This window comes from Nyctibius grandis, chromosome 8 (genome assembly GCF_013368605.1).
Source record: "Nyctibius grandis isolate bNycGra1 chromosome 8, bNycGra1.pri, whole genome shotgun sequence".
In the NCBI taxonomy this organism is placed as follows: domain Eukaryota; kingdom Metazoa; phylum Chordata; class Aves; order Nyctibiiformes; family Nyctibiidae; genus Nyctibius; species Nyctibius grandis.
The window spans coordinates 21,161,908-21,233,996 of record NC_090665.1 but is presented as its reverse complement, the minus strand read 5'-3'; the positions used below and the strand labels follow the sequence as shown (position 1 = coordinate 21,233,996).

Genomic DNA, 72,089 nt, shown 5'->3' with positions numbered 1-72,089 from the left:
TTTGGCGGATTGAAGTCTGATCCTACTTCTATTTCTCTTAGGATTTTTTTTTTGGGGGTGCTGGTTTACACTAAATGGTGCAACTTTAAACCCACTTCGCCAGACTGCTATTCTAATCTTTATGCACTGCTGCCAAGTGACACATAGCAAAGTGTTTCAGGGGATGAGATTAAACACAGCATGAGTCTCCATTTCTAATGAAAGCTCCATGGGAACATCACTGGGATCCCTGCTACTTTGCTGCAGTCAGAGCTGTGTGAGCCCATGTGCCATCCCTTTGTGCATTAGGGAGACAGCAGTATCACAGATACAATGCAGAGTATTCTGCTTTCACGCTTTAGGGCACTCATTGCAAAGAATAGCAATGTTTTCCTCCTGTCCTCAAAGCCACTTGTTTACCCACCTCCTTTGTTCAGAACTGAAATGCTTAGCTTTAAAACCGGAGAGGAAAACTGTCATTTTTTATTTATCAGCAGTAGGAAAGCCACACAAAATCAGTCTCTTTTAATAAGCGTATTTGTTTAAGCATTGAGGGTGTTAAATTAGCTTTCTCATCTATATGTGGTTTAATATCCCACCCATCTATATTGGCCGAGAGCAAAACAGGCCTTAACGGAGTATTGCCTGCTGTGACAAATGCTGTGATGAATTAGATCTTAAAAGATCATATTATGAGAGCCAGTGTCATGAGGGCCTAAAGTCTATCGAACCCCATACTGACTGGACTATGAACTGCACATTTGTTATAAGAGTAAGTAATTGCGTACATGAGAGAGGGGAAAAATATGCCCAGGACTGCTGGTGCTAGATTTTTTGGGAAAAGATCTCTTTTACCAATTCTGCTGCCTACTTAGCATTTCCAATGAGAAAGCTGTTAAGAGGCTGAAGGCTACTACATTTAATCAACAAATTATTCAGTGTAAGAGTTTGAAGGCATACTAAAAGTCTACAGTTAAATATTTTCCCCTCTGCAGGGAATTTCTAATTTGCCAGAGTAGAAAAATACAAAAGAAAACATACTTTCAATGCACTATAAATAGGGGCCTCTAAATATTAGACAGTACCTGTAGAGAAACACAGGTTGTTGTATGAACTGTTAAGAAACAAGCATTTGCTCCTCATGTGCAAGATATCAAATAAATGAACACATATAAACAGTACAATCTCACTTTACTCACAGAAGGCGCAAACCCTGAACCTGACTGAGACCTATACAGTGGTTTTACGTTTTTAAGCACAGGCAGACAGAAAAAAAGACATTTACGTTTCATAGCACATCCTGTGTAGGTCTGGGTTTAGTTGCCCTTTTTCCCAACTGCTCATGGTCACCCCTAAAGGGCCATAAAGCCTTAAAGGGATTTACCTGAGTTACCTGGCATAGTTGGCCTGTCTGGTTCTGATTTTTCCTTTGAGACACCTCAGCTCATCTTCCTAATTCCCATCTGGCTTGATTTTACTTCTCATGCAGGGAGGTGAAGTAAATCTGACATCAGCATAGCTGAGAGCAGAATGTTAAGAGGCAGCTTGCTTTGTATCTGTGCCAATTTAAAGGAAATTTGTGTTTTTAAATAGTCTTTAAACATGCACCTAATATTAGCAGCAGTTCAGTGGAACTCAAATATGTATTAAATGTAAGAATGCTTTCCTCATTCAGAGCTTGCACTTGGCTGTGGGCAAGAGGCATTCATTGCTATCTGACTTCTAAAAAGGGCTAATTCTCCTCCTCTTAGTCATGCTGATGTAAATCTGAAATAACCCCACTGAGGTCACTGGGGAGATGGCAGAGTCCTCTTTGTGTATCTGAAATCAGCCTACAAAATAAGCACAACCAATATAGGCTACTGTAAAACCTCTAAGAATCTACTAAGACTGCCATTGCATACAGGAAAAAAAATGCACTTAAATGCTGGTTCAATTTCAAATTCAATTTTAGAACATGAGTTTTTGAGAAAAAAGTGAAGGATAAATTTCAGTGGCTAATATTATTTTCAAGCTTCTGGAACAGAATATCAAACTATTGGAAGTGGGGAAGGGTAATTAAAATCTCAAAATACAAAACTCTTTTCGCTTGAAGGCTGTCAGGAAAATAGCCCCCCTGGTTTCCTGCAGCGAGAAGCTCACTTTAATGACTGTCAGTGAGAGAGAGGCAAGTTGCTCTATTTTCTCTACACCTGGGCTACAGCTCATGATATGTATAAATGTTTGGTGCTGGGATACAAATCTGAACCCCAGTCCTCCCATAGCACAGACGTGGAGAGGAGGTTCCAAACTGGGAGATGTCTGTAGACCTTTGAACAAGCGACAGACTGACAGTATTCATGCTCTGCCTGCCTGTCTGGTTGGTAAGGTCCACGGCATGTATTCCCTACCATGCCATACATAAATAAGTAGTCTGATGGATCCCTCAGGCCTTGATCCCTAGGTAGGACCTGTGATCCCTGAGGTATGAGCCTTAATTCGTATTCAAGGGGGCCTGCAGCTTTTTTGGGTAGCAGTAGTAAAATTCTTCCTGTCTTCTATATCTGAAAATGAAGCTCTTAAGACTGCTGCAGCTGGGTCAGCCTTCATTTGGGATCGTGGGATTAATCAGTTTCTTACTGGCAGCTCCATTCATATGAATATGTTTGTTTTCAGACACGTACGTGAGCTAATAAGCATTTGGGCCGTTGCTTGGTTGATTCTTTTCATTATGGGTAAAAGGATGCTCATGCATACAATTCGTGTTATTTAGCTATCCTCTGCAGTGACTGTTATCAAATGGTCTTTTTGCATCATCACACAGTGCATAACTCGTTTGTCTGTCTCGCATTCCTGACTCAATACCCTCCCATATTTTCTTGATCTTGTCCTGCCCTTGAAACATGCTAGCTAGCTGTATGCAAAAACTAAGAAGACAAAGAAGATGCAGATTTTCTGGGGAAAAAAAAAAACCAACATGAGTTCTCAGAGTGACAATGACAAATGATTTATACTGGCAGGCACTCTTCATGAACACTTAATGCGGATGCAGTTTGTATTCACGCTAGATAGGGGTGACCTCTAGGGCCATCGTTTGGCCTGTTATTTGTTCATTTAACCTCAAAGAATTACGCTGTTTTTAACATACTAAAAATAAAAGTATTACATTTCCTCTTATGACATATGCAATAAAGGGTAATCTCCAAGTAGCCTTTTTAGTATCTATCATTTTACAGAGCACTTCAAAAGTTAGTTTTTTTTCAAGGAATCGTCAGATTTGTAGTAGTAGATTTTGTTGCTATTCCACTGCACGTACTGGATCTTCAGCTGTGAGAAAGCGTCATTCTCCTGACCTACTATCGCATTTCAGCTTAGTGTCCTGGCCCTTTGCCTCTTTTGCCCATGTTTGCCACGTTTCACACGTATCTGAACTGATGGTAGAAATATCATAAGAGCTGATTGTTGAGAGCCAGTGGTGTTATTTGTAGAATATTAAAAGAACTAATTAATTCACAACACAATTCACTGAGGAAGGTGTCACTGGGCATGGCTGTAAACAAGAAGTGTTGCCAGAGGCTCATATGGAAAGGGAATATGTGTTATGGCCCTGAGGGCGTTAACAGGCCTTAATGACTTTGGGCATGTCTTGTCACTATGGACCTGCCTGTCAACCACTTGGTCTGATTCTGACCCGTGGATTTATTTCCTGGCTTGATCTGGGACCTGCTTCCTCACCACGAACTCATCTGAGGACGTGGGCTGTTGGTTGAGCGTGGTCCCCAGCTCCGGGTCTGCCCTGCTACCCTTGCTCGGGTGCTGTGGGGCTGACCCTGGGCAGCAAGGCCCCTGCCTGCCCCAGAGGAAGCAGCTGGCCATGTCGCTCCCCCACTATGCTGCTGCAGTTTAGAAGCAGCATGAATGGGGTGTGCACCAAATGAAGTCATCAGTATCAAAGGCACTTGACTCTAGGACTTCAAAAGCCTGAGGTAAGTAGGTCTTTTTCTGGTATCATTTATATGGCTTTAAAACAGCAGTGACTCTACTGAAGGCAGTGGAACTATCCCCCTACATAAGAAGTGCTACTAAATTGTATTTTCAGATAAAAGAAGGAGAGCTTTAAAAAAGGAGTATGGAGACAACTTTAAGAAATAGCCTTAGAGTTCAGGAAAGTAAGGACACTTACAACCTATGGAGTTGTAGTAATGTGTTATGAATTCATTAACAAAACTTGAATGACAAGAGATTGTAAATGCTGTTCCAAATCATGATTCTTGGACCTGCCAATTCTGCTTCATGTTCTAGCAAAAATAAAGATCTGTCTAGGGCTTTACTAGCCAAGATTGGACCTAATATGCTTTTTCTTTTCCTGATAGGAAAAATGATGTTAGAAATGGGCTTAGGAGTTCACATATGGGAGAGTGGTAATTTTGATTGTTTCTCAGCTGTTCTGAGCTGCATAAGCAGTGCAGAACACTCTGGCCCATCACCTCAGTATTTGAGCAAGCTTAGAGATTCTTTCCTAAAAGTCCATGCATCTGACTGTGTGCAAGTTTATTTTCAGCTGCTATTTATTTCCCAGTTTCTGTTCTGTTTCAGTTATATTGTCAAAACCTAATTCTGATGAAGCTCTGGCTTTGATCCCTGAAGCTTCAGCTGTGCAGTGTCTGAAAACTATAAGTAGAAAAGCAAAGTATTCTAGTCCCTTAAAAAGACAAGAGAAGGATTAGGAATTAACTGGCTAAAGAGTCCACAGGTATAGGGTAGAATGGAGATTTACTCCCCAGAACGTACTAGGTCAAGATCTGTAAGAACAGAAGCAGCTTAAATGACCTGAAGGGAATCAGCCAGTACTACAATTGCAGTTTTCTTATCTAGAACTTCTCAGAATACTGTCTGTTGCCTGCTCATCACTGGTGTTCACAGTGGGCTCATCCAGGCTGAATCAAATATTAAAATACGGCTTTTTCTCTTCCTTGTCTGAAAGCAAGTTCTTCTAGGGTTGGAGCTACTCTTAAGGTTAGTGGATCTCTTCATTTGACAAACCTTAAAGTAGCGAGGAGGAAATGAATACTTGAAATACTCACCATGTGTGGGCGTAGAAACAGAGAAGTCCAGCTTAGCCACACTGACTGCTTTTCTGCTGTCACGCTGAGAAAACACTACACAATTCATTCACTCTCTACATTCCACCCACATTCTTATTTACTCCTACAGCACTGGTGAAGTGCCTTCTGTATGTTAATGCAGAAGAATTGAGCCCCCAAAATGAGGTGTACTCCTGACATGAATATTAAATACAGTTAGAAATAAATTATATTGAAGTGTCTGGCTTTATATCTGCTTAGTACATTACTATTCTTGCCTTGAAGCAATCGTATGTGTTTATACTGGAAGCTCATCTGATACAGCAGTAGGTGCACGTATGTGTGTAGGAGAAGCCTTCTGCTGATTCATAGTATATCAGTCAGTGTTAATTTTAAGCAGTAAGGATTAAAAGTTTGGGAAGGTGGGTCTTCCAGTACTACTTGTCTTTACTTAAACTAGGCCATGGCTCCGGACTATACATATCTTGCATTCTCAGCCAATGGATTTGTTCACAGAAATAGGAAGCTAGATATTCAGATACCAAAATTATTTGGTGTTATTCATATTTCAAGAGGCAATGACTTAATATTCTTATTTGAATGTTGTTTCTTCTACACCCACCCATGCTATCTGTATTAATGTATACATTCTTTCCTGATGGAACATCAGGTCGGTATGCCAAACGCAGGTGTATCTTCTGGCTTTAATGCAAACCACTGTTACTGACTGTAGGCTAAGGAGACTGACATGTCCTGTTCCATAGGAATTTTTTGACTCCCTGGTGACAAAGAGTGCAGTATGAATAATATTTATATGTCAACATGAGCTTCTGTGTGTGTCTCCATCAAGTAGTCCAAGGCATTTTTCATCTTCAGATTTTGGACAGCAGAGTGGGATGTACATTTGCTATATGGGTGCCCTTGGTATTGGTTTTAAAAGAAGGACAATGACTAAGGAGGAGCAGCCATCCCGTTTCATGTCTGGCTGGGGGCCTTCATGAGCAGGTTTGAAGCATATCAGAGAATGGGGTAATAAGGAAATTGGCAGTGATATTGTCAGTGCCGAGGGCTTTTTTTCTAGGTAGGTTTCCCTAATTAGACTTTTAAAGTTGGCAGCTTCCCTGAGAACTAAACTCAACACGGAGATAATATAATGTGCTTAAAATTCCTCTTCATGGACAACTCTTTAGTTCCGCCCACAAGAGAGGGGTCAGAAATCTTCCCCAGCGAGGTACCTGGGTGTTTCTCAGGCACAGGGAAGCATTCGGATACTCTAAAGCCAGTTCTGCTGGCATCTAACCATCTGGTCTCAACTCACCCAGCAACAGAAGAGCTAAAAGCTGTCACTCTGAATAACTTTAGTGCCTACCACTTTGGCAAGTTGAGTCTGAATTTAACTAAAATCACAGCTTGCAGCAAGAATATTTATGAACTAGGAAACTCTCCTGTGAGCGTACAAGGGCAATTTTTTATATATATATATATATATATATATTTCCACCCCCCTCCCCTTCCTCCTATCTCCGTGTAAGCAGCGCAGCAACGTGGCCACCCTGGTTGCCTAGGAAGCCGATTGCTGCTCCTAAGGGATCTGTTTAAAATTCCGATCCAGATTCTAGTCAGGTTTCGGAGACCCTGGGAATGGAGCTCTTGAAGTAGTGGGTATTTCCCATTTTTTCCCCTCTCTTCAGCTCCTCTGGAGTGAGAGAAGGCAGCTGTGCTGCTTTGCTAGACAGGGCAGCTGGACTTGGTTACCCCTAGAACCAATTAAGTGCTGTAAGAATGGCTTGCCTTATTCCAGGAGACAGAAGGAGCTCTTTGGGATCATAAATGACACTGGAGAGTAATTGTGCATATATGCAGTTATTTTAAGGGTTGTTTCTGAGGCTTTTCTAAGCACCTGCTGCCTTTTTGGGCATTTGTACTTTCATCTGAGTTGTTTGAAATGCAAATAAAAGCAATGATACATATTCAGACAATCTGAGACCTGTGTTTCAGAGGACTATGCTAAACCCTTTGTGGAGTTTCTTTTCAGAAGCTAATCCTAGTGGAAAATTACCAAATGGAGCTTTAAACAGGTGAAATAATAAGCTAGCCAAATAGTGCACCTACTGAAGTGGCAAAGGTGGGTGGCTCTCTCCAAGTCTGTTTCCATTTCATAGCCCTACACTGCTGACTACTATTTGGTGAGGCAAAGCGGGGCGATTTAAGAGCAAAGTTCCTTAACATTTAATTTTTATTTAAAGCTGTTGTTCAAGACATTGTCTGTCACATCTCATTATATGTGCTATTCAAACTTAGATAGGTGTTCAGAGTAACACCTGGATAAAAATCTATGAATAGAATAACTGATTATCAATGTAACCACTACTCGTTAAGAGAGATCTTAGATGGTAACAAAAGCTAGAGTTTGAGTCACTTGTTTGTGCTCTCAGATGAGTGTAGGATCTTATTTAAAACTGCTTTGAAGTGTGAATTATCAACAGGAGCTCTTTGATCAGAACTGACGTACGATGTGTCATAAGGCATTATGCCAAAAAAAGACAAGTCACTTAAGCTTCCTTTCCAGTGGCACTGAGTGAAATGAGAGCTATGGTTCTCATACTGTGCTTTATGCTGGCATGTCCACACTGAAGAAATTTGGCTACAAAGACTACTGCTGAACCTCTGCAAAGTGGAAGCAGGTGTTTGGGTCTCTGTTGGGGAGAAATCAGCAATGCATGATATGGGTATTTTCTTAGCATGCTTATAAAGTCTATTTATATTGCACATATTCCTCCGTGAGTGTGGTCCCACACAGACTTCCTCTTTCAAAAACTTCAGCCCCAGTTTGTGGTTTCTGCTGCTTGCAGTAATGTCTCCATAAAGAAGTGACAACAAGCTCTTTTCTTCAAAATATGACACCGTGTTTACACATTTAGAAAAAAGCACAGTTGGAATGTAATGTGCAATATTGCCATTTGGTGATACCTATCCCATGAATACTAAAACTACCTTTGTAGGTAGCCGACTGCATTGTTGTTGAATGACTTGATTAACTGGTCTTTGTTATTCTGACGAGCACTGGCAATCCTCTTGTGACCGTGTAGGGTCCTGCTGGGATAAAACATGGACTTGCTGGGATGAGATGCCTGTATTTTAATCCCATGGTTGGTATGTATCCAGCTGCAGGACAGTGGGGCTTGTAAAATGAAGGAGGAGGAAGTAATGGGCCAAACGAACCATTCAAGTTATATTTGTTCAGAGGTCTTAATTTATTTTTGAAAATACTGCAACTAAATCAAATGATTTTCCAAATGAAGGAGTATTATATACCTGGTAATACTCCAGGACATAGTCTCATGTATAAACATCAGTCTTCTGTTCACTCTGAAAAATAAACAGGGTTTTTTCTGATGGTATCCAGAAGAGAGGGAAATATTGGCAAGTACAGCCAGATAAGGCATCTTCTGATGTGTCTGTTTAATACCACCTAGAAATAATGTATAATTTGTAATTATTATTTGGGATTTAATCAACCAGTGAAAGAGTAGAGGAAAAATAATGAAATATGTGGTAATATTCCTAGTATGTACTTTAATTGCTGATTGCTTGGTTACTCCTGAAACTGATGAGGCTGTGAGTGATGATAGTATCAGAAAGTTAAGCCTGAGAGCAAGAGATGGAAACATTTAACATTTAACATGGACACGATACACTGAAAAATAGCATGTTTGAGGGTTGAATTGAGTGACTCCCTGCAGAGATAATTTAAATGTTGTAAAGCCATATATGTAGAAGTGCTGAGGAACAAGATAAGGTTTTCTTCAACCTTTGAAGAAAACAGCCGCTGCTGTAATGCACTAGAAGAGTTACAGAAATCTGGGTGAGTGGCTGTGGCACCATATCCAGACCAATGGTTATGACATTATTAAAAGATTCCAGAAGATCCAATGAGACTCGGAGTGAGGTAATTTAATGGGTAACGATCTTGGCATCCCAGGAGGTTATAGGAATGTAATGTTGAAATATACACAAGTCATCAAGGCACTCAAAGCTATAAAACCAGGGCTAACTTTGTCAGGCATTGGATAGATATGCCACATGACACTTGGAATGACACAGGAACATGCACAAAACCACTGAAAGAGGTGACATCCGACTTCAGGCATGGGGTGGCAAAAAGCAGGCATAAGTAGCTGTTTTCAAAGGGGTTTTCTTCCAGAACTGTCAGCAGTTTCTTTAAATACTTAAAAGCAATAGGACTGAGACACAAAGCATCTCAGTCAGTAATTAGCAAACTGAAAACAGTGCTTGCTAAGAATGGGGTATTGTCAGAAGCAACCTTTTGTTAGATAAAGAGTAAGGACTCTCTAAAGCATTCAGGCATGTAGCTGAGAAATCTAGCCATAGTCAAACAACGGAACTAAAAGAATGATTCAGACTGTTGAAACTCTTGTGTTCTTAAAAGAAGAAAAAAACCCTACAAACATATAGGGCCTGAAAATGTTAGAGTGAAGAAGTAACTCTAGAACTGAAATACTTTATTCAACTATTACCTCATATAAAATGCTCACACAGTTCAACTGTACAGTAACTTAGAAGTGCCTGAAACCCTCCTTTATGAGCAAAACTGACTGCAAACTGGTCTGTAGAGCAGTGACTTGCTTCTCTCCCCACTCGCTTGTGCTTCTGTACTACACTCCACTGTGGTCATGGCTTTTAGGAGCAGTAGCTGGGATCCAGCTGGTATTTTGGGTAAAGTCTTTGGGCGTACTTCCTGATTCTCATTTCTTGCAAAAGTATTAACTGTTGGATTAAACAGAAAATTGAACTAATTTGTACTGTAAAACATAACTGATTGTGTACTATTTGTGTTAGAATTTGTCCGCAGGAGAGCCCTGATCCAATCCTTACCTTCGCCCAAGAATCTCCTATTCAAAAACTCTGGTGAACAGAATGATGTGTAGTTGCTCTGACTCTGTGACTAGAAATGAAGGAGAGGGAGGAAAAAAAACCCCACCACCCAGCTGGAAACTGTTTGTTTTTTTCCTTAAAAGAAGAAAAAGGCAGGAGGGATGAAGGAAAATAAAGCCAGGATTAGGATCAGGAGCTTGGAAATCTAAGTAAACTGTAAAATTAGAGCTGTCCTCCCCGGGTGATGGGTCGGCGTTTCACCATGACCTATCCTCTATAGCTCAGGCTGTCAGCTGAGCTCTTGGGATTGAGCTTGGGCAGAGGAACAGTGCAGTGTCGTGACCACATGTAATGGTGGGTTGTCTCAGTAGCAGCTGGTGGATGTTAGTGAGAGAGCTCAGAGTTTTAGCGTCCATACATGCTCACGGCTACTGTTTGGTTAGTGCAACAGAATTTTTCTTAGTTCATAGCTAATTCACTCTACCATGAGGACATCCTTCCCATACTTGCTGGAAGAGCATAATTCTGATGATATGAAGTAATATTTGCACTATGAGAAATTCACTGGCTGCATAATGGTATGTATAGGAGAAAGTAGATCCAGTTGACAAGGCTGTCAAGTGAGGTGCTATGGTGGGACTGTGCATAACCCCAAGTCTCCTCCAAAGTAGTTGCAGTTGCTCTGCCCTGCAAGTATGCAGTTTGTCTCCTCTAATTTCATCTTTAAAATCCAAATGTATGGAGTTTCTGCAGAGAAATTTTCAGGCTATTAACAACTTTTGAGTGCGTAGTCTTTTGTATTATACATATAATGGCTTTATCTCTAAGGAAGTTGATTTCTTTTGTATGTATAGACAACCGTGTTTTATTCTCCAAAGCCAAAACATTATGTGAAGAAAATGAAATCCTTTTATTACATGGAGAACAAATCAACATTTCCTGAATCCCAAATCCTTTGTGAATTGCACTTTGCTCTGCATGGAGGTGGAAATGTAACTGCCCTGGCAAGCATTTGCTATCATGGTAAACCGTTGTTTCCATATGGAGGTGATTTTTCTGTAAAGTATGTATTCTGCTTTCTGGGTAGGGAAAGGCCAGGTTTCTTTGTGCTGATGTCGGACACTATGCAACCCTAACACGCCCTAAAGTGATCTAGTGAACTGCAGTCAGAAGTCTCATTGTTCCACATCTAGGGTCCCATAATTTGTCTTCTGCTCTTCTGCAAACTGTTCTTTTTCAAGTGGTTGGCACTGGTTTTCTGAAAAATAAGAAAATCATTATGATGGATTAGCTCTAATCTGATCGATGCTGGGAGCAGGGAAGAACAGCCGTGTCTGTGTGTTTGATGTGTAGCTGTCAGTTGGCAGGCCAACCGCCATGCTGCTGAGCATCTCTGGGTACGGATTTTAAAGAGCAGCAGTTGGTGAAGGCTCTGGTCTTCTGATCTGCAGATGGATGACCACTTTCCACACCACTGTGCAGTCTGTTGGTTGAAACTAGATCATTTCCTACTTTTTATCCCAAAAGGAAAGAAGATGGAGAACCTCAGCATGGCTCCAGGTGAAACCATACCAGTCAGGCAAAAGTACTGGTCTAGCTAGAAAAACATGCCCCATCCTTTTGCTAGGTATGTTGACTCTGTGGATGTGCAGTGTCAAAGTAAGCAAATTTGGCTCTATGCTGGTATTTATGGGGCAGTGACCAGAGGTCACCATGACCCAAGAGTAGAGGCCACACAGATAAGTAGCTTTGCTGGCAGAGCAGCATGACAGCACAGTTGGAAGCTGGCAGAAGTATCCAGGGTTGCAAGTGGAACCGCAGGAGTATATGAACCACACATGCTCTTTGAGGTGACTCCCGACTGCAACAAAAAACCCCACAGCCATTTGCCATGAGCACTGGTGACAACCATTTATGTCAGCACATTGGCTTTGATCACCCAGTATTTGCACACACATGCCAAAGTAGGTGTGCGAAGGGCGTTGAGGCATTCCCCAAATCTGCAGAATTAACTTTAGAATGTGTTTTAGGGATACATGAAGAATTGGTGTATTTGAAAGATGATCAGCTTGCAGGATTAAACAAGTGCTCCTGCTGGTAGAGAAGAATTGGCTCCAGTGAGGGGAAAAGCTGATTAGCTGGGAGCTGCTTTGCTGGCAACAAATCATGGCAAATACTTTGCAAGTGATGAAATTACTTCACTTGAATCAGCTCTATAAGGGAATGTGCTTGTTTTATCTTTTTGTTGAAATTCGCGGCATTCTCCTTTGACTTGAAATTGGCACTTCTTACGAAGGGCCATGACGACTTCCAGCCGTACTTCCCGGTAAGTTGAGAAGAATTTGCGAGCGGAGTCACCACTTCGCTTAGCTGCGTTGGGTGTCCGTGCCGTACCCCCGGGGCCCCGATGCCCACCCGCTCTGATGCTGGGAGCAGCAGGAAATTGAAAATCAGGGCTCTGATGGGGCGAATGGGACCAGGCGCCCGCTGGTGGTGCCGGAGCCTCTCGCTGGTTTCCCACGGCTGTGGTCACGAGCGAAGCGGTCCTCGGGGGCTGAAACTGCCCGGCCCCTCCGCTCCCCTGCCTACGCCGGGCTGCGGGAGCCGCGGACCAGCCGCCCTCCCGTCCCGTCCCGCCGCGCGGCGGGGCAGCCGAGGGCGGGGCGCCGCGGCGGGCTCGTGGCGTGGGCAGCACCGCCCCGCGGGGCGTCACGGCGGGGCGGGGCGGGGCCGCCTCCGCTGCGGGGCGGGCGGCAGGGGGCGCCGGCGGGCGGCGCTGCCGCGGGGGGCGGTGCTGGCAGCAGTCGGGGGCTCGCCGGAGCCGTGGCGTGGCAGCGGGCAGCGGCGCCAGCTCCGGCCCCGGCGGAGGCGCTGAGCGCGGCGGGGCGGGTGAGGTAAGGGGGCGCTGCGGGCGGGGTGTCACCCGGCCGGGCAGGTGGGACGGGCGACCGGAGCGCGCTGCCGGGGGGCGCTCGGGCTGGTGCCCCGGTACGACCCGGCTGTATCTGCGGTGCTTCCCTCCCCGCCGTTAAGTACCCGGCAGCTCCGGCGGGCGGTCGCTGCCGACGCCCGGGGAGAGCTGGGGTGCGGCCCGGGCGTTAACGGCGCGGCGGGAGCGGCTGCTCCGCGCCCGGCTCCGAGGGCCGGGAAGGGTCCGCCGCGGTCCCGCGCACCGGGCAGCCCTCACGCACCCGGGGCCGGGAAGCAGAAGTGCTGCGGGCAGCGGCGGGCTGGCCCGGGCTGGCTGACCCGGCCCGGCGGGCGGGGGGCTCGGCCGGTGGCGACCTGCCCCCGCGCCCAGCCTGGCCGCCTTCGGGAGGCCTCGGCGGAGTAAACTTTGCCTCCGGGGTGGCACCCGCAGGCTCCCCGCTCTCGGTGCTCCCGGGCTTAATTCGGTGCGTGCGAGCGGCCCGTGCGGTTCAGCGGTTTCGGAGCGGGGGTGCGCGCACGCATCGTGCGAGGCGAGAGCCCGGCACGGGCTGGTCGGTGCTCGGGGCTCTGACGGGTCCGTGTTCCCAGCCCTGGCAGAGCGAACCGTGCTGGGGCGGAGCGGCCGCGCTGCTCCGGCGGGCTCGTGCTCGGCCGTCTGTAGTTGGTCGATACAGTGTGGCTGGAGCGGAGAAACTTACTTGAGTTTATCTTTTTTTTTTTGATGCCTGTTGTCTTCAGTGTATCTGACAGCAGTCCCTTGCGTTGTATACACTTTAACCTAAATATTTTTAGAGCCCTGAGCAGCCTGCTTAGTGTATTTCTGTGCTGCAGGTTCCTGAAGAATAACCCTGAACCTTTTGACAAGCGTGGACTTTTCATTGGAAGTGTGTGCTGACATGGAGATCGTCTTGGCCTTTGTACAGAATGTTGCACTTAAAAAAAAAAAAAAAAAAAATCTGTGAAAGTGTTTTTAAGATGCAAGGAAGTAAGGGCTTAAACAATGTATTAGTGAATAGCGTAACCTGAATTTCTGGACAGATCACATAAAGGCTGGGACAATGGAAATGACAGGGTGGGAAGAGTGTGTGTGATAACCTTATAAGCCTTTTATTTTGTCTGTCACTATAGCCTGAGAGGAGGATCTAGATCAGACCTTAAATTTTCTCTTTTACAAATTTTACAAATATAGTTTCATGTGGATGAAAAAACTACAGAGTAAGTGGCTCTATCCTTGACTAACTCCAAAAGCTGTCACGTATAATAAGTTATTGTGCCAGTATTACAATAGTAATGGGATATTAAACCAATACATTTTGGCAGTAAGTAGCTGTAATACTTATGCGCTGTTTTGACGTCTGGAGAAGGAGGATTAGCTCAGACACAATTTGTAGTGGGAGGGTGTGTGTGGGATGAAAAGCAAAAGCTGCTTAATTTTAATCTTCTCAAAAAGGTAACTAAAAAGTAGTGCACATGGTTAAAACATATGCTCCTCTCTCTAATGGCTTTTAATTGTAGTCTCTTAAATATTTTATGTAAATTCAGCAGTGCCGAAACATTAATTTTTATAAGATTCAATACATACTGAAACAGCTCCCTGTTCTACCAAAAAGGAAGTATTGAGGAACAGCAGGGTCTCGTGTGAAGGTCTGGCAATAACAGAGCTATAAAACTGCGTTGGTGTAACTAAACCTGTGTGTCTGTACCTGTGTACCTGAACAGAGGTGTACCTCTGGTCAGACTGCAGGCACGCACTTTGAGTGTTTCAGTTTCAGAATTGTGAACTTGCTTTTTTCTAACAGCCTTCATTTGCCTTCTAGGCTTTTTTTAGTTTAAAAAGTGGGCATCTTGAAATGAGCACACACAAAAAACGATGCTTCTGCGTGTGCAAAACTACTGTCCCCGGTGAAGTTTGCTTCTTCCAGTGGTTTTACAATGGGGTGTATATTTTTGCATAATTTTCTTCCTTCACGGCCTCCTTAGACAAAAGAAACCTTAAGTGTCCTGGGAGGTTTCTTATCTAGGTCTTTGTTCATTTTCATAATCCCATAGGAGACCTTTGAGGCTAGACTTTGATTTAGTTTTTCTTGATGCTTTTTCTGCTGAAGTTGCAGATTTTTTATATTTTTTTTTTAGTTGTAAAAGGCTTGTATCTTAAGTGTATCTGCATATTATTGCCTGAAAGATGGATGATGAATTCATGTAGTCCTAAGAGTGGCTTTTATCTGAATTTAGGGTCAGTTCTAGTTGCATATTCTCTTCCTCTCCCTAAGGTTTTTATACTCTTAAGTAATTAAAAAAATTTGACAATGAATATGCAAAAAACCACCATGAGATGCATGTTGCTTACAAACATGCATCAAATGAGTGTAGGAATTAAATGTTAAGCCACCTACTAACATATGCTTTATGATTTAGATATGATTAGATTTATGGTTTATGATGGATGCTACAAAGGAGGTGGTGGTACCTTAATTGTTCAAGAGGGTGGGGGTCTTAAAGTCTGCATCTACCAAAGTGATGAAGGTGCTCTTTCAAGGAGTGTTGGGAAGTGCCCACAGAACGTGCAGCTATCTATTGCTTTAGGTGTTAAAGGAATCATTTGGTGGAGGAATTATGAGAGGATTAAAAGAGATAGAGTTTGTTGTAGGTAATACAGGAAGGTTTGGGGAGTTACTGGTAAATGCATGAGGTAGTTACTGATAAGACGCACAGAAAGCCAGCATGGCAGCTCAGCTGGGCCGGCATGCACTTGGCTAGCACTCACAAATGCTGCCAGACAGCAGCCTCAAGGGTGAGGAAGGATTTGCTTAAAAAGAACCTCAGTGGTCCAAATGTTGGACAGGCAGCGTGGTTTGGGTCAAAACTGTTCAAGCAGTGTGTCGCATTTGGGCAGTGTTTGAACATGGCCTTTGATCTTGACTCGCTGGGAGGGGGAGTAGGGTCGGTAAGCGAGCTATGCATTGGTTCCTGTTCGGAAGGTTGTATTTAAAATTTGGGGGGTAAATTATATATAAAAATGAAAACTTAAATTGTGTAACAAAAAGGGAAGAAATGCCAAATGCCTGGGAGGAGACTTTAAATGTAGATTCTTGCAAGATTTCTACTTGCATGGGTTTTAGTGTTGTGGTAGTTTTACTGGAATTGTACTAAAATGTTGCAGTGCCGATAAAAAGATTGTGCTTTAAAATACATCTTTTTTTTTTTCCTTCTTTGAATTTCTTTCCAGAATGCCTTCCGTAACGAATGCAGGCTAATGTGTGGTATAAATTACACAGAAGTTGAAATACAAATGGAAACAGTTGATTGTAAAGCTACGTATAGGGTGATGATGACTGAAGGTTTATGTAGCAGCTTTCCAGGAGGATAGTAGAAATGTCGTACAGACCGTCACAGGCTTCGTGTTCTGTTAAAATCAGGCTGCGCTTTGGAGAAACCCAAATGGAGTCCCCTTAAGCAAGCATGTGGCTTGGCAAACCATTTAGGGCATAAAGAAATATTATTGTCTAAAAATTGTAGCAGAGGATACATGTGTCTTGACTTATGTCTATGCAGGAGCATGTGAGCTTTGCCCATGTGGCTTGCTCTGTGGCACTGGGTTTAGGTTAGAATTCAAAATTAATGTTCTTGTTTGTTTTGAAAGTATTAGGTGATCTCTGATTACAGCTGGGTGAGGCATTTTGTTGTTCAGTGAAGAAATAAAGAGTGGGAAGGTGTGCTGTGAGAATCAGTGTTTATGATTCTTTTTAAAAAATCGGATAATGAGGTTTTACTGTGTTCAGATAATGCCTGAATCATAAATGTAACGGTTCATCCTAACAAGCAAAAGAGCGTTTTTTCATTGTGCAGGATGATAATGAAATAGGAACGTTTTCCAGGAGGGCTACAAAGGTGGATGGTAAGTGTGTGACTATGCACTAAGTGGTTCTTTTGACAGGCAAAGGATTCAGAGCAAGATTGACAGGCTATTCCGTATTGATTAGGGAGGTAAACTGGGCATTGAAAAGCTAGATAGCTGACATATTTCTTAAAAATAACTGATTTTTGGAAGCTGAAATAACTAGGCTTATTTGTTCTTGCCACATGGTAAAGACATTGCTCAGAAATGATGTTTGGCAATACTAGTCAGTGACTGTTTTCCAGTTGTTTCATCCATAGTTTCTGTAGCCACTTAAGCTTTTTCATGTACCATGAATGAAGTCAGTTTCCCCCGGAAAGTTGTCACATGATTCATGTCTTCCCTTGTGAAAATAAAAACATAAACACCATAACTTTGTCTCAGTGCCTGCTATGATAAATTCCACAGTTACTTATGTAGTGAAAGATACTGTGCTATGTTTTCTTGATGCTGATAGTCTCTGGTGATAAAAAGGGTGGCCCTGTGAGTACCGGGTACACCCTGTTGTTAATGATGATTTTAACAGGGCAAAGCCATGCTGACACTGGCTCTTGCGCTTTTCCATGTTTCTCATGCTTTGTTCACCTTCCTCATATCTGTGATTCTGATGCTACTTTACTGATTGCCTCTGAATTAGAAGTCAGAACACAGGCTTGCATTTCTGTCTATGGAGACTTTTGGGTACCTTCACGAGCAGCTTCTGTTGGGCCAATAAATTGTGAAAACAACTGTGTGGAACTAAGCAATAAACAGGTGGGCAGTGAGCCTTTCCAGTGCAATGCCGGGACGTTGTGTTTAATGCCAGGGCTGTTTACCTAAGCCTGTTTTTATTCTTCCTTTTGAAGAAATAACTGGCCTGCTTGTAACTTTGTGCTCAGGTTGTGTCTAATTGTAAGATGGTGTTTCTAGAGGTCAGCTTGTGTTCTGCCATCAGGATCAAGGAAAAAAACCTGCGTGCACTTTTGCCAAGAGCAGGCAGTTTTCCCAGTATGTTGCCTGTGTTATTCCCCATTGAGCTCTCCAGCAGCCAGGCAAGTTGGCAGTTCTGTGAAGCGTGGTGGGGAAGAAAGGGCAGCAGAAAATGCTGACTGTCTGCTGATGCATCTGTGTAATCACCATTCTGGGTTGGATTGCAGGAAGATGACAAAATTGCTGAATAAAGTCTGTTTAGTTGTCTTTTTTTTTTTTTCTCTCTCTGGTATGAGCTGCCAGCTGTTGGTGCTGCAACGGGTGATAGTATAACCTGCAGAGAGAAACAAAAGCTTTCCGTTTGGAAGACAGGGAGCAGAAGTGTGTATCTACCCTGTAATTTTGAATCCTTGTGATTGTATAGAGATGGTTGAATATGGAAGTGTTGAGTGACCTGGTACATGATGATAGGATGGAACAGATCTCATAGCAGGGCCATAGGCAGGAGAAAAAAATATTTTGGGGTGAGGGTCAAAATATAGCTTGAGCACAAGGATAGAATAGAAATGTAATCAGTAATGAAATAAATGTCAGCCCTTCCATCCCTCTTGCACAGACACTTCTAACATCAGGTTGTTGCACTGCCATTTTTCATAGGTGTAATTTAGGTAATTTAGTAAAGTTGTGGTTTACTTCATGGAAAACTCTCGGTAATGGCCAAGTCACCAGAGGTAAAATGCTATGTTTTAGGGTAAGCTGAAGGCATGGCTAGCTAATGATTACAGGTGGAGTCATGGGTGAGTTGCCAGGGGAACTTAGTGGATTCGGGTTGTAGAAATTTTCCAGAGGGTGAGGGATAAGGGACCAGCTGAAGAGGGGGTACAAGATGGGACAGCAAGTAGGCTGAAGAGCTTGGAGTAATGAAGTCATCGAGCTCCTACAACTTAACTAGAATCTCCCCGAATCCGTTCAGTTTGAATACTGCAAGTGAATCAACCTAACTGTATGAACCCCTGAGAACTGTGGGCGTGTGATGTTTCAGCATTAGAATATATACGTGTGCAGGCAGGTTATAAACGGACCCAGTATAAGATCATCTGGAATTAAAAGAACAAGGACAGATTTGGGAGCTCAGGTCCAGTTCCCAAATCCATCTAACCTGAGTGGAAGGGCAGACATGCAGAGGAAAATATTGTCCTTCATGCTAACATCATCTCAAACATTGGGTAGGGTAAATCTGACCTGGTGTGGGAAAATAAACATATTCCTACATTTGTGAGCTTTCTTCACTGCTCTGTTTATTCAACTTGACTTCACTGGTTGGTTGCCACTAGCTTTGAGTGCATCCCTGCAATGTTTGCTTTCAAAGTTCGTGCCAGAGGAAGGTGTTTGCAGCAGAACACAACCCCCTGACACTGGAGCAGAGGGAGGCAGGTTCCTCTTCAGAGGCATGTTCAGAGGTCTGTATTGGAAATGCACGCAGAGGGGAGTGTTACAGTAGGAGAGCGTGCTGTTTAAACAATTAAAACTGTAAAAAGTAAAACCTTATCTAAAAAAAAGTGTAACAAATCAAGCACGTTAACTGCTTTGCCTTTGCATGCTTTTTGGAGCTGTGATGTTATCTGATCAGCCTCTGGCTGTGTGATCTGTGTGTGATTAGGATCTATGCTCATACAATTATGAGCATATGGTATACTGTCTTAAAATGGTAAGTTTAAAATAATTACATTCTGGTGCTGTTTTTTAAGAATTATTTAATTGTCTGTATGTTCTGGAATGGTTTTGCTGCCAATTAAGATCCAGTTCTGGCATGGAGCCATCAAAATCATAAGGTTTCTTTCAAGTTTCATAATAATGTTAAAAAAGAGTTGCTCAGTTTCCTTTAAGGAAGTAAAAGCACTTCCTTTGTTTTTGTTTTTACTTTCCCTGCAGTTTAGAGAGGTGCATGACCTATCATTGCATAGGAAAAAGAGTAGGAATATGGTGGCATTCCTGAAGTAGGTGACGAAGAGTTGGGATTGTGAGAGATTTTCCTAGATACTAAAGTTTTGTTTCCACAGGGCCTCCAAAGGGACACGCTGGACTGGTGAGTTGTTACTGACTTTGACTTTTTTCAGATTTCTACAGAGTAACGTATACAGCTATGGAACACAGACCTTATTTCCAACCAAAAAGAGGTAGTCAAAGCCAGATCAAAGCACTTATTGAGAAGTTTGTCTGAATGGAAGGATCTCTTGAACTAAGGGTTTAAATGGACCAAAAGAAACCAAAGTTAAGGACACCTACTCCTTGAAATATTTCGTATTTTCATACACTTGCTGTTCAAACAAGTAAACCAAATGAGACCTGTAAAATCATCATAGTTGGAAAATCAAAGCCCAAAGCGTGGAAACTTTCAACAATTCCTAAAAGGAATATGAAAATGAGAGAAGAGGTATTAAGCTAGCAAAGGAATTGCAGTAGCCTTTTCAGTACGTACGATTTGGGTATGCCATGAAGTCTGACCTTTTAAAAAGGTGAACGGTTTGTGATCCAAAGTTATTTAAAGCTTTGTAATTTGACAGGTTTTATTATAGACTGGATTTTATTGATAGACTTAACACAACAGTGAAGCTTCTCTGTGGTTTGGAAGGAAGTCGTCCATGCTCTATCATGTTCTGTTCAAAATGCAGCCTCAAATTCAAAACCACATCCATCTTCAGAGTCTCTGCTGCACTCTGTGAGACCTTACAGCAGTGGTAGGTCTGCGGGTTTCTTCCTGTTGAATGAGGTGGTCTTTCTCAGTCTTCATTTTGGTAATCTACAATGTGTAGGTTCCTTACAGTTGGGGACTTTTTTTTAGCTTTTTGATTCATTGGAGCAGGTTTATAGCAGGCGTAGTGTAAGAGGATGGTCCTGACAGGCTGAGGTGATTTGGGAAAGGAGGTTTGGGAAGGGAAGAGCAAGAGAAGCGTTGCTTCTTTGAAACGTTACAAAAACGCACATGGCACCAGCATGTGCTTGTTTTTAATGCTCTTGGCAGTAGAACTTTCACGGGGCTTTTTTTCTTATCTTAGTAAGGTGCAAGGACACATTCTAAAATCCTTTATCTGCAGTAGAGCATCAATCTGCAGCAAATATGTTTGTGTAAACCCTGTCCTCAAAGCAGTGGTCAAAGGCAGACGAGTGTGTGACCTAGAAAATGTGAAGTTTAATATTTACATGCAGTTTCTCTGTATTATCAGACAGAAAACAAAAATATTTGTTCAAAATACTCAATTTGTTTCCAAATTTTGTTTTTGTTTGCTACAGAAGGGGATGCTATTAATCAGCTTTCAAGGGTGCTTTTTCCTGTTACGTGGGAGGCTCTGTTCTTTCTTTTACCTAACAGGAGTATAACAAATCTTATGAGTTCGTAATTAGAAAAACTGTAAGGTACTGCATATTGAGTTTAGATTTTTGTTTCTGTTAAAGTGCATAGATGTGAAACCCAAGGGTGTACGAAGGCCCACGTTTTGCTCTCAGGTTTGTAGAAATTGATTACACATCCATTACAACTTAAAAAACAACAGCAGCGGTGTGAATTGATTGTAACGAGCTGTAGTGAGGGCGTATTTGGGCTTAGCACCTGATCTCTGTAAACCCTGAAGCAGGAAACCCCAATGGAAATCTGCTCTAGTGTGTTTTCATGCCTGTGTTTTGGTGGCTTGCTTCGTAGCGTACTGGTTTAGAAACAAGTCCATCAAGATAAGCCAGATACATCGTGTGGTATCACAGCATCCGTCGCCATTCTGTCCCTGGATGCGTCCTACAAGGGCAATCCTATGGATCCTATGCTGGATGCAACCAGCAATAGCGAAATTAAAAGTTTGATCATATTTAGTGCTTGCAAGCAGTGACATAAATATAGACTTAAATAAAAACATTTTGCTGATCAAAAGAGATTACGACCTGTTTCCAGCTTGTGCACCTACGGCTTTTTTGATGAATAACCAAGGAAAGAGAACACACTGTGTGTGTTACATATACCTTTGGTATAGGGATATGTTGTATATATGAAATATGTAGGTTTTTGTGGGGTTTTTTTTGTGTTGTGGTGTTTGTTTGTTTTAAATATACAGGTACTGGCAGAAATAAGGTCATCTAAAACCTACTAGGAAGGGTGAGAAAGTAATCAGTTGGGTAGGTGGGACTTGAAAATATGTAGAGATACAGACTCTGTAAAAGGGACTAGATTAAAGAGTGAAGAGATGGTTTGCAGTGGTGGATGACAGAAAAGTATCCTGTTTTCCTCTGGAAAACAGGAATGAGGGGAAGAACTGTGGCACCTATTGAAAGTAAAGGAACACTTCTGTACATCTGCTGGAAAGCAGGATCAGCATGACACCTGTAATTTGGAACCCTTGTAGAAGGGCAGACATTTGCAATTGGAGAAGTCAGTGTTCAGAGTCGTTGCCAAGATACATCTCTGCTGAAGGGCTGGGGAGCACAGGGTCCTGCGGCCACAGTGTGGAGCTTCACCTGTGTGTTTCCCTTAACGTGGAGCAGAATTCAGCAGAAGAGGTTCTTGTCTGGGCTCTGAGTCCCCTGATAAGTGATACGACAGAGGCTCAGTGACTAAACAAGTATGACTAAATGTTCTCATGGAAAGAGAGAGAATGCATGAGCTGGCAAGCATGAATTTTGATGCTGACCATCGCTTTGTCCTCTCATCTAAACAGATGCCTGAACCTGGCAGAAAGGAGAACACAAAGGAGACTGCAGACAGGTTGTAATAAACATTGCATAATTGTGGCTGTGCGAAATCCAGCTTTTCCTCTTTTTTTACTGGCAGAACTAATTTAGACCCTTGTAAGTTCCTCCAGGCAGGGGCATGTCATCTCATGTCATCTCAGTGTCGTGGCTGATGGCAACTCTTGATGGTCTGTATAAATAGACTAGTGAAGGTGGTGGGAGGAAAAATACCTCTGCTGTCAGGGTGCTGCCAGAGCCTGGGCATGAAGGCAGCAAACTGGCTCCAAGCTGGATCTCTAAAGGGGGGAAGTGTTCTGGGAAGAGGGGAAAAGCGACTAAATTTAGAATGTTTTAATGTATTTGTTTATTTTTAAGGGGAGGATGTGCAGGACATAGAAATTATATTTGAATTACAGCTGTTTAGAACTTCTCTGATATATACTGATAATTTTAGGAACAGCAGAGAGACTGGAGAAGGAAAACAGTGGTCTAGGACAATGGCATCATCCCAAAGGAATTAGATGTTTACTGTACCTTATATTTTGGCAATATAGTTTGCTTCATCTTTAAGTTAATTTATGCATTTACTTATTTTTTTTTTTAATACCAGTGCTAGGAACTATTGATTATGCAGAATAACTGCAGTATTGATACCCTTTAGTGACTACATGTGAAAAATGATTGTGCTTGGTTTTAAAACACAGTTTTGGTGCTCACATGTTTTTAAGTGCAATTTTTAAATGTTACTGAATAAAAAGGCTATACTTACAGGTCACAATGATGATATTTCTTCCAAAAATTGTTTGAATTGTCAGAAGCATTTAGTTTTAGAAGTGGTTCCTTACAAGTTGATTAGTGGTCAGAGTAAAGGTGAGGTAAGCTGACAAACCTAAATGGTGTTCTGTGGAAGCATGAAAAAGATGAAAGAATCAAACACGTAATGATACTCTCATGCTTTTTAACAGTTCCCACACTTTTTTCAGTTATCTTTATTCAGGAAAACATGGGCGTAATTTCATCAGGAAAATGATGTAAGTCTAAGGAAATTCCAGAAACCAGGAGATACCTGGCTGCAAAATAAGTCAACTTCCAATGTTGGGAAACCCCTAAAGGATCGTTGTAATGTTATAACGTTACATTACATTAACTGCAGCATTAATGCACTAAACATAACTTGAATATAGATATGTCTGCATGATTGCATTTATTGCCCAGTTTTAAGAGTTTCATAGGCTTGTAGGTTCTAATTTAAATAAAAGAAATACATTCTAAAGGACTGGGACTGACAAAAATCAAATGCAAATGAAAACTATGTGAAAACTCATTCTGCTTGCGTCTCTTAGGTGCTGATCTCTGAAAGAACGCGACTCAAAATGGTGATTTGAGTATGACAGAATGGAAAAGCTGTAAACTGTCGTTTGAAGGGTGTAAGTTGAAGTTGCAAGCTGAAGACTGCTTTCCCAGAATTTGCACCATAAAACTATGACAGTCCTGCTCAAACCCAAAAGCTGGTTAGGAGAAGGAGATGTTTAAAATGTTCACCATGTTATCTGCTTGCGCACCTTGAGATTTAAAAGCTAAGATCTCAGAGTCAAGTGGACCTTGTGTTTTGAGAACAGTAGATTATTGTCAAGGCGTGGTCAGATTTCAGTATGGCTAATGGTCCCTTCATCACTCCTGCATGCTGAGCAACGCTTCACCTTTAGTTATGAAATCCATCGGTGAATTTGCTGCACAGCGAAAATAACGAGTGCAGTAGAGAGGGGCAAAACTGAGTAGGAGCTCTGTTTGATCCCTTAGCTTTAAGGAAGTGAGAGCTTTTGTTGGTTGCTTTGACAGACTGCGTGATATTGCTGTGCCATTTTTAGTAGCTTTTGCACATCTCAAGGCGACCAGCTGTGCCACTATGAGGATTTTAGAATTGACTAGATAATGAAGACACTTGGAATAGGAAATAAGAGAAATTTAGATGTAGATATTTTAATGGCCTAAATACTAAAATGTATTAACCTTTAGCAACTTAGCTGTTTGTGGTTTTTTTTTTTAATCAGATGCTTGCTGCTAAAATGTCAAGTAATCTGAAAATAACATTATAAGTAGCTGTTAGTTTTTACATATCAAAGTGTAGCTATGCTCTATTGGATAGGCACTGCTTCCTGCTGATTCTGTGCATGATTGCCATGGAGGGGTACATGTCGCCTTTTTCTGCCATGGCTTTCCTTATCTTCACTTTTTTTTTTTTTTATGAGGATGTTGACCTGTTTGTACTTTCAGTCAAGTTCTGTGTTTCCTGTGATTACTAACTTCCAGCTTAAGTCATGGGGTGGGCCAGCATGAGTAACATTACTGAGCAAGTTTTATTTAATTTTTTCAATGATGAGCTGGTTTTACGTTTTTAGAGATGCAGCTTTTTATGCCAAGTGATGTGACCTATTTCTCATAAATGCTTTTTAAAAAAAATTGAATGCTTGTTTCTTTTTGATGGGAAAATGAAGAATTATGATTAACAATGTCACAGGTGCTAGCTTTGTTACTTCGTGGTGCTGTGCAAAATGAAACTTCAGTGTGCAGGAATCGTATGTCCAGTTTAAATTGCTGACGGTACAGTGAGCTGCAGGGGTTTTGTGAGGGCTCCAATGTGACGATTACAAGCATGAGTAACTAAGCAGGTCGGAGAATTGGTTCTGCTGAGTGTTCCCGTTTCCTATCTGTTCTGGTGCTTACCATAGAGCTTTGTAGCACTGGTCGATTTGGTCATAACCACAAAATCCCAGGCACTATTTTTCATTCCTGCAGGAAAAAAAGCAAATCCTTTGAAGCACCAAAGAAAAGGTTTGGCTTGTGCCGCTTGCTGACACAACTATTTTCTTCAATTTCTGATTCAAGAGTATGAAGTTCTTCAGCTGTCTAAGGATGTCTGGATGCTGGACTTGTGGGTTTTAGTAGATGAAAACGGTATTGCCTGGTAGTCTACTGCCAAATGGCTGGGGAATAACTGACGGAGCATCACGAGTTAAAGGGAAAGTAAAGGCAGAAGTTTTCATTATAATTGTATCAGGAGCTGTCACCTTCATTTCAGATGTCTTCAGAACAGGTTTTGTCAGAAAATAAGCCTGCAGATGTAGATGAAAGATAAAAGATGTAAAAAGCAATTAAAATTAAAAACTTCTGCAGTATAGAGACATCAGACTAGTAAGTGGGTCCCTGTGTTATTCCATGACTTTTCTAAAACTATCTATGAATGTTACTTGAAATCAACCTTATGTTGTCTGTAGCCTTTTTGCTCTCCCTCTGAGGCTCTATCAGCTTTCTATAAAATATACCTCTATCTGTCTTTGGCATATAGTTAGGTACAGACTTAATGCTACGTTCCTTTTTGGGCAAAGTCACCATTTCTCTTTACTATGTCATTGAGACAGCTTTTGCTCGCTTGTGTTTCAGTAGACAATGTCATTTTGATCTATCACATCAGATAAATACAGTAATTTTATTGAGCCAGACTTTGAAGAGTACTATTGATTATTTATGGAGACATGCTATTTTAATCAAGTAAAGTCATTTAAGCTGTCATGGTGAGTCAGTGTAATATGGTGCTTACACTTCATGCTAGATAGTAGGTTTGTATTCTAGATGGATATGGGTGATGTAGAGGTTGTAAGAGTATCAGTCAGTTGGCACAGAAGTTTGGCAGTGGTGGTTTAGTGCTATGTCTAACCTTACAAGTGCTTTGAAAGCATTGATGTCAAGTTATTTTCAGGGCCTGACTTAAAACAATCAAAAGAAATAGTTTAGCTAGTCAACCCTGCAAAAAATGTCGCCTTTGTATTTGGCACCGGAGGAGGGGATGCTGGCGGGGAGGTCTTGTGTGGAGCACTACCTAGCAATGCCCAGCTAGTGCTGGACAAAAAGTAGGTTACTCATGCCAGCTGGTCTGCTGGGAGCCGCGTGCATAGCCTGGGCTCTCAGCAGACATGCTGCTCTCCCAGCATTGCTAGGTAGTTACTATCTTTTCCAGTGAAATGGCCTAAAACAGCGAATGTGACTTGACCAGATTTTTCCAGGAGCCTAACAGAGGCTTGGCTAGTCTCCTGACTCCCTGGCCTGGCCTGCAGTCATGAGACTGTTTCTACCCTTGTGTGAGCATGCAACAGCCTAGCACCTTACCTGAGCACGTGTTGGCACTTTCTTGTGAGATTAGGTAAGAGCTGAGGGTGCTCTAAATGCTGTGAGTCATTCTGGCACGTTTCAATGAGTTGAGACTTTTGGATCATGTTTAAAAGAAAAAAATAACTTCTGTGGGTAGGTAGGTGTGCTGCAAAAGGTGGCTCAGAAGTAGACTTTTAATTATCTGCATTTCCATGTAGGATGCTTTCTTAGCCACTGTCCTTCAGAATATCTAGACTGCCAATGTGTGTCACGCGTATAATTAGTGTTGCCGGAATAAATTTGGCGTTCTGTAGGTTGCCTTTATCAAGTCCTGCATTCATAGAAACATGGAATCATAGAATCATTTGGGATGGAAAACGCCTTTAAGATCATCAGGTCCAACCATTAACTGCCAAGTCCACCACAAAACCATGTCCCTAAGCACAATATCTACACGTCTTTTAAACACCTCCAGTGGTGACTCCAACACTTCTCTTGGCAGCCTGTTCAATGCTTGATAACCCTTTCTATGTAGAAATTTTTGCTAATAATCTAATCTAAACCTCCCCTGGCGCAACTTGAGGCCATTTTGGTCTTGAGCAAAAGACCTGTTCTCAGGGATGAGCATAAATCCCTGCTTTTCTGGTACACGTCAGAAGCTGCTGCCAGACCGCTGCTGCTCCCAGTGCTGGGTTCCGCCTCGGGCAGCGGTGTGGTCTTTACTCACCTTTAAAAGCAATAACCACTTGCTTATCTCCGAAGCAAAGAACCAAGGCCTGTACCTGGAGACTAGTGCGGTGGTGTTGTCAGATGTTGATGGATTGACCTTTGAGCACTGAGCGCTTACAGCGTGGGGCTGGGGCACGGCCTGCACTCTGGCCTGCGCGCACAGGCAATAGGTGAAGGTCAATATTCTCTAAATGCCGTGTTGGCAGCAGATGCTCCGCAACGCTGCAGCCTCTTGCTGTGTGGTCGTATGTTCTGAAGACCCAAAACGTGTTTTGCTCTGTGGTCTGTTTTTTGATCCGTCTGCATATAAAAATAGTTTTGTGGGGAGATAAGGTTGGTTAGGTTTTTATTCCCCACCTCCCTCCAGCTCGGTTTTATCTTTTTTAGCTTACAAATGCTCACTTCAGTGAGTGCTCACAAAGCTTATCGAGCTGTCTTCACTTAATATGTGCTGGCTCAGTGCTGCTTTTCCCTGGGCATACCCCGAGTCCTAGCGTGGAGGAGCAGAGGCTCCAGTACTCAGCCCTACATACCTGCACCTGATACCCGGCAGCTTGGTATCAAGCAGGAGCTGCTGACAAATGGCGTTGAGGGGCTGTTACGGAACAGCAACTCAACAGGAGCTGTTCCTGTTCCTCACAAGTTGTGACACAGCAACCTTAATTTGTTAGCAGGCCAAAGCATTTTTAAAAGAAAAATCTTTCCACCTTGTTTATAATTTCTTGAATGTTGAATTTAAAAGTAATGTTTTAAAACTCCTAATCTTGCAATTAAGGTTTGAAGCAAATTAAGCTTTTTCTCTAAAACATTTTGCTAATATGAGGTGTGTGTGATCTCCTGTTTTCCAGTCTTGTCATGTTTCCTTTTTTGTGGCAACTTTTTTTTTATGCAGCAACAGTATTAATGAGTGCAGACTGTGCACAAGACCTCTTGTTCCTGAGAGCTTTGTAATAGATTTTACCTTCTCCTCCCTGCTAAGTCTAATTTTGCTTTTTCCTGTGGTTCCCCTTCTGTTCTTCCATCTGTTTGGTTTATAACTGCTTTATTCTCTCCTGGTGTTTTGTATACACTAATCCTTATACCTTCTACCCTTCGCAGCTTTGTTTAGTTTCAGTGGTTTAGTTCAGTTTAGTTTCAGCATACATTTCACTAAGATGTTCCAGGATGAGCTATGATTTTGTGCAACTGAGACTGTTGAAATTATTCCTTCTGTCTTTTTTTTTTCCAACTTTATTTTTATTACTGCTTGCACATGCCATTTATGGTGCTGTTGGCATTTTGGAAAAATACTGTAATAGCTCCAGTTTCTTGCTTCTCAGACTCTCCAGTTGTTCCATTTCTCCGCTGTTTCCAAATGCTGTAAAGGTAGCTCTCCAACTAAAATGAGATGGAAAGCCTTCAGTCCTGCAAAACGTACATGCATAATACATTCACTTACTGCAAGCCCCACAGCCTTCATGTGTGGGAGATCACCACTTGTGCTCTGGGTCCCATTGCTTTGTGCTATGGAAATCACCTTGGGCCAATTCGTAGATCCCACAACTCTTAAGACTAACCACAAGAGAGAAAATAAGACATTCAGTGATTCTTGAGACATTTTTGAATACTAATGAGGGGAATACTAATAGGGGAAAAAAACATTGAATTTTGAGCTTGTCATTTTACTTCGTTTATCAGCACTCAGAGAAATTAAAATCTTGCTAAAATGGTTAGTTTTTGGAGTGCAGAAGAGTTTTGATGAACAGGTATGTATGAATTACATGTAATCGTAAGCCTTTTCAGTCTCAAAAGCAGGGAAGAAGCAAGAGAGCTCTCTTTCTGTGAGCAAATAAGTGCTGGGGCAAAAAGAAACATTGGTGGGGGAAAAAGTTCTTTTCTGTTGACATGTTTAGATGTGCTGTCATAAACAGAGCTCAGTTCAAAGGATCTGGGAATCTCAGAAGATTTCTTTCAAGACTAACCAATTTCCTGCAACACGCTGTCAGTGCTAGGAAAAGGCATCTCTTGCACATAAGAGCAGCTGGTTGCTTAAAAAAAAAAGTGTCTGTGTGTGAGAGCAACTCCCCCCATCCCTTATACAGAGGCATTTTTCAATGGAAAATGGACATCTGTGAAAACAGGGCACTCAGCAAATTCTGTGTGCTTTGGGATGTCCTTTTGCAAGGAAAAGTGTGGTTTTTACTAACGGTGCATGCTGCTTGTTGGGGTATTTTCACGAGAGGGCTGTTTTTTTTAACTTTTTTTATTTTTTAACATTTGCAACGAGTTATTTGAGTTTTGGAGTTTTATTAAATGCTGTTGAGTTGAAACATATTGTTCTGATCCTCGTCAAAACAGTTGTTTAAAAAATATCATTACACAGAATTATTCCAGGTGTTACCTTTAAGTCAATGTACTTTTCCATTCTCTGTATAGTGGTGTTGGTAATTTTTCTTACTCTTTATTCTCTTAAATAAGAATTGTGAACTTTGTATCAATAAAAGGGCTACCAATTAGAGAAATCAATTTTTAACCCATGTTTAAAAGTGTGTGTACCTTTTTAACATGTTACGGGATTATTTTGTTTCTAAGGATGTTTTACCAAATTGCTCCTGAGACACCTTAAGTAATAATATTCTTGTTATTTGCTTTGCACAGGGGCAAGAGACTTTTGTTAAAGAGCTGTTGACCATGTTATGACATGAGCATTAACCCTATGTTAGCAGGAGAAAACTTAATTTTATGGGAAATGGCAATTTTTTTTTTATTTACTTGAAAGTTCTGTCTTGTGGAAATATAGTTAATCTCATAACTAGGTGAAAACAACTTATTGATACTGTTGCCAATTTGAATTGCCTCGTGCTTGTCTTTAAGAAATAGCTTGATACTGTCAAAAGGATATTTGAATTTTCTTTGCTATAGCTGGTGCTTCCACAACTGAAATATATTTGCCAATGTTTTGTTGTTTGCAGGAACCACTGATATATGAAGATGAAACCATGAAGAGAAAGCAGAACGAATAATAATGCTTTTCCGAAACCGTTTTCTGTTCTTGCTGGCTTTGGCAGCCTTATTAGCCTTTCTGAGCCTCAGTCTACAATTCTGTAAGTGTCCTCCCTTTTTGTTTTCCAGATATAGTGGTCTTTGGCAATTTTTAAACACACCTATGCTTACATGTTGTTTAAGCATTCTTTTTGAATATAAATATTTGTTGGTTTAAGTAAATGTAAGAATAAAAATAGGTTTTTTTGTGCCATATAGGAATATCTACAATCTAGAGGCTTTTCAAATCAAGCTATCTCAGAAAAAAATGTTAGTTTTGTAGTGCAATTAAGTAATTGAATGTGATGGAATCCCTCTGTGGAAGTAGACAAAACACATTTGAGTAAAAACTGCGGCAATTCCTATTCTACATTGCATCAGACCAGAAGGGATTGAGAAAACTGCTGTGAGAGGTTGAGCATTGGAACTCTCCTTATTTGTACCCTCACATTAGGAAACTTTAAACAGTTGAATTGGCTCATCACAAGTGGCTGGTTTGTTTAAGAAAAGATAAATTATGTTGTGCTTCAGATTAATTAATCGTGGGTCAGTCCAGAGGGCAGTTATTTACTGATGACTGAGCAGGAAGGTGGTGCTGAAGGCAGGTTAGTGTATGTTGGCAAATGAGCATTGGGCCATATGGCTGCTTATCACCTAGTTTGTGAATGATAACGTTTGCTCGGTGAAGTGGGGTTTTGTGTAATTCTAGTATGTACTAATACATGCCGATGTAATTAGTTGCTGTTAGAAGGCAAGGGAAAATGCATATCCATAGTATAGGATAGCATTCTTTGTTGTTGTTGTCTAGCATCATGTTTTAATGTAAGAGTGTGGTCCTTCTGGTCTATGCTTTTTTTGCATAGTGTAAAAAAAAACCAAACCACCCCAAAACCAGAGGATTGCTTTAGATTTCGAATGCGTGTTTCACATATGATGGACAACTTAAAAAAAATAAAGGGGGGCGGGGGGAGGAGAAAGAGAAAGAAACTTTGTGGTTTTATGTTATTTTTTGTCTGTTTAAATCATCTGCATGTAATACAGGGACCTGTGGCTTCAAATTGCCTTTTCAGCCTCCTGTGGGTACATGCCACTGGGTCTGATTGCAGCTTGTTTTGCCTGTTAGGCTCTTTATGGCTCTGCCCTTGATGTGATATGGTTGTTTATGAATTGCCTATAGGGTGAAGGTCCTAGAGGAACTTCAGCTGAAATATGAAACTGAATTGTTAACAAAAATGAGCTTTATTTAGAGATGAGGAAGTAGGCACATAGGAGAGTGAATCACATTTCATCAAAAGAGGACGTTATTTTCCACTTAATTACAAGATAACATTTATGCAAGAGGAATTCCAGGAGATAAAGGTGTTTGAGGGGTGCTTTAAAAAGCACTTAAGCTACAGCAAGCAGCCATCATGAAGCTCAATGCGAATACCAAAATACATATAGAAATTTTTACATAATGAGAACTGCCATACAGGCTAGCAGGAACCAAGCAGTTTTAAGACATACACGTAGCCTGATATCTTAACGTCTACCAGCTTCGGCTTGTGGAGAGATTAGTTCAAACTCGGAACAAAGACCATCTCCGAAGCAAAGACAAAACTCTCTTCTTCTATCACTGTATAAAACTATTATGAAAACCAGCTGGAGTTTGGAGAATTTAAAAACCAAACCAAAGTCTTAAAGCCAAAACCAATTTTTCCCCTCCAACCGCAAAACAATTGCTACCTGCAAAATTATATTAGAGTCTACAAGTGCTGGATGAGCTGCTTTCAAATTAAACATAGCTGCAAATTTTTAGTCTTCTTCAAATTATAGTTCCTGACTAATTTAACATTAAACTAAGAAAACACTTGATTCTGAACTTAAGCTTTTAATGAAGTGAGCATGCAAACATTTAAGGAAACACTTGCAATGTGATGTTAATGGAAGCGTAGTTTCAGTACTGTCTCAGAGCAGAATGTTTGGTCAGTGTCCATGAGTAGTATAAGTACATCAAATTGCTCTTGATAAAAGTGGGCCAAGTACTAGCACGTGGTGACCCACCAGCTGACTCAATAAGGCAGTAATCCCCACCTGAAAATTTCAGAACATCCTTCAGAAAACTTCTGTTAGCCCTTTTGATACTGCATGATATGGAGCACTTTACTGCGATAGAGCATTGAAGAACAAAGAATTTCAACTGTCCAGCTACACGGGACATAGACACTATGTACTTAGTAGATCTGTATTTACTATTTGTTTCCTATTGCCATGTTGAAGGTCCTTCCTTGCACTGAATCTGTTCCTCTTAACACATGACGTCATTCAGAGGCACGCAGCCCTCACAATTTGGTTCTCAGTGTTGCACAAAGTGGTAGCAATGTAGTCTTGTTTCATGTATAAAGGTTTTTTTCTGAAAGCAATATGCTTCTTTTCTTTTTCTTCAGACTGTAAAATTTGGTTTCCAAATTCTAAATTCTGAACTGCTTGGAGAAAAAATTTGGTCATGCTGCTTTATAATAATCAAACACTGTGTTCAGTTTTGTGTTCCTCGCTCAAGACAGACATTGAGGTGTTGGAGCGAGTCCAAAGAAGGGCAACGAAGCTGGTGAAGGGTCCGGAGCACAAGTCTTACAAGGAGCGGCTGAGGGAACTGGGGGTGTTTAGCCTGGAGAAAAGGAGGCTGAGGAGAGACCTTATCGCTCTCTACAGCTACCTGAAAGGAGGTTGTAGTGAGGTGGGTGTCGGTCTCTTCTCCCAAGCAGCAAGTGATAGGACAAGAGGAAATGGCCTCAAGTTGCGCCAGGGGAGGTTTCGATTGGATATCAGGAAAAATTCCTTCACGTAAAGGATTGTCAAACATTGGAACAGGCTGCCCAGGGAAGTGGTTGAGTCACCATCCCTGGAGGTATTTAAAAGGTGAGTAGATGTGGTGCTTAGGGAGATGGTTTAGTGGTGGAGTTGGTAGTGTTAGGTTAACGGTTGGACTTGATGATCTTAAAGGTCTTTCCAACCTAAACAGTTCTATGATTCTATAATTTGTGTCAGATCATTGAATGAAAATCAGAGTTTGTAAGTTTAGACTCAGGAAAATGCCCAAGCCAGTGTTTTGGTGGTTTTTTTTGTTGTTGTTGTTGCTGTTGTTGTGTTTTGTTTTGTTTGAAGGGAGTTACCTCCTGAAGCATTTGGAGCGGAAATGGATGTTTTATGCTATTGTGAGATTGTGATTCTCTGTTAGCAAGCAGCGTGCAGCTTTGTGCAGGACGACTGGTCATTTTAAAACATACTACTGCTTTTCTAAGCAGTGAATGTTGAAAATGTCTCTTCCTCTCTGTGCTAAGTTTGTTTAGAAAAGTGAAACAGTTACATTAAATGCATAATTATACAAATGGTATATATCTTCCTTTTTTAAACTTCTGCTTTAGGGCAGGGCATCACTCCTGTAAGTGCCTGGTATTTTATCCCCCCTTTTCCTCATGTGCAACTGTGGCGATTTGAAGCCAGACTTGTGAGTTGTAGCTGACTCTGAAGCAAAGGGAGTAGTAAAGGCCAAGTTCAGCTGGTTTTCCGTAGGTTCTGACTCAGTATAGACAGGATTACAGTCTGTCCCATGCCTGACCTGTGAGGGTTCAGGAATTGCTTGCAGCAGTTCGCCGCCCAGTCAAGCAGAAGTCAGTGCTGGTTTACTTTAATAGACTGTGCTGTGAAGGGTCTGGAGCTGCTTTATGAGCAGTGATTTCTGCAGCCACGATGAAGTGGAGGTGATGGGTGTCGTGTCAGCAGTCCTAATGTAAGTCTGTCCTTCCTTGTAAGACAAACTCCCAAGGCAATTGTTTCAGAGCTAACAGTTGTCACATCTCGAGTTTAGACACAAGGAGAGAAATGCTGGGGAAAACAACCAGTATTGGACCTCAGAGTCTTCAGTATTGGTAGGCTGGGATGGACCCAGGATCAGTAGAAAACTTTGTGTCCTGTTTTGATGTTTGTTCTTGGTCCCCTTCTCTTCTGTTGTGGTTTCTGAGTTCTGATCTAAGCTAGTCTGCTTTCCTGTGGTGTTTTTTCCCCCTCAAGGCTGATGCTTTACATGGATTGTAACACTGTTTAACTTACAGGGTAAATCATTGAGAAAGTTTCCCCCAAAATCTCTCTTGATAGCAAACAACAGCTCTGAGTGCTGAAAGTACTCTGTCGCACCAACAGCTGCAGTGGATGGAAGTGGACCTATTGGCAAGGATCACTTTTACCAGAGCAGAAGCTATCCTCTGCCTTGTGTCTGCAGTGCCATGGTACCAGAGGTGCAGAAGGCAGCTCTGTGGAGCGGTCGGTTGATGTTTGTCAAACATTGCGTGCTGGATTGGCTTGCTGGATCAAGTGCCAGCTGAATCTTCTTCGTTTCCTTACCCTGAGGGAGACGTGTAAGCAGACTGCGCTTTGCCAAGTGCTTGGAGATAGGACTTTTTTTTTTAACTGTAATAGCCATTCTTCAAGGTGATGTAGTTGCTGTGGATCCCATAAGATACCTTCCTTCCTGCTGCCAGAGTCCTCTGTCACGTAGGTTTTGGACAATGGGGGACTTGACCAGTCCTGCTTTATATGCCCTTGTACAGGAGCAAAAGGCACAAGGTCTGAGTATGGTCTTTTTGTGTGCTGCTTCCCACTGCACCGGGTGCCAGGCTGGTCTGCCTGAGGTGCTGTCTGGCTCCTGGGGTATTTCACATGGAGCAGTAGGGTGAGGGAACTTTCTTCAAGAAGCCCTACTGTTTTCAAGCTATGGCGATTTATTTACATAAATAATGCCTCGGGTTTTTTTTCGGAACATATCTGGTGGGTGACAGGAGAATGAGATTTGAGACAGGTTTGAAAACTTACTGGAACATTCCAAAACCTATGCATAGTTTTGCCAGGGTTGTTTACCATTTCTAGTAGGCACACAGGTGACTTTTTAAAAAAGTACAGACTTGATGAAAACGTACAAGTCTTAGTGGTTCTAGGCATCTTTTATATAATTGTGTGGCCTGGACTTTGAAGCAAAAGACTGGGAGCCAGATGTGTTCTCAAATTCAGTTTGGCTATTATTAAATTGTAGTGTGTGAAACCTGGACCAGATCAGCAATAGAGGGAAACTCCCTTGAATGGCAAATGCCTCTGAATTTTGTACATGTTTTGATTTTTAAATGGTGTAGAAAAATGACAGTGTTAAAAGTTAAAACTCAAAAAATGTTCCACTGCTGGCTGAAAACATACTATGGTGTCTCTGGTGGGTAATTACAGCGATGAGAGTTTTTGTTTGGGAACCCCATTGGATAGGGTGACTGGTTAACTTCCAAACCAAATATGACTGGCAGCTTAAAGTTTTATTGAGAATTGTCATTGTTTCCCACTTTGTTTTATATTTGGGGCCAGATCTATGGAAAAGAGTGGAGAAGTATTTTCCTTATAGTATTTATCACTCCACATGTTTTTATTTTTCCCCTCTTTGTCTGTTTATGTAAATGGTCATGGTTCTAAAACGATTTAAAGCTTCAGAAGTAGGGGCAAAAGGAGAACTGGTTTAGACAGACTTTTCAGTTAGACTGTTCTAAAATGGAATTACGTTGTTTTTCCCCTTAAAAAGACCTCAGTGGTTTGCTTTGTCAGAGAAACTGCAGAATGAAAAAAGGACCTGTGCTAGATTGTGGGCTGTGTTTTTGTCTGTAAATATTACCTGTAATGCTGTGACTCAGACTGGGCAGTTTACTTCTGCACAAACAGAGTGAATGCAAGTTGGGATACTTTTTTTTTTTTTTTTTTTTTTTGCCAGAGTAAAAGGTTGCAGTGGTTGAGAGCTCCCTTCCTACTCTGCTGTGTAAAATGCCCAGAGCAGTGCAAAGGGGTTGTAAATGCAGTGGTTGGGGTGCTCCTGTAGTACAGAGACGGAGGATGGCAGTGCAGCTAGATTCAAGTGTGTTGTAAGGGATGTGGCAGCATCCGGCTGTGGTCCTGCAGCCTCACGCTGAGGGAAAAGCCATCATTTAGGACCCTGTCAATGTAAGCCCTTAGGTCACCTCGGGAACAGGAGGCTGAGTACGCCTGAAGAGCTGCTTGCATTTTTCCCCTTAAAATTGGTGTAGTACATGAGAACAGAATTACTGGGCAAGCACGGACCTTCCAGTATGTTAGAACATCTGTGACTGTCTGCAGAAGCCTGAAGGTGGGTCTCCTCGGGACATTTCAACTATTTATCTTTGAATTACCTTGAATAAACCAAACTGAAAGGAAATCTAAAAGGTAGCTGTTAAGATGCTGTACGTCATCTCTGTAAAGTTTCCTTGACAACGACTGTGGATTTTTATTTTTTTAATGGAATGCGTGTAGATAAATTTTTTTTTAATTTGTTTTTTATTTTTGTTTCCATTTACTGAAAGCCTAAGGAAAGTAACAGTCAACAGAGGAGGACTAAAACTATAGTGGGAAATCATCTCTTGCTAGCTGCCTCAGCCTGTGGCAGCCATAAATTACAGACTGTCTTTTAGAGCCTGCCCGTTTCAGGCACTCGCAGAATCGCCAAGTCCCGGGCTCTCAGGCAGATCCTGCATATGGAGCTTCTCTTTTGGTTTGAAGTTTGTTTCCATAAATACTTTGATACTTTGGTCAGTGCTTCAGGCCTGTCTTTTGATTAAAAGAATTTTGCTATCTGCCACTGCTTTTTAGGATGTTGGCAGCTATTCTGGCAGGGTGCTGGTTCCCATGTAAAGTGTGGGGAGTTTTTTTTTTCTTTTAAATACTTTCTCCACCTTGATGGTTCAGGCTTGGGTGTTGGTGTTTCAGCATGTCTGGAGAGGATATTTTGCTTTTCCAGTAATAATTTTCCTCTACTTTCTGTCATCTTGTTTTGCACTGGAGGTTTTGGTTTTACAGATGAGTCGTAGAAAACAGAAATCAGGATTCTCCACAAGGAAAAGTAGTAGAGTTTTATTTTATTGGCTTGAGTGCTGCGGGCAGCTCTTATGTCACGAGGACGGTGTGAGCACCGTGTGCAGTCCCGCCGGGACGTTGCCTGGAGGAGGCAGTTGCTGCGTTGCTGCACAGCCCCTCTTGGCAGCCTGTTTGCTCTAATAATCCCAGCCCCTCTAGTGTGATTGCTGCTGTTTGCATCCCTGCTTGGTGACCCCGTACAGCTGTACAAGAACAACACTGAACTGTTGGGCACTTCGCTCTGTATCCTCGCCACTGCTCGCTTTAGCTCCCGCTGTAAGACAAGTCGCTGCGCAGCAGGTGCTTGGGTGCTCTGGGGAGGAGGCTCCGGGGCGGCATGTGCCGGTGCCGAACGCTCAGCAGGGACTTGCAGGTGCATAGAGGTGGAAGGCGAGAGGATGTAGCATCCCTGGTCAGCCTCTCCATTTGCGAAGCAGGATGCCTTGCCTCAACTTGTGGAGCTGTAGCTGTGGCACTGCAGAGCTGCCACCGTCCCCCCAGCTCCCCCGGATCCAGAACGGGGTGTGAGCTGCACCCACAGCCCCTTGCCCAGAGGCTGCCAGTGGGATGCCAAGAGGAGCTGGGGTATGCGAAGTCTGTGGAAAAAATGTGCGAGTTGGATTTTTCCAGAACTTAATTTCTGAAGGAGAAGGGAGAAAAAACCCCAAGGCATTCAGTAATAAGGTAATATAAGCTTCTGGCTGTTTCTGGGCAGAGTACACATCCTTACCATCTCTGTAAGGTGAATTCCTTACCATTTCTTACTGTTCCTTGCCAACAAACAGTAACTACTCATGTTTCGTATTTTAAGAATATAATTTCTTCTGTGCAAGAAAAAAAACCCACTAGAGTATTGCATTTTGCTGATTTATACAACCAACTATATTTAAAAAGCCACATCTTTAGAATTCTTGATGCAGAGAACTTGTTTTTGTCATGTGTTACCAGAATATGAAATTAAAAGGAGACCAGATATCTCCCTTCCTGAATTTTGCCTTCAAGCTCATAAGCATGTCAGATTTTCCACTAATGAGAAGTCTCTCTGGGTTTTTTGAAAGTACTAATTTAATCTGAATTTCAGATTAAAGGGAAAAACGACCCACAAATAATATATCCAAGGCTGTGTACATTCAATAGCAAATGAAGAAAACTAACTATAAATATACAGATTTTTATTAAAGATGCTTTTTATGTTTTAACTGGAGACTTGAATATCTTTTTTGTGACGCTTAAAAGTGTTGGTATAATGTATCAGTCCAGAAATGAACCCTTGAAGGGGGAGGAGACACGATGAATACTTTGAGCATGATACTGTGAGACAGTCTTATTTTCTCCCACAAAAATAGAGCAATCATTTTTAAATACCTGCTTTAAATATAGGTCAGGTTAAGTTGCTTCAGACAGGATTTGACCAGCAGAAGTTACTTAGCAGGCTACAGAACTTCATAAATCTTCTTTAAATATATATTTTGGCTTCATCCATGATGGTTAGTTGACCTGTGTTTAAGCAGAGATTATTATGAACTATTAAAATGTATGGTTGAATGCTACTCTAAATAAAGCCTAATACCTCACAAAAACTAACAGCAAGTTATTAGTTAGGCTTCTGCAAATCCTTGCTACAGTGTTGGGTTAAATCCTAGAGGGAAGAAAACAAGACTGGAAAATAATAAGCATTTTAATATAATTTCTCTCAAAATCCAACTGAAATCTTGGTCCGAATACCTGCAAGAAAGTTTGAAAGGGTTGAAATTTGTGCTTCAGTCTTTTAAGAATTATAGTGATACATATTGCAATTATTTTAAACATGTGAAATGGTCACTGACCCTTTGTAGGGACAGTCTCATAGGTATGTACCTGTCCTTAATTGTTTGAGTTTTGAATGGATAGTGAACAACAAAGGAAAATGAATATTCTCAGTAGGAGAAAAAATGTTATGTTTACAGTAATTAATATTTCTGTCAGTCTTTACATAGACTAATGCATTGTTCTTGCATGGGCTCTTGCCCTAATTGCAAATAATACCACAGACAGGTTCCACCAGAAGATGACTTGTATGTTATATATAGTTGTATGTTATTTAGACAAATTTGACCTACATTTCTTTCAAGGACGTGGGTAATACCTTTGTCTTTCTACATACCATGGAGTCCTGCTATCTCAAGACACTTGGGTTTATCACCAGAATGGGGCTGTAACAGTAAATGAGGGTGTGAGAGAGACCTACAGGTTTGTTCTGTGAAGATGTGAGTCGGGCCTTTGCTTCTTCTAAAGCACTCTTCAGACAATGGCCCTCCTCTTGTATCTTGGTCTTGTGGAGGCCCAAAACGTGGAATTATTTCTATATAAAGAGGCTCCCTGAGGAGTGGATGTATTCTTTAGTGACCTGGACTACTCATTTTTTTTTTGCAAATCAATGATGTGCCAGTGTAACTGCTAGAACCTCTGTTGCAGTTGAACTCTTACAACCAGGTGCATAGCTAATTTCCTTGCATGGAAGTCTGTGGAAGTGTAGATGACTTTTGGGGGAGCTAATAGAAGGTGATTGCGCAGTGTTTCCTTCTGGTGACTCCCAATTTTTTTTAAATTTTTTTCCTACATTTTCAGATATTGCAGTCTAATTTTACAGTCCTGTGAGCTTGTTTATGTTGTATTAGTCTGTTATGCCACTTTTTCTTTCTTCTTTTTCCTTCCATGAGTCAGTAGTTGCTTGCCTTTTCATGTCAACTGAATCTCTTCTCAGAAAAGGGTCGTTTGTACTTTAATGTGTATGGATGATGATGGCCAATTTCAGTAAAGACATTGGACAGTGAAGAAATCGTGACCTTTTTTTTTTCCTTTTAAGAGTTGCTTAGTCATAACCAAGCTTTAGTCTGTCTACTATCATTCTAAGTTGTAGGTGGTTTTAGCCAATGTGTGTAACCTTTAAACCGTTTCTAGTTGACTGGACAATGCCTTGAGTGACCTGATTTGAGTGAGCCCTGCTTTGAGCGCTGGGTTGGAGCAGATGACCTGCCAAGGGCTCTTCCAACCTACATGATTACTTTATGCTGTAGCAGTAGATCAGGTGAAATATTTATTTATTTATTTTTTTAGCAACTTCTTCTTTGTTGTGTAGAATTTCAGGAGTGTTACCCTCATCAACTCAACAAAAGCTCATTAATCCAATTCTCTGCTGTTCCTTTTTCATAGCTCTCTAATGCTGAGTCAGGCTGCAGATAACTGCAGATGTGTTTTGGATTGGCAAAATCTGTCTTTTAAAGCCAAAAAAATTGTTCCTAGGATTTTTCCACAGGTTAGTTGCATACTGACCTGAACTGTGTTTTAACACCTGCAACGTTGTTTTTAAATTGTGAAATTCACCTTATTTTGTTTGTAGAAATAGTAAAGAGAGTTTTGTTTGTAGAAATAGTAAAGAGAGAGAGTTTTGTTTGTAATGTGCAGCTGTTACATTCTTTATAAACGTTAAATTTGGTTTGGTGGTTCAGGGTTAGTTCAAGCAGGTGAAGTCTGCACAACACAAGCCCTCAGTTCTCACAGGAATACGGCCCCTCCACGCAGGGTTCGCATTCCAGCTCTTGCCTGGGGTTTTCAGGCTAACAGATTTCGGTGTTGCAGTGGATCCAGTCCCCACCACAGCCCGGGCTGTCTGGGAGATGTGCTTAGGGCAGCTCTGGTCTTTGCTCACCTGCGGGCAAGCCGGCCAGGGCAGGGATTGCCTGTGCCTGGTTCTGCCTCTCTGCCACCCTCCCTGCTGAGCTTTCCTGTTCCAGCTGTTGGAAGTGATTCTCATCCGTGAAGGCTTTTTCTTTTCCATGTGCAGTTTCTCAGCGCTGGTCCCCCTGCTATAGGCTGCCTTCCTTTGTACCTTTGTTTTTGTCATGTTTAATTATAGAGATGATGGCATTAAAACAAAACCTGGGTGTCAAGCTAACAAGGCAAAGACAGCCTCGTCGCCCTGCTTTGTTTTAGTACAAACCCTTTGTTAATCTTTTGCTGACCACTCTGATGTTAGACCAGTTTTCTGAGAATCCACAATCAATTCACACTGTATTAGCTTTATCCCTCTTACTTGACTTTTATCAGAGCTTTTAGGACAACGCTATCTATTAATTGCAAATGGATTCCTCATACATTAATTGTTTGCTGTCCTTTGTTTGAGATTTGTGTTCTGCATCTTCCTCAGAGGAATGTTCTGACCCAAGTCTCCCTCCTCTCCTTGTTCAGAGTGCGGACACAGAAACTCAGCTGGCGGTGCTGGGAAAACTGTCTTAACATCCGTGGGTATACTGCAGTGGAGTTCCCCCCATTCACAGGCCATGTGCAGTCTCCAGGAAGGCACTGACGACTGCTTGAACTTTAGATTTGATGATAGGTTTGTTTTTCTGAGCTGTGCTTTGTGCCTGCCTTAATCCCCACTGTGCTGCTGCAAATTGAGTTGAAAACCATCGGTTTTGTGGATGTGCCAGTTCTCCTGTATGTGTCTGTTCCAGATATGCTTAATATGCTTCAGATAGTTGTTCATGTTTCTTCTTAGTCCTCTTGCAATTTATCTGCCAGGCAGTTTTGTTCTTTTATCTGTGCTTTTGCTGGGCTTTCATTGCTGAAATGATATAGTGACTTACTTAATCCAAAGTGTCTCATCATTTGACTGTGAAGATTTTTGAAAAATTTATTATGTGTTCTTGGGCTTGTTTATCTTCTGTGATTAATAAGGTTTCTTAAGCTGTACTGATTTTGAAGATTTTAATGCCTACAGGCAGGTTTTTATTGCTTTTTTTTAAAATAGGAGTAATCTCTGTTCCCAAAGTGACTTCCCTTTTAAATTTTCAAAGCTCACTCACTGAGAGAAAGGCAGTGCTTGCACATACTAAATGGCATTGTGGTTTATTTGTTAATGAGGTAGGGTCGAAGTAGTTCATATTTAAAAGACTGAGGCTTTTGTGGACTTGTTGCAGTGAAATATGAAGTCTTGGAAAGTGGAATCTTTACGATTCTGGTGAGATGGCTGGATTAAAAGAGCTGGAAACCCTAGGTATGTGGTGTAATTTTGGGTTTACCAATTGTGCACATTAATAGTGAAGACAAATAAAATTCACCCTCTTCCCCTAAGCTGGTTTACGGCAAGTGTCCTGAAGACATCAATTATTCTATGATCCAGAGACCACTGTTCTGAATTTCTGAGATTAATGACCACGTCTGTCATTAAAGGCTTCCCCAACACAAAAACCCGTCAGGCTCTACTGTATTAAATATATTGTTTTGGGGTTTGCTGCTAGCAAATACATGGCAGCTTTCTGTGTCCTGGTGTTGACAAGGACAAACAAGTGAGCTGGCTTGGCTTGGGTGAGCAGTGGCATATGGTGTTGAGATCACTTCCCTGAGCAGGTCAGGTCGTGGACGGAAGACAGCTGGGATTAGATGTGAAGCAGAAAGGTGCTAATTTAATGCAGTAGTTAAAATATTGATTTGAATGTGTAAGGCTTTTTATCTTGGAAAGACGCTGGTGTAGGGAAGTGCCAGATGTCTGTGGATTGTGTTTGATGACATTAACATATTAAACAGTTTGTGTCCTGTGCCTTTGCAGAGGCCGTGGCTGAATGTTAGACGTGGCGGGTGTTCCTGCCTGTTGGGTGGTAGCCCTTTGAGAGAGAGAGGGAGATCACTGTATCTGACCCAGGTGTGCAGACACAGAGATACCTCCGAGAAGTGCAGAAAGCGGCTCTGTTGAGAGGTGACAGAAAGATGCTTTCACCGGTGAGCAGATACACAGAATTTGTTGCAGCCCAAAAAGCCTCTGACTTGGTGTTCTGAAACCAGGGGAGCACCGCTTGTAACGGTGTGCTGGGCAGAGCAAAGGGGTGCTTTTAAATCTTTTTGTTTCTTTGGTTTTACCTGTGTATTTTGCGATTTCTATTTTGGTAGCTGGATGTTCTAGTACGTGCCCGAATAAAAGTTGACTTGAGTTTCAGAAGCCATTCCGAATATTTTGGGATGCTGCCTAAGGAGAGCCCTAAGGAAAAGAGGCAACGACATGCACTCGAAGCTCCAGATGACTATGTGCTCCTATCACTTGCTCTTTTAAAGGAGGGAAAACCCCATTTTATCTGGGATGGTAGAAAACAATTGTGCACGCTTCCTCTTCATATCCATTTGAGGAGCGAGAGCTTAGTAGCAAGAGTTAGTGAAGTCCCTAAAGAATAAGCGGAGGGGAGCAGGTGTGTTTCAGCAGCAGAGAGCCCGTGTCAAAGACGTAGAGTGTGAGCGACAGATTGCCAGATAACAGAGCAGGAGCAACTGTTGAACTGTCTTGAACTCTGCTGCATGGGGCATATTTTTGTATCATTCTCAGCTGCTGTAGATGAAAAGATCACAGAAGCCAGAGAATTTGCAGGCCATGTTCCTGAGAAAATACTTTTTGCCATGTTTTCTTCTGCTGCGTTGAACACTTGGTGGAGTTGGCCTCTATGTTTGTGTTCGGTTCACATGTGAAATCCGCCAAGCGACTTTTTTCAGTCATGATGTAATCACTGCTGCACAGTTTGCCACCCCAGTATTTGTGAGATCCAAAAAATATACAGGACAGAAAGGAAAATCAAAGGTCACCACCCACTGGCAAATTATGGCGGTAGCGTTCAGTATATTGTGTTCTGCAGCTACCTTTTGATGTTGACCTTTGTTTTGAGACAATACTATGGAAATGGGAAGAGTTGCTGACAGTTTCTGAACACAGCTGATAAAAGCTGTTTTGAAAATCTGTTCCAGGACAACTCAGCTTGATTAGTTCATTTGCCAGTTGCTGAGTTCTGTAGACAGAATCAGGACAGAGCTTTAAAATTTTTCTGTAGTGCTCATGAACCTTGTTAGATAAGTAACAATGGCTAGATCTACTGTATTGACAAAAATCATGCTTTCAGACCGTAAAAAACTATTTAATCTTTATATGCTTAAGCCTTGTTTGGTAGCCTTCAGACCACTGATTTGGTGTAGTCAAAGTCATCTTGCAGCCTGATGAGACATGGCAGCTATGCAGATACATCGATAGGAATGGCTTCATTTATAGCATCGTGGTGCAGTTCGTGTAACACTTCTCATTGTGAATCCTAACGAGGCTGTGGTAGGCCAGGGACCAACAGAACTGCTTCATTGTAAGCAGTGGTGGGACTTTTTTTTACGTCTTGTCACTAAATAACCGGGGGCACGAGCAATATCTGACTTGAGTAGTGTGTTTATAGAGCAGGAAACCTGTCTCCTTGTCTAGATGTCTAGTAGGGACCTCCCTCGTACCCTGCAAATTGACTGGAGAGCCAAGCAGTGAGGTAATTACTGAGAAGTTGGTATGGAAGAGCTTTATTATGCATAATATTTATTTTAAAGAAAGGAGTGCATTTAATTAATGGAAATATGAATCTTTTCCATGTTGAACAATGTAAGGTTTCAGTGTAGTAGGAATATAGAATAAAATGTAGAGAGTAATTCTTCACTTTGGGAGAAGTGGAAAATGAGTCTTCTCTAGAACTTGAAAAGGCCCGGACTTGCCTTCAGCATTGCTGTGTTACTGCTGTCGAGCTGAAAATCCTGGAAGCTATTTAAGCAGTGCCATATGCCCTTCTGAATTGTCAATTCAAAAAGAACTAGGGGGGGGAACCCCTAAAACTATAAAGCTCTTTTCAGAGCCACATCTGGACTCAATAAATGCAAGCACCCATTGTATAATTTAACGTGTCTGATTAAATTCGGTCTCAAAAACATAACACTCCAAGGCCTGCCATGTTGTGCTTTGGTGCAAAAAAGATTTTTCTTAACATATTTATTTTCCTTGTGTAAGTCGGATTGGGACCCTGTAAAAAAATCAGCAAAGCGTGCAGCTAAATACGGAACTTGTCCTCAGAGATTCTGGCGTGAGTTGTTTAAAGCTGGTAGAGCTACAGTGCAGTGGTGGTCATGTGTAGTTGTACTATTTATTTTTGAACATGAATACACAGACAAGGCAATCTGGCCTTTCCCTGCCTTGAGTCTGATAAGGACTAAGGCCCTGGGTCAATGCCTGCGAGCTATGGCTCCGTGGGCACAAGGCTACTTTTGGCAATTACCCCAAGATGAGAAAATGCTTTAAAGAAGTTCCCAACTTGTGATCTAGAAAATAGGCAGACAAATAGACTGTAACCCACTCCTGGAAAAGGGGTAAGGGATTTGGCTATTTCTGACCAAGTCTGTGAAAAACAGCTGAGAAAAGCAGACAGTTTACAGCAGTTCTCAATTGTCCATATGGAGATTTGCATCTCCAGTGGAAAACTTTAGAGATCTGAAAACCAAGAAGGCTGAAAACTCAGCTAGTGTTAGACTGAAGAATAAGCTTTTGGTTGCATTTCATGCAGTAAAATGATGTCAATATTGATTAGTAAAATTAAGATGCACTTACAAGTTGCAGTTACAATCATATTATGATTATTCCGGGGAGAAGGAAGGGATTGTGTTCTGAAAGCTCATACTGGGGCGTATCCATAGACCTCCACTTTGTTCAACTGAAATTTAGCTTATCTTGTATTTGAGCTTTTGCATGAGAGGAGACCACTGTGAAGTCTTCACTTTTTTTGTCCTTATAGCCTACTATAAACAAGGTTTTCTCAAAAACACTCACATTAGAAAAACAAACAAACAAAACACTTCAGAGCTCACACTCCTTCCCTCTCAATCAGATCTGATTTCCACCAAAGTAGCTAAGTCTGCAACCTCCTAGCCCTCCTGAGTATGCATTTTCTGTAAACCTGTGATATACTGTATGCTTCTGAAAACTTATTTTTCCTACACTTTAAACAGAGAAACAGCATTTTTATTTACTTAGTTAAATAATTAAAAGTTGCTCAGACTTCTAGGGGGAAAATTGCCCTGTAATATAGAGAAGTTATTGCAAAGAAATTAATCAAAGCTTAAGGAACTGGAAAAAAACAATGGAAAATAGAAAACTTCAGGTAGCAGTTCTTTAAATGTCTTATTTCCAGTAGATATGTCCATCTTAGCCTTGGACAGGTGATTTTCCTCAGGTGATAAAGAATATTAGAGAAGATGTAGCAGGCAAACCAAAAAGAGTGTTTGTTTTATTTTCACTGTGAACTGAATGATAGTGAGTTGCTATAGCTGTTGGTCTTGTTAGTTGCATTGTCTGCTGCAGTTTTCCTCTAGTGATGTCTTTGACAGACTTTGAAAGATAGCTGAAATGCTTTTAAGTATTTATTGGCAGCACATGTGGCTTGGGCTGATGTTTCTAGCAGTCAACTTGATAATGGTAACTTAATGCTGAAATTGAGTAGTGAAAAAACAGTATCTGTTTATCCTAAATCTTAACTCAGTTTTCCCATAAGTATTCCTCCAGTTGGAGGAGAGTCATTCCTCACGTTACCTGCCCTGCTCCCTTCCCCACCATGTCTGGGGTTGCAGGCGGACTGTGGCTAAGTTCTCCAGGCGGAGGGAGGGCAGCGAGGGAGCTGGTGCTTCAGGCTCTGCGATTACTGGGCCTGCAAGAACAAAGGAAAAGGGAAATCCACCTCTTGTCTTTATTAAATCACAAGAAATAATTTGGAAAGGAAATGGGACTGTATCTTCTGTGTGGTCACTTTGAAACAGATGTAGTTTGAGGAACACAAGGAAATACAAACATAGCACTACAGAACAGAATTTTAGAAGCAGTGCCTTTCTAATATTGACCCAGATAATGCAGAAATTCACTCTACAAGGATCAGTGCATCAAAATAGAAAAAAAAAAAAAAACTTTGTGAATTTAATCAATTTCTCTTGGCTGGTTAATGTTTATATGTAAGAATTCAAAATATGATGTTCTGTTCCACATGTCTGCTCCAGCATTCCTCATTGTCTTCAAAAGTAATTGATATTTTTGCTGTAGGAAGGGAGATGTCTATGTTTACCTGATAGAATCAATAGAACTATTCTAGTGGGCTTTAACTTCTGGTGTCAAAATATTCTGTAATAAAGGCTATTGCAGAAATCTGTGGTTCCGCAGTATGAAGTGTGTGTATTCAAGGCTGCCATAGCATGAGAAGCACTGGCTTGAAAAGAATGTTTATTCAGTGATATCTGCTACTTGGTTACTATGCTTCTAAATACTTCTCATGAATGTTTTTCAAAGTCTGTCTTAGAACTCGAAACACAGGGTGCTGGCAGTAGGACTGTCCTGTAAGTCAATGGACTCCCTGAAAATTCTCTAAATTACTATGATGTCTCTTACAAAAGGAAGAACAGCAGCAGCAATCCAGAAATGGAATGTGTGTCAAATGAGTATATGTGTCTGGGCATGTCTCGGCCCGTCACTCGCCACTAGTGCTGAGCGTTTGCAAAGTCTTGGAAACTCAGAGGAAGGGATCTGTGAACAGAGGTTCACTGTTTTGCTCTCGTTTGACTGCTCAGTGGATACCATGGGGCTGGAAATTCGTGCCCGCTTCTGTAATGAGGCTGATGAATGTGTACTTTGGTTCATCCATTTTCAGACCTTTGGTTTGAGAGTATTTGTAAGTGTATCAAGGGAAGTGCTTACCTCTGCTGCCCAGCTGCAGTCTGAAGGCTGTACCTATGCGACCTTGAAACACATACTATTGCTAGGTTGAAGTGTTGTGGAGAAATTACACTCCAAGGATCCTTCTTTAGCTCTCTGGGATTTCTCAAGGCAGAGCTTTTCGTTGTTGCTATTCTAGGTTAAATTTAGGTGTGTCCCCCTCAGCCCCACACTGTTCTTCTTTCTGTTACCCACCTTCCCCATAGCTCCCTTCACTCTTTTTCCACTTTGGAGTGGTGCTCAGAGAAGTTACCAGCCCTGTGGGCAGAAGGCCTTGAAGCTTGGAGCCTGCTCTACAGTAGAAAGGGCAGCAGTTGCATAGGGAGCTGTCTGCAGAGAACACACCTGTGCTTCAGGGGCCCCCTGCCCCGCTTGCTCCTGAACAGGCAGAAGGCACAGCAGAAGTGGGGAAAATGGAAGGGCAAATGCTAGGGGCGGCAGGGATGTGGTGAGAGAAGTAGGTTCGGATGTGGATGGTAAGGGATGGGGACTGCAGAGATACTGAGGGCTATCACTTCTTCATTAGTTCAGATGATTTTATAGAAACATAACGTTTGTCATCAGGTTCTGTAGGGCATGTGGTTTGATTTTAAAATAAAGATTACTGAAGGGTTTTTGTTTAATTAAACTGCACATTCTTAATAAATTAAAAGACTGAAAATTTAAGATGAACTTACATAAAAATTTAGCAATTCCATTTATATTTTGTATAAATATAAAATCTGAAGCTTAGAAGCTTATGTTCACAGGCTTAGAAAGCCTTTTTAAAGATTGTTATGGTTGTTTTTCTTAATAGTACTTAATAGTTTGACCAGTGTGTGGCTAATAAGCCTTTTTTGTTTGTGTGATTACTCAGCATTCAAATACAGCACATTAGTGCTTGTGGCGTTGTGCATTATGGATGAAGGCCCTTGCTGTTAATACAGATCTTACCTTTGAGACTTGCAAAGCCTTTATTTATCTGTACAAAAGAATAAAATGAGAAAGGTGGATTGTGTGTCACACAGGCGTATTTGAACTTCATTGATGTCCAAATATGCATTTGTAATCCCAAGCAGAGCTCTAAAAGTGACCCTAGGGATGTGCTCCTCAAGGATGAAGCTGGGGGTGGCAGGGTGTGGGAGCTCCTGCAGCATGTGCCCAGGCTGCCTCCCTTCCAAACTGGCAGCGTCTACATTCGGTGTTGCACTACGTGCTCTTCAGCCCACATGCACATTATCTACTTTTTCTAGATTGTTTTTCTCGCTGCACACCTCTCCACCTTTTCCCCCCATCTCATTTGTTTTGAAGAGTTTGTTTTGAAGAGTTTGTTCACTCTTCTCAGTGGCACCCAGTGACAGGACGAGGGGCAACAGGCACAAACAGAAACATGGGAAGTTCTGTCTCAATGTGAGGTAGATCACTGGAACAGGCTGCCCAGAGAGGTTGTGAAGCCTCCTTCTCTGGAGATATTCAAAACCCACCTGGACGCGACCCTGTGCAACGTGCTCTAGGGGAACCTGCCTTGGCAGGGGGTTGGACTAGATGATCTCCAGAGGTCCCTTCCAACCCCAACCAGTCTGTGATTCTGTGAAGCATTCCTGTCTCTTTCTGGTTGTTCTTTCCTATACTTCTCCTTTTCTAGCTTCCATTTTTTTCAGAGAGAGAGCAACTAGAAGAGAAGTCTGCATTCATCATCAAGAGTTTCAGAAGCCCAAGTGTTCTCCTCTGTGCTTGGTAGCCTTCTTAGTGCCTTGCTAGGAGCAGAAAGTGGAGTGTGGGGGAAAAAAAAGGTGAAGAGGGATAAATAACTTCTTGTGCTCTCTGACATACGTGTTTGCTTTTCTGTAGCTATTAGCATAAGGTTACCTAGAGTGGGGTGGGTTTTTTTTTTTTGCTTTTCTGCTGTGTGGCTTCATTTCCATGTGACTGTTTTAAACTATGTTTGCATGGGGCTGAAAGAACCTTCTGTTCTATAAAAGATGAAAACTTCGGGTCTCTGTTCAGTCAGAAAATTGAGACCAACATGGCTACTTGTGCTGCTGCTTCTCAGACTGGTTGGAGCTACAAGGGAAAACAGAAATGGAAAATGGTTTTGTTGCCTGTCTTTCTGGTTTTAGGTAAATGTTAGGGTTTTTTTTTAATGGATAAATGTTTTTCTTCTTGGTAAACCGTGGTGATACCTTTTGTTTTTCGGGCTGAAACTACGTCTGCAGGAGGGAGAGAAACTGGTAATGGAGTGATTTAGCGTTTAATTTGGTGTTTCTTCTACATGAGCTGCACTTTGCTTTGTGTTTGTTTTTCTGCTGTACTGAATTCTGTCAAATTCATGTCAGTTTTGTAGCCCTAATTCATATCAGCCTGGCTCCCTGCTTGGGCTTCTGAGTACAATAGCTGATTTGATAAACTTGACATTCTTCTGGAGGGGATTAGTTGCTATGTAGTAATTGTTACAATCATTATACTCAAAGCACTTCTGAATGATTGTCCCTCTCACTTAGAAACTGCTTGTCTAATATTTGTCTTTTTTGGTATATTTTGTGGCATTCAGGAACTGGAGGAGTATGGAAGACAAATTAACTTCTTGCTCTTTAAATAGGTCATATTTAATGTACACTGAGAATAAAACCGTATGCCATAATTTCAGACACCATCGGTTTTGTTCATGAAGACATTTCTTAGTCAAACTGTTAACTTCTTTTTCAAATTTTGTCTTCAGGTTCTGTAGGGCAACTGGCTTGATTCAAAATAAAAATTATTGGAGGTTTTTTGTTTAATTAAACTTAGTATCAGAGTTTGCATTTTATTTCCTCTTGATTTTGTTCACTTAACCAAAATCATATCTCAGTTTGGAGCTGCAAAAATTCTTGGAGTGATTCTGCAGCAGTATTCAGCTATTCTGCTGTGTGACCAGTGCCCCTCGGTCTCTCACAGGACAGCATTTGCTGTTTCACTGTTCTATCAGGTCTTTCTTTTGTCTGATACCAGCCAGTATGTTTAGTTTTACTTTGTGTTTCAAACAATTTTAACTTCGTGGGACACCGAGCAGAGTTGCATTGAGATCTCTCTCATTTTATTGTTTCTGTAAGCCTTCTACTTTTTTTCCTAGGTAGAACTTTTTCAAAGTTAATGTTACAAAGTAGTTTCTATGTAGCTTCTTTAGCTTTAAAAATAAGTTTATGAATATTGGGAAATACAATATGTTTTCTTTTCCTTTTTGTTGTCAAACTATCTCTATAATAATATGTACGTATTCTTTATAGTTTCAGTGTTGGCAAAGTTTCCAGTTAGATCACCAAATATGTTTCAGATATGTTTTGTTAACTGCCCTGGCTGTCGGAAATGCACATCAAAATCATCTGTTTCATTTCTGTCTTACAGTGTTGAATTCCTGTCATAGTAAAACATGAGCTTTGAAAGGCACAGCAGTGTAAAGATCTTGTTCAAAAACTCCCTTAATCAAAGATTTAAGTATGACACATGGGCAGACTGCAGTTTTGGGCAAGTGCCTGTTACTGTGAACTGCTAGAACAAGTCATATAAAGTAGTGCTAAGCTATAAAAAGTCGTGTGAAAACTACATACTAGAACTCTGATCTTATAATGATTTACAGCTGAAAGAGCAGGATAGAGTTTGGTAAAAAGATGAATTTCAACTCCATATGAGGGACTTCCCACCCCTTTTCTTTTTTTTCTTTCCTCTTCTGAGCTGTGTCAGTCCAATACTACTGTAGGTTTACATGGACCAGAAACCCCACTTGGGAGACAGAGGTGGGATTGACGCTGCAGAGGAGGACTTCTAGTAAGGAAATAACTTGGAAACAGAGAGACAGTCTGCTCTTTAAAGAGCTTTAAATAACTGCTCTGTGTGCCATAAGGCATACCAAAATGGAGTAACAAATTCAGCCTTCAGTGCAGTAGGGAGCTGGAGAGGATGAGGCGTGCAAAGAAGGACTGGGCAGTTAGGAAGAAGGATAAATGAAGATGGCAAGGGAGCACGAAGCCCAAGTACTTGAAATGAAAAGGGAGGGAGAAAGGAGAAAACATCATAAATATGTGAGGCACTAACAATGTCCAGGGAATGGCAGAAGATGAGAAAACAATTGAGAGACAACTGAGACACTAGCTGTCGGTATGGACAATACCTCTGTCGTTGGTTGGACCAGGCAGAAGTAGGAAGAGGGGCTGTGTCACTTGGGGTTCTCATCCCAAAACACTGAAACTGCAGGATTGTTACAGCTCGTGAGGAGCTTTAACAAGAGGAGAGGAGGACCAGCCTTGCTGGGTGGGCTCTTCAGGGTCACTGTGCTGATGAGGCTGAGCAAACAGAAGGCAGCTTTCCAACTGGAATTAATCTCTCCTTGGTCTTGTTTCCCCCGCCCCTTCTGAAATACTTGCTATTTTTATGTGTACACATTCAGTGGAAATTTCCAGTAGACTGCCTAGACTGGTGCCCAGATCATATGATTTTTTTATTTTTCTGTTTAACGTAGTTAAAGAGAGTACCCAGGTATTTGCATAGTTTGATTGGTTTTGTTGTTATTTTTTCCCCCCAATATGTGTTATTTCACGTGTGCTAAAAGTAAATACTACTTGTTCTGACAGTGCTTAGTTAAGTGACCAGAGTTTTTTAACCTTCTTGATAATTTTCTTTGTCAAACCTACAAACAGTTTGCATCATTTCAGTCAAATCATAGAAAGGTTTGTGTTGAAAGGGACCTTTTAAAGATAATCTAGTCCAATTCCCCTGCCATGGGCAGGGACATTTTTCACTAGGTCAGGTTACTCAAATATGTTCAGAAATCCAGACAATGTGGTTATGCTCCAGGTGGGTTCAAAGTTAGAAGCTCCTTTAGCCCAGTCCCTATCTGAGATACTTGGACGTGGGCAGGGTGGTAGTGGTTTAGTGCAGAAATGCTGTGTCCCTTCTTCCCTGGTATAAGCCAAGCTTGTTCACTGTACACTAAGGGCAATATTTACCAGCTGTTACTAAGTAATTAATAAACGTAGTTAGCAGTGGCATTTAGAATAGGATAGTTTTTAATAAACATTTTTTTTAATTAATGACATGAACTATTGTTATTCCTAATCTCTGAGTCCGTTTCTAGTCCATAAAATAGTCTTTATGTTGCACCCATAACTGCTGCGTTGACTTCAAACATGGAATCTGATAATCCTGTAGGTGTTATTTTTAATATTCAATTTTATTTTTAATATTTTAAACAGAGTAGATTCTTTAAGATTTAGTGCTTTTCCTTATTCTTCAATTTGTCTGGCAGTCTTAAAGTATTTATTCAACTAGTTTGATTAGAAATGCGAATTGCTATCTGCAAACAAAACATTTGGCCCTGTGAATCACAGGCATTTGGCCTTAATAAGATAATGTATGCATCTGTTGACCGCTGTAGTTAATAGTCTCAGTGCAAAAATGTCAACTGTTGAGTTTTATGTAGTTAAAAGTGCCTTAGATAAAAAATTAGGTTCCTTATTTTGTTTTTAAATCTCCCAACCAAATTTTAGCACCAGAGTTTGTAGCTGTTGCTATTGAGGTATGGTTTCCCCTGTCTTCCAAAGCACCCATGGGTCAAAGCTGAATTGAGTTATGTTACCTCCATGAGCACTTAAGCCAACTCTATATGTTTTTGTGTGACATTAAGTGAGCAGTAACAATGTTGTGGGTTGCTCTAGAGAAAATTGTTAACAGAAAGCTGAGAGTTGTTGCTCCTAACCTTTTCAGGCTAGGAAGCTTGACCAATATAACGTAACTGCTGTAATTTCCCCGTTTATACTCTTTAGGCAACTACTGTCTTGTAATGCTGTTTATTTGCAGAGTCCAGCAACTGTTGTAACACATTCTTAGGTTTGGGAATTATTTCCTGCAAGCCCCCTTCAAGCCAGACTTACCAACCTCTGATAGATATTGCAAAGGCTTTGTGTTACTGCTGGAGTTTCTTGGTCAGCGGTTTGTAATGTATCACAATAATATGAGTCTTAGCGTGGAAGGAGCTAAAAAATGAATCTGATAAATAAATGCTGGAATGGCAGCTGAGCTCTGCAGTTTCAGTGGCCAAAGTGAAAATTGCAGTTTAATGTTCTCGCCAAGCACAGTCCTGTGGGCAGTCGTATGCAAAATCTGGAACAGCTTAAGGAAAAGTTAAAGTCACTGCACTTTGCGGGTATTAGCCATGTCAACAGCACTAGCTGGGGTATGGAAAATGCTTGAATTCTGGTTTGGGCAGGCAAAGAGAAACCACATAAAAATATTCAAAGCGTAGTGTATTGTAGTGTAAGAATGAAGAGTCTGTCTTACATTAACGGCTACGTGCTCTTAAAATCTTTGTGTGTTTCACTTCAGTTTGCTGTCTTCGTTGGTTTTCTTTGTCCACACAACTCTCTGTTGAGGAACAAATTCGCCTCTAAAATTAGGATGGGAGTCAAGATGCAACTGAGGAACTGACACAGAAGAATTAGTAAAATTCTGTTTCAAAATGTGTTCTCTTTTTTTTTTTTTCTTTTTTTCCTCTGACCACAGAAGACTAATAGGGGTAAAGATACAAACACTTTTCCTCCTCCTTTTCACCTCTAAATCTGCCCCTGTTCAAATACCAGAAAATACTAATAGAAAAAAATGTGTGCATGTTGTTATTACAAGTGTAGTCTTGTAAGGCTCATAAATTAACTAGTGCTTTCACATCCAGATCAGGTTAGTCAAGCAGGACCTGCCTTTCATAAACCCATGCCGACTGGGCTCGATCGTCTGGTTGTCCTGTACGTGCCGTGTGATGGCACTCAAGATGATCTGCTCCATAACCTTCCCTGGCACGGAGGTCAGACTGACAGGCCTGTCGTCCCCTGGATCCTCCTTCTGGCCCTTCTTGTAGATGGGTGTCACATTTGCTAACCTCCAGTCAAGTAGGACCTCCCCAGACTGCATTTCTGCAGTCTTAGCCAAGCATTGACCTTGCTAAAGAGCTCTCTGGGCTTGCCTTCTTGACTATGTAAATAATGAAAAATTCACAACAATGATCTAAACTGTAGAGTGGTGTCCTTTCATGGAAACCATATCTTTGTGCATAATTACTTTTTTTTTTTTTAAAAAAAAAAAAAAGTCATAGTCCTATATATCCTTAAACTCTCCTAAAGGTATATGCTGTATGTTTTATGTCTTTCAGTGCATTTAATCCCAGTAAACCCCATCAGGGAAGATGGTTTAAATCCTAAAAGCCGAAAGAGAATAATGCCTGATTTGCTGACTGAGCCTCCTGCAATAGATCCTGTTTATGAAGCTCATGTTTACTGCAATATTCCCACTGTTGCTGAACGCAGCATGGAAGGTAAGCTTTGCGAATGGAAATGACAGTTTCGTTGCTTACTTCTGCGTGCTGTCATTGGAAACGATAACTTTGTGCAGTCAGTTCTTTGGTGCTTGGAGAAGGTACAGCAAATGCCAGCTGGTTGCCAAGTTATGTTAAATCATTCAAAATACGCTGTTCTTTCCTTCCCTTTGTATCCTCTCTGTTGTCTTGATTTGTGGAAGTGGTTCTGATTCTAGTCAATTACCAACTGGAGGCCTAAAATTGAATGGGGTGGAAGTGATATAGATATTTAATATTTGAATTATAATGCTTATTACAAGTGAGCTGCGTTGCAAATTATATTATTAACATCTGAAAAACAGCTGACTTGGAATTCTGGAAAAAAACCCAACCAGAATTAATTAATTTTGGAACTCCAAACCATTAGACATAGTGAGCTAGAAGATGCATTTGTATTCTTCACCCTATAGCGTCTGCAGCAGCAAGTTAGTCTGAATGAATTCCCTCATTAGCATATCCCACTAATGTGTATAAAATAAATCACAAACTAGTATATCAAAAAGCTGCAAATTAGGCATGCTGCAAAATCCGTCGTTCTGATACGGATTTGGAAGAGAGGTATCATAGGAGTAGGGTAGCCTTCTCGTGGTGGCGGGGATCAGTGCTTCAGTAACACCTTGTACGGTTTTTGGACTTTATATGTACGATCGAGAATGTGCTAAGCACCTGAGTCTTGTATAAGTTGTCTTGCAATTTAAAGTGAAATCTTTCTTGGGACAGCAAGTTATCATTTCTTACAGGGGTTTTCTTTTATTGCAACATGAAAGCTATCAAGCCGATTATACCTGCTTTTTTTTTTTCTTAACAAAAAAGTGCAGAGCGGAAAGCTTTAGGTAACGTTCACTTGACTTATTACTTCCCCTCCCTTTGCTTTAGGTCATGCACCTCATTATTTTAAGCTAGTGTCAGTTCAAGTGTTGATTCGACATGGCGATAGGTATCCACTATATGCCATTCCCAAGACAAAGAGACCTGACATTGACTGTATGTTGCTGCCTAGCAGGTAAGATTCTTGGCTTTTATCATTACAAAGTGTGTGTTTCACTTGATAATTATTTTGTTCCTCATCAGGAAACAATTTCTGCAGCTTGAAGTACTTTGTGACTTCTGATGTTTGTGTATTGTGGTGGATTAAAAAAAAAAGCTCTGTATGAGTGGTGTACAATATTTCCTTTGAAACAGGAACTATTACTTACTACCAGTTCACACCAGAAGAAATTACTGGTATTTCTGTAAAAAGCAAAAGCTATTTAATTTAATATTTCCATTACTGTTCCTCTCAGATAAGCTTCTACACATTTTGAAAATTTAAGTGCAGTGTTTGAGAATGTCTCTTCCATTTCAGCTAAGCATGCTTCCTTTTGTGTGAAAACAAAAAGGTCTCAGTTGGTCACTGAGATAGGAAAATTGATATTTGTGTTTTATATTATTATTTTTCCTTTTATTTTTCAGAAATACAGTTTATCAGAATTTCCTTAAATAAAAGTACTTTGATACAAATAGTTTAAAGAAAAAAAAAGGGTTTTACATTTAACTATTAAAGTACAAGTTAAAAAGAAAGTACAGTTTGCTACTTGAAAACTGTTTTCCTGTAGTTACCACTCGCTATTTAAAACTGTCACACATAAGTTTTTTATGTCTGAATGCAATTAAGACATCATTTACATTTCTGTTTCAGTATAGTGTGCTTCTGTCTAACATCATGTCTTTGTAGCTGGCTAATGCTTGTCTTCACACCTAAACCAGTTTGAACTGTAGATACAGTCTGAATTGCTTCTCTTCCTTGTGAAAGAACCTTTCTTTCTTGTTTCAACTTTACTCATTGATAAAGATGAAGTCTGGTGTAGAAATAAACAGTGATGTAAATCACCAACCTTTGTCCTAGCTTGCTTGATTACATGTGTTTTTTCTCCTTTTAAGCAGGATCTGTGGTAATTATTTTTTTTTCAACAGAGGACTTTCTAGTGAACCTACTGAATATTTACAGTTAAAAAAATATTAAGGAAAAACTATCATCAGCTGTGTCAGCAAAACCTCTAGGCAAATCTACAGCTTTATGCTGCTGCCCTCTCAGCAGTGTCAGGTGTGGAGATTTCAGTGACTGGGGGCTGCATCTGCTTTGTGTACCTGCCTATATTACCCAGGAAAAGAGTCATAGTATGTCTTCTGATCTACTGGTATACAAGGCAGTTGTAGATGTACCATAAATACCTTCTTCCAGAATAGCATGGAATCTCCTCTGTCTTAGAAGAGATGATGTTCTCACTTTTCTGGTGTAGAATTATTCAGAAGTGGCTTTACTCTGTCATGCTGAAAGTGTTAACGGCACACTGGGAGTGCTTTTCTGACTTAGATACATCAAACGCATGTTTCTTGTTTGGATAGATTTATGGGCTGTGTTCCTTAATTTTAGTAGTTTCCTGTCAGCAGTAGCATTTATGATTTTATCTTTTATATCTGAAATACTCTGTCCTTTCAGCTTTTCTTCAGTGGGCTTTTAACAAAATATTCTCTCTGCAGGAGCAAATGGATTATGGAACACGTTTAGGTTTGTGATTACCTTGTCTATGGCAGTTCCATTTAAAAAAAGGAATCTATTTTCATATCTCGTCCTGCATCGGTTTCTGGCTCGAGTATATTAAAAACCAAATGCAGTAGTAGTAGTGCACAGTAGGAATGTTGCTAAAAGATGCTGAAGTGATATGAAAGAATACCTGAAACTAATTAAGTATAGCTTCATCTCGTACTTGTAAAGGTGATGGGAAGCTTGATTAAAGAGGCTTGCTAAGTAGATACATATGGTAATGGACACAAAAGCTGGCAGAAAATGATCAGCAAATTGGATCTTTCTCTAAAGAAAGTGGAAATATGTTGCTTTTCTTTTCAGATATCTGGCTGCATAAAAAAAAAATTGCCCTTGTTATTAGTATAAGTCCTGAAATTTGTAAGGCTTGCAATGCTGTCTTCAGCTGTAGTCAGTGTTGTAATGCTATTCTGGCATGAGATATTGAAAAGTAACCGTTATTGCTGAATCAAGCTACTGTTAGGGTGGCTGGGGTAACCCTACGAAAATTTGAAAGCATCGTTTTAGCCCATCTATGTGTCTACCTGTTCGTAGGAAACAAACTTAGGAGCTCCTAAGTTATATTCAGGCTACTTTATCTATCTGCCTACATTTTGTATGAAGATCTAAACAGAGGAAAATTTACAATTTTCTTCCTCTAAACAGAGGAAAAATACAATATTCCACACTTTTGACTACAATATATACAAGTATACATGCAAAAGTGTATGTATACATTTTTTAGAGTAAAATGGAAGAAATCTAGACATGAGGAATCTACTTTTTATAGCTGACATGGCACTGGAATGTAGAAGATTCAAATAGCTTCTAATTTTGCTGTTTTTCGAGTTGCATATGTGTACTTAACATCTTTCTTAGCTGCTTGGTACAAGTATCAAAATTGGAAATTGAGCAAAACAATATCCTCCATTTTTGAAAGGAGACAACTCTTTTGGAATGCCTGCCTATGAACACAAACCAAAATACCTGATTTTCTGAGTATACTGAACAAGTTTTATAGGTGACAGTTGTCTGGGACCTTTTACATAGTGCAATTTTGGTTTTTTTGTAATCTTTCCTCTGCTGTCATGTTGGCTGCTTCTTTTCTTTATTCATAATTAAACTTCCACCGCAACGCTTGTTGTGTCAAGAAGTGGCATTCCGTGGTCTTATCTAACATCCTCCAAGAGAAGTTTGAGTTCTTTGAGACGTGCCCGACCCCAACAGTGTTCTGTGGCCGCTGCAAGCAGACTGGTTTTCTGCAATCAGATACGCAGCCCTGAGACTGCAGACAGGACACAAACTCTAGATATCTCTGCCATTGAGTTGAGTGGGCACTTAATTTCTCCAACTAGATGAAAAATGAATCATTTGCTAATAGCTATGATAACATTTTTAATGACGTGCCTTTAAGGGGTGAGATTATTTTCAGCATGAAATACTAAGTAAAGAAATATGATCCAGATGCCTTTTGGAGTTCTTAAAGGCTCTGATCTTGCTCAATATCTGTCACGTTACAATGTATGTGAGAGGAGAACTTTATTGCAAAGATGTTAACTGCAAGTGACAACGTTGGATGAGTAGCTGTATTTCTCAGTATTACAGTGCCACACGAGACCTTCATTTTGTATTTGTCAGAGAAGCTTTTATAGCTCTTTCCACTTCAGTTTCAGGCAAGGAATGCAACATGAAGGCCCTGGAGTCAGGAAGACTGTCCGTGAAGGGCAAGCAAGTAGTGCAGCTTTTGACACTGCCAACAGAATGACCAAGTTAAGCAGTTAAGAGGGCATAGTGTCAGGATGTGAGGAGGCCAGCAGTGTAAATACCCTTGGCTGTTACTGATCTATGAAGTGTTAGAACATCACTGTGTAGATGATACATTCACTCCTGTTCACAGCCACTAAAAATGAGTGGGGAACCAAAAAAACAGTCTCCTTGAGAACAAAGTCCATGTAAAATAGAATCTCCTGGCCGCCTTTGAAAGGGCAGCAGAAAGAATAAAGTAGTTGGCTCTGTACCGTTCTGTCCAGATGTGTTAAAGCTGACCTTTCTGAATAAAGCTAGGATTGTTACTGTTTCTGCTGTTGTTTTGAATGGAACTTTTATTACTTTAACATCAGGAAGCTATTTGCTGTGTTTGGCTGTCAGGCTTTTATTCCTTTGTGATGTAAATTTGGTGCTTGATTGTGAATGTATTTATATTGAGAGTATTACAAGGTATGTAATTGCTACCTTTGAACTGAAGGTTTCTTGATGCTGTATAATTAAGTCGAGATGTCTGCAAGTCTGGCTTGTTTAAGATTTCTGGACTTTAGTTTCAGATAAGTATGCTGGTCATATTCAGTCTGTTCTTTATTTGACTTGCCATTCAGTTGATGGAATTCATTAATTAAGGAGATTATACTACAGCCCCATGGACTTCTAATGGGTATGCAAAAATAGCCTTGAGGTCACGCTTCAATTTTTTGAATTATGGATTGTGACATGTAAGTGTGGAATGAATATAAGCAAATGGATTAAATGCTTTGGAGATTTCTTCAATCTAAAACTTCAATTAATATTATTATTATTATTTTCATTGTTCTGGATGCAAATTTCCAAAGGGAACTGCATAATACATACTTTTTTCCTCAAGAAAATTAATTGAATGATGTTATGAAAATCCTTTCACTGTAGTGTTTGCTTATCAAGGGGAATAAATTAATCTCCTACTTTTTTCCCTTTGTATCTTACATTTTTAGTGTCAAAAGTAAAAAAAATGCATTGTTTCATCACTGAGTTTGTATATGGGATAGAGAAGAAATGCTTTTTGGAAGATGCTAAAATGATTTCAGAAGACTGCTATAATTTAATAGCATGCTGGGTTAATTGGCAAATGCTTTAATGCATTTTGAGAGATGTTGATGTTAATCACAAGGAGCTTAGTAATAAATATTTGAATTTTAGGTTCAATATGCATGTCTTGAAACTGCCAGAAATATGAGAGAGAAAAATGTGTGAGAGGCAAGTATTATACTGTGAGCTAAAGGAGGTGTGGATTTGACTTGGAGCAGGGTTAAAGCATTATCTGAACCAGAGTTAGGTGAAGAAAGGTCTCCTGAGGCCCCTTCCGACTTCGGTAAAGACTCAGAAGAGCAGTGAAGTAGACTGGATCACTATAGAGGTTGTTATAAGAATGTAATATCTGTAAGACCTTTATGAATAAATAAGCCCCAACAGTGCTAATGCTGTCCTAAGGATCTCTTTTGTAGACTATGATAATGTATTGTTTGTTTTAGTGTCTCTTTCCAGTCATTTGCCTTCTAAAAAGGAAACAGTATTGTCCTTTGTAAACTTTTTCTGTTTACTTGAACTTTGCAGAAAACACATGTTATTTTTGCTTGAAGTTATAAATTCATTTTTTGCATTTCAGTAAAGAGAAAAAGGACTAGCTTTTGGTACAGTTAGCAGACAGAATCTGGTATGATATGATTACAAAAAGGTACTGTTTGTTTGTCAGAAGCTTGACGTGTGCCTGGAGTGGTCACGTTTACTCACCAAGTGACACACTGAGGGTTCTACAGCTCCTTGTGAGAAGTTTGGTCCTCCTGGCTTTTGCAGATTGTGCGTTTACTAACAAAAGTGACATTTGCATGGATAAATGCTGTTTGGGAAGGAAAAAAAAATCAATATCTCATTTGTATCAATGTCCACCTCCACAAGCTTTCCCGAGGCATATAGATCTCCTGCAGAACTCTAAAGTATAGTGCTGTGAGAGGACAGCACTGTGCAGTAACAGCGGTAAGATGAATAAAGAGTTCACCCCTCCTTAATTCTGTGAAGCAGCCGTACTCTGCTGTTAGTTTTCTACTTGATTAACTCTTCAGTTTTAGCTTTTAAATAAATGAAACTTAGTAATTGATCTCAATAATTAAAGTATTTCTATTGCGGTTTCTCTTTTAATCATAACCTTGACCAACATATTTTTTTTTCACTAGCATCTTATATGGTGGTGAAGGTACATTATTCATGCCACTCTTGAATTTTTATGAACATGTAAATTATTAAATAAACTGTAGTTGCATGTAGTCTTGTTCAAGGTAATGTATTTCCACTTCTGTTTCTTAAATATTGTACTTCATCTTAATTAGATTAACTTTGCAATTTTTATAGATGTGTAGTCTCAAATTTGTAGGTGGTTCAAAAGAGTATTCAGTTTAATGAGTAGGAGGACAGATTGAACGCTGTGGTTTGTTGACCACCAGCTTTGTTGAAGAAACAAGGTTTACACTGCACTTCATTTTACAGTATGCATAGTAGAAATAAGGCAATAGTTCAGTGGTCCAGTAGCTTTGATAGGAAGGAATGTTAAAGGAATCTCATCCTGTTCCTATCAAGGAATTAATTGCGATCAAAAGTAGTCCTAAAATTACTAAACATAAGGATTGAGAGGTGGGGATTTTTTGCCAAAATTGACCTTGTTGGGTCTGATTTGCAGCTTAGGTCTAAAAGAGGAACAAAACTCTGCTCTAGGTCTGATTTCTATTTAATTTAATTCTTTAATAAAAACAGGTTTTGCTCACAAGGATCACTAGAGAAGAAAATGCTTCACAAGTAGACAATATAAATCAATAGAAATATTTTCCTGAGTGGCCCTGAGACACGTTGCCCTGAGAAGCAAGGATTATTTTCTTCTTGCTCTGTGAATTAACTATCAAGTCTAGCCAATAGTCTTCATGCTGTGATTCTTTATTATATATTTGTGCATATATAATAGATGCAATAAATGTATTTTCATGCATGTTTCTGACACAGTATTTTGTGCCATTACAGCTAAGCCATCCAAAATGTATCAGCAGATTTTCTGAGGTGTCATGTGCTTACGCTCACTTTGGTGCTATATTTCTCACTTTGCTGTGCTAATTCAGAACAGCCAGCAAGTTAGTGTTTGCTTCTCATAAAAAAAGTAAAATACCTCTACATTTTTGTATCTAAACTCCTCAAGGAAAAGGGAAATTTTTATTGAAGGATGTCAGCTCAGTTGCTGGCAGAAATACACATATAGTTGAAATAGTTGCACAGTATGATTTCCTTCCATGTACACTGGTTACAGAGCAATAGAGAGATGACATTTCGGTATTAAAGCTTTTTAAGACCTTTACAAATAAGATATTTAAATGTTGCATGAGGATTTACATGTTGGTCCATTTTAATACTAGTGCATGAGAACAATACTATTACATCTGGCATCTATTATCCCAGTGTTTGGTTTGTAAATAACAAAAAGACAAGCTGAATTCATTATTTGAGGGAAAAGAAGCATCCTCAGTTTTGTTACAGATAAAATTTATTTTATTTTACAAAAATAATGAAAAGGCAAAATAACAGGCATTAAAAATGGGAAATAAATGTTCAAAATTAGGAAAAAGTATGGCTGTTACTAGTGGTGTTAGGTGAAAAGCCATTCCATGTTCTGACAAAATTTCAAATATTTATTGTATGAATACATTTTCCAAATGTGGTAGCTTACTGTCGTAATGTCCAGCAAATTCCAGAAGGATATCTCTTCAGCCTATTTTTATTTTCTGGTTACTTTTATGGAAATAAAATTTTCAAGATATTTCAGTCTTTTCAGCTATACAACTGAGTAATTTTCTTTGCTTCCTGCTCAAACAATCCCAGCAGTCTTCGCTGTGTTGCCTAGATACTCCATCTCCTGCGGCATCTGTAAATTGGCCAATTCAACAGGAGGATTCAGATTCTAAATAAAAGAGAAACTTGGGGCGGGGAGGGGGAATCATTTGTTAGCTAGTGGCCTGAGTGGTGCTGTAAATTTTGCTGTTGAGAAAAATAAGTTTTTATTTGCTCAGTTGTAGGGGGTTAATCAGGAGGATTGCTGGTATGGTCAGAATTTGGTTACGTACATGAGGATTACATCAAGGATAGAAGTATATTGTAGCCTGAGATGCCTGTCCCCTTCAGGCAGAATGGCTCTTATTTCTATTGTTTGATTTTTATTTTTTTTCATCCCCTGGAATATATTTAACAAGTAGTAAGCTTTGAATCTATATTCAGAAATATGCCTAACAGTCACATTTCAGAATTCACTTCTGCAAGCTTGTCCTTAACCTTGTGCTCACTTTAAAAATAATGTAATCCAAAGTTAAGTAACTTGCATCTACATATGTATATGAAAAGCTATATTAATAAATTGGACTATAACGACCAATTATCATACATTTCATTATTTTATCTTGGGTGTTAGTTTACCTTGCCTGCCGTTTTTTAGATAAATCTTTTTGCAAAGCACTAATAAATTATTTTCTTTCTTCTTTCCTTTCTTCCTTCCCACAAGTGACTACTGACGGTGTTATCAGTACAGGTTGGATTCCATTAGAATTCAGGCTTTTGTAAGCAAAGCAGCAAGAGAAGCAGAATGGATAATGCAGGATGGATTATAATGGATCTTTTAGTTTTCTTGTACATGTATTTGCAGAACTTGCTAATTAAGTAAACAGGATTTAAGGAAAATTATGATTGACAGTTTATTCATGTTTAGAGTTTTTTAAAGTGTGAAGTTTAGAAAATTGGTAGTTCAGCCTGCTACGTCTGTAATAAGCTTAAAAAGCTATTTGCTGATGGGTTTAATTTTTTCAAGTTAATTCTTCCATTTTTAGATTGCACTGCTGGGCTGTGAAAATGGTGAAATGTACAAAAAGTTCTGCTTGAAATTCACAACTGGAGCTGGATTAAGCTTTCTAATGTATGCTTAGTACATCAGGAAGCCTCCACTGCTTTAGAAAGGAACAAAGCCTTTTTTATGTACCTATGCTTCTCAAATATTAATCTTCATTTGTGTTGTTATAATATACAGAAGCAGCTGTGGATTTAGAATGTCATAAATTGGCTAGTTTTCCTTTCAATTTGAATTAAAAAAATGAAAAATTATTTTGATATTTTTCTCTCATTATGCTTTTCGTCTCATTTTGCATTTTTTCTTACTGGCAGTTGTACCATAATTTATCATAACATCTTCCTCTCAAGGTTTGTTTTGTTTTGTTTTTTTTTTCTGAAGGTTATTATTATTACTGGACAATTCAAGTTTTATAAAATGATATTACAATGAGCTGTCTTTCTATTAAGAGCAGCACTGATTCCTATGAGACCTCCTGTACATGCATGCTGTGAGCACAGCTCTGCAAGAGGTGCTTTCTCATCTAAGAGTTTCTCAGTTGTCTCTTCTATGTAAGCATGAACGTCTTTGTCCTAGCAAGCTTTGGTTCCAGACACGTCTTCGTGCTTTAGTAGTGTTATTGCTCCCTCTCGTGGTTTCTGCAACTCTGGAAGTTTTTCTTAGATCTAAGGTTTTTGTGTCAAAACAGTTTATCATTCTAGCAAAGTGAAAGTATGAAGAATAAACACAAAACTCAGACTTCTGTAAAAGTTCTCTGACCAAATTTATCTTCTTTTTGTTATATCTTTTTGTGAGCAACGTAAAAAAAAATATTTACCGTATTCAGGGTGAAAGCCCTATTAAAATGAGAACCATCTGGGGCAGAGCTGGGTTGCCAAACAGTTTCTGATTTAGTTCTGCACAAAAGTAGAGAGGTGACTGTGGGACATTTGTTGAACACTGACATTTAATGAACATTTAACAACAAAATCTCTGCTTATGTAATGTATTTCTGTTGTAGAAGTGGGATCATAGATTTTTTTTTTTTTTTTAAAGGTTTGAATCCCTTCCGATTACATTGTTTGTGGACTTTTTTGTATATGTAGTTTTCAGCACAGCAATACCACAGTGAACTGAGTCTACAGTGTGTTTGAAATTTGCAGAACAGTTTAGGAGATCTAAGCATTCTTCACTGACCTGAATTCTGTTTCAGTGAGTTAACCTAGACTTTTTTGTGTGTGTATCTCTTTTCCAGTTGTATTCATTACTTGCATTTGTGGGTGGAAGTGTCCAGCAGTGTTGGACTCTTTCTTCCTGGGTAATAGTAGAATACCCAAAACAATGGCTTCTGATTTTAATGGGGCCACCGGATACTCCTTTCCGGGTACCACTTAATTGAGGCTACATGTGCTATTTGATTTGAAGCCTGAAGTAATTAGAAAGAAAGGCTGAGATTGTCATCAGCATTGCACATTACAAAACTTGAGAATTCCTTCAAGATCATCTACTTAAAATACTGGTTATTTGAACCCCTTTAGATTGTTAAAGTGCCATGGTACTTCAGAAACTGGAGAGAGTATTTTTTTGGTAAGGCTTTATTTTTGTTTTTTTTAAATTCACAACAGTATTAGTGACTGCATTCAAAAAGCAAAAAAAAATATTTCCAAATTACTTACTGAAAGGTATCATAATTTTAACATGACAAGACATCTGTTTCCCTATATCTCTTTGGTAGTTAGTAAGTAGTTAGATTTCTTTTGCATACTTGCAAAAGTCCTGAGTAAGAGCAGATGTTGTCTTAGTGGGAAGTAACATCACACCATGAAATTTCTGAGCTGAAATACTTGGGATACTTGACTTTCTTGAGCTGTTTTCCCATATGCTTTTGGAAATTCTCACATTTTGGTTTACCTCTCTAGGAAACCTTCTCATCCTCAGCTTGAAGCTTTCATTAAACATATGTCCAAAGGCTCTGCAGCCCAAATGGATGGTTCCCTAAGCAGCCTGCCTCGTTACCCTAGTCATTCTTTGTGCGAAATGGGAGAGCTTACACAGACAGGTAAGTTTCCATAGTAGCTTTATCTTTTCTGCTCTGTTAAACACAGTTGGCATGAAAAGGGATCTTCTGTTTTTCTTTGTATTGAAATAAATGCTTTTTTTGTGGGAAGCTTATAATGTTGGTCATAGCCTAGGTTATGCTGGGATATGAATAAAGTATTAAGACGCTCTACTGTAAAAGTGGTAACAGTTCTAGAAACCATGCTTGCCAGTTCTGTTACAGATTGATCACGCTTGGCATCTCTTTTAACTTCGTGTAGCAAGGCAGAGCACCTTTCCTTGATGTTGCTCCACACCACAAAATTGCTCTGTCACCCTTGTGAAAAATGGCATTGCTCAAACCCTCCTGCGGAAGATGTGGTACTCTATTACTGATTGGTTTGTAATTCAGAGTGGCCCTGGAACTGAAGAACAATCACTTGGTTGCCAGTTTTTACCTCTGATGTAACTACTGTGTCCTGTGCAAGAGAGTCAGATGTAACAGACACATTTGATGCTTGTGTTATGGAAATAGAAAAACTTTATACATCTGGTCCTTCCCCCCCCACCTCCTCCAAGCTTTGTAATGAAGTTCCAAGAGCATACTTTCTGGCATATTTATTTATGTATATTTTCACAACAGAAAAATGAAGCTTATTTTCTTACTCCATCTATCAGTTCTGCTGAGCTAGTTACTGGGACAAAAGGTGGAAATATCAGCAATTAAATTCCAAACAACTTTAGGCAGACCATTACTGTAAGAATTATCAAGCAGTTTGAGTACTTCATGAAGGAAGATGGAGAAGGAAGTTTGGTGCGAATGCCACACCTCACCACTCTGTTTTGTGTTTACACACTAGTTTACATTCTGTGTATTTGTTTCCTGACTGCTGGTAGGTTTTACTGGCTGCCATAAATTTGCAGGGAGCACAGCATTCACTGCCTGTCTGAAAACCTGGCTCATGTACAGTCTGGATCCTTCTTCGTAACCATCTTACTTTTATAGTCTCATGTTAGACTCATTCAGTCTGTGCCTCTAGTCCAAAGAACAAATATTAAGCCACTAAGGTTTTAAACAAATTTTATGTAACCAGCTTTTTCTGTGTCTCAGTTTAGCTCCTAGAATCTGAGATACTGAAGAATAGCAGATATCTCATATTTCATGCAGCTTTCCTAGTAGTCATGTGTAGGCGAGGTTCAGTTTTGAAGTTCATAACCTTTTAACTAATTGTTCATTTATCAGTAAGACTGGTAGCTGTATTTTTTTTTTCTCCAAAACGAAGAAGATTCTAATCATGTGTTGTAATTTCTTTTAAAATTCTCTTTCAGGGGTTGTACAACACTTGCGAAATGGACAACTATTACGAGAAATTTATATAAACAAACATAAACTGCTTCTGAGTGACTGGACAACAAAACAGCTCTACTTGGAGACAACAGGAAAAAGTCGAACCCTGCAGAGCGCGTTGGCGCTGCTCTATACTTTATTGCCAGATTTTGACTGGAAGAAAATTAACATGAGGCATCAGTGGAGCACCATTTTTTGCTCTGGAAGCTGCGACTGTCCTATGCGAAACCACTACCTAGAAGAGGAACAGCGCAGACAGTACAGTTTACGGGTGAAAAACAATGATTTGGAGAAAATATACGTGGATATGGCGAAGATTGTAGGCATTCCCACCAGGCAGTTGAGAGCTTCTAACCCAATAGATTCTCTCTTGTGCTATTTTTGCCACAACGTCAGTTTTCCGTGTACCAAAACTGGCTGCATTGATATGGAACACTTCAAAGTAATCAAAAGACATCAGTTGGAGGATGAGAGAGAAAGACAGGAAAAGAAACTTTATTTCCTGTATGCACTATTGGCTACTCATCCTCTCCTCAACCAGACGGTTAATCGGCTGCAGCGTATTGCAGAAGGCAAGAAAGAAGAAGTATTTGTTCTTTACTCTGCACATGATGTCACGTTGTCACCTGTTCTTAGTGCCTTGGGCATTACAGAGGCCAGATTTCCTAGATTTGCTGCCAGATTAGTTTTTGAGCTGTGGCAGGATGGGAAGAGACCCAAAGAACACTTTATCCGCATCCTGTATAATGGTGCAGATGTCACATTCCAGACCTCGTTTTGCAAGGATTATTATAAACGTTCCAGCAAGCCAATGTGCCCACTAGAGAAATTTGTCAGCTTTGTCAAGAGGGATATGTTCTTAGTTTTTAACAGCACTAGTTATTATGATGCATGTCGTAGAAGACCACTGTAGGGAATGAAAGTGAAAAGGAATCAATTTAACTTGCATATCAGTGAAAGTCTGTATTCTGGTTGAGGCACAGTTCAGTTTTGTTATTTCTTGTACTTTTATGTGTAAGTACAAAAGGATATCGGTTGAAACATTCTTCAAATAGTTTTATTTTCATTCAGACTGCAGATGGTCTCCAATAGAAGAACAAATACTGAGGGAGAGTTATGTATATGTATACTCGCATATGCTGTGTTAACTGTAATGAAATGATAAATCACATGGGCTACTGTAACCTGGACGTTGCTTGATAAAGAGTGGGAGAGCATAGACTTTGTTTCTCTGTATTCCAGAGCAATACTTGGATACCATAAGTTTAAAAACAAAACCATTCTTCTTTTTCACCACCAACTTATAGTCATTTTAAGCAGTTTGTATCAAGGTCTTTATGAATTCCAGGCATCTGCATTAAACAATTTGTAAGAAATTCTTGAAGCTCCATACTCAAAAAGAAGCCTTTTAGTGTTTAGGGGCAGGTCTTTAAAGCAAAGCACGTGTCTATCTGTGCATACTTACCTGAGCCATGTACAAATGAGCATGTGCCTTTCTGACCTCACAGACCTATAAATACTTGGCTATTGTTGCCCGTGCCAGAGAAAGGTGTACTGGAAAATGGATACAAAACTCTATTCTTTGATTGCACTTTCAGCACTTTGAATAGTTCAAACAGCCTAGAAATATGTAAAGGTCTTGTGACATTAAAATAGATAGCAAACACTAACATTACCACTAAACCTGAGTGGGAAATCAGGATTAGAAATCAGTTTTATGGTGAAGTGTTGGGCTCTTTCCCATTGTGAACGTGTTCAAGCTGCTGTGCTGTGGAACAAATCAGTGTTTTAGGAATTTGATATAGTGACTGCTTGAGACAGCTTGACTAAACACTAAGGAAATTTTGTAGTTGAGTTAGTATTTTTATTGACTAGGAAGCTCTTATTTTGTAAGATCAGACTTGTACATATTGTACTGTGTATATTTATAACACAGTAGATCTTTCTTACTTGTTTAGTTTGTAAAGACTTGTGAAGCTGACTTTTAGACATTTTTTCCCCTTGATCAGGATGTTTAGATTTAAGAAGAAACTGTCTTTTATGGGTAACTTGAACAATGAGTAGATAGGAAAACTTGTACTTCAAACTGCTTTCATCTCTTTATGAGTAATAAATTGAGAACCAATTTCTAATAGAACTCATAGGAATTTTATAATGGTGGAGGTTTTTTACACCTCTAGAAATAATTTAGTCTGTGACTTGTGATTCAGTGGTGCTAGTTTATCAAAGAAGACATAACTCAGCACATAAGTTCTCTGACTATTGGCATTCCACTCTTTCTGTTTTCAATGCTGCATTTGAACATGTTTCTTTAAATAAAATTTTGGAGACTCTTTGTATACTTCTGTGTTACGTTTATTCTGTCTTCCTTGGCTGTTTGCGGTAACAAGTGTGTATTGTTAAGCTACTTGTTGCATTAGTAACTTCTGCACTTAGTATGTTCTGGTTCCCAGACTGAGAAGGAGCAGGTTAACATTTCATGAATACTGAAATAGAAATCATGATAGAAAATTTGGGGCTTTTGTACCACATTAGAATGTGTAACTTCTGGAAATGTTTTCTTTCTGTCCAAGAGACTATCTCTGTTAGTCATCATACTTGTTTGTGTGCAAACAGGAAGAGAGAATCTGAAAGTTGAGCTCGTTTTGTATGAACTATGTGAACTGGGCCATTTGTCCAACCATATAAGTACCAATACTTGCAGGAGCTGTTGAGCTATCTGCAAAAGGCAGCTATAGCTCTTCAGAGTGTTATCTGTTGGTGTTATCTGTGGGAGCTTTGATGCTGTTTGGTGACTGTTTGCAGAAACAATGCTGAAGTGCAGAGAACATTACCATAGGCATATCATTGGTGTTTCAAGTGTATTATTTAAACACTTTGAACCCTTAACAGTTGCTGCAAATGCCAGTCTTGGTGTCTTCAAAAGCCTGTCCTAGGAATAGCAGCTAACCTTGCGTATTCTTCTGAAGATGACCACAGAAGTGTTTTGTTGTGATTTCCTTGTGCAGAAAGATCCCCTTTGTTGTAGGGGTTTTGAGATGCAGCCATGAATTGGAGGAAATGTTTACTTGGATGGATTTCTCATTTGTTGGGCTCAAAGAAGCATTGAGATCCCAGATATGAATGGATATTGCAGCTGTTTTCCAAACTTCTAGCTTAACTTTTTTGTAGAGCAGCAAAATTGCACTGATTTTATGGACCTTTAGTTGCTGGTCAACTAATAAGCATTCTACTTGAAGTCTCAAGTAGACCTTGGGGTTAATTCTTCTAGGTAAATCAGTTACGTTGGGTGCCAGGAAATTGGTTCATCTGTATAGTTATACATCAAGAAGAAAGCGAGACAGGTGCAGAAAGATCAGATTCTATTGGTAGCTGCAGTTCCTCAGATTGTCCCAGATGTCAAATGTTTGTCCTTTCTGGATGTCTAATCAACATAGCAGCATTGATTGAGAAGACTGTCCCTAATAGTGGTGATAATGGTGAATATGAAGTATTGCTATCCTCTAGCCGTAGTTCTCTTCATGCTTAGAGAGGTATGGGAACTGGTATTTCATTGCTCAATTCTGTCTCTCTTCCTCAGCCTTTGCTTCACCTTTACCTGTAAAATTCTGTTGTGTTTAAGGAGGGTGGAAAAGTGGGTGTAGGAATACTTCATGCTCTTTCCTGCCTTGTTCATGCCAGGCGCTCCCCCTGCTGTCTCTCCTTACTGCACGATCTCTGGATAAAGGAATGATCCTTTACATAATGTTTTTAAGAAAGTCAGTGTGGTGCTGAGTGACTTAAAAAGAGCAAACAAGTATACAGTATATAAACGGAGGAGCACAGGCTGAATGTAACCCTTTTGCATAGAGAAACGTGTAAGAAAAGAGGTGTGTGGCCATAACAGAACAAGGTGAAAGAAGCAGTGCACTTAATACTTGTCTTTGTTATTTTTTCTGGCATCCGGTCTATAACATTTTGTACGATCAGGGCCATGTATGTGCAATGTAGTGAAAAGGCACCTACGTTATTTTGACTGTTTCCAGTTGTTGCTCTTCCTTGCATGCTTTTGTCGTTCCTTTAAGGAAGAAATAAGGTTACATGAAAATTAACAGATAAGTAACTTTTCCTGTTTCTAGGGGAAATGCAGATCGTTGCGGCGTATTCTTATGGTTTGCTTATTTTAAACCATGTATGCTTTGCTGTTAACGGAACTTCTCCAGAACTCCAACAATAATTAATACTTTTATAATATTGCAGTATCTCTGCTGTCCAGACAGCTTTTGAATATCTCCAAGGGTGGAGCCTCCACAACCTCCCTTGGCAACCTGTGCCAGTACTCAGTCACCCTCACAATAGGGGGGGAAAAAAAGT

General features: G+C 40.3%; 1 protein-coding gene across 1 annotated transcript; it reads left to right on the top strand.

Annotated features, from left to right (window-relative positions):
* Positions 1-12,755: 12,755 nt before the first annotated feature.
* Positions 12,756-70,005, top strand: PXYLP1 (2-phosphoxylose phosphatase 1). Its single transcript, XM_068406725.1, has 6 exons — positions 12,756-12,832; positions 30,213-30,344; positions 54,933-55,094; positions 56,013-56,139; positions 66,271-66,410; positions 67,718-70,005. Exons 2-6 carry the CDS (start codon positions 30,266-30,268, stop codon positions 68,647-68,649), a joined length of 1,440 nt encoding a protein of 479 aa, XP_068262826.1. The 5' UTR covers positions 12,756-12,832; positions 30,213-30,265; the 3' UTR covers positions 68,650-70,005.
* Positions 70,006-72,089: the final 2,084 nt, after the last annotated feature.

Excerpts from the sequence above, each read along its gene's own strand:
- PXYLP1 (XM_068406725.1), top strand. The coding sequence starts at position 30,266 with ATGCTTTTCCGAAACCGTTTTCTGTTCTTGCTGGCTTTGGCAGCCTTA. Across the intron at positions 55,095-56,012 it reads TGCTGAACGCAGCATGGAAG|GTCATGCACCTCATTATTTT; the intron begins GTAAGCTTTGCG and ends CCTTTGCTTTAG. Across the intron at positions 66,411-67,717 it reads GGGAGAGCTTACACAGACAG|GGGTTGTACAACACTTGCGA; the intron begins GTAAGTTTCCAT and ends ATTCTCTTTCAG.